The 72,089-nt window shown below is 32.9% G+C and overlaps 3 protein-coding genes across 23 annotated transcripts in view; 1 reads left to right on the top strand and 2 right to left on the bottom strand.

The window, feature by feature from the left end:
- The first annotated feature begins 219 nt into the window (after nucleotides 1-219).
- Nucleotides 220-20,642, top strand: LOC143226862 (uncharacterized). Of its 13 annotated transcripts, none has more exons than XM_076458367.1 (7): nucleotides 222-952; nucleotides 1,314-1,426; nucleotides 1,906-2,132; nucleotides 4,712-4,848; nucleotides 5,286-5,392; nucleotides 11,610-11,787; nucleotides 14,001-20,642. In XM_076458367.1, exons 4-7 carry the CDS (start codon nucleotides 4,740-4,742, stop codon nucleotides 15,764-15,766), a joined length of 2,160 nt encoding a protein of 719 aa, XP_076314482.1. In that variant the 5' UTR covers nucleotides 222-952; nucleotides 1,314-1,426; nucleotides 1,906-2,132; nucleotides 4,712-4,739; the 3' UTR covers nucleotides 15,767-20,642. The 13 variants fall into 13 exon arrangements, with proteins under 13 accessions (XP_076314493.1, XP_076314482.1, XP_076314483.1 ...); XM_076458368.1 differs by having other exon boundaries at nucleotides 222-642; nucleotides 1,251-1,426; XM_076458371.1 differs by lacking the exon at nucleotides 1,906-2,132.
- LOC143226869 (uncharacterized) lies at nucleotides 11,805-50,453 on the bottom strand. 8 transcript variants are annotated; one of them, XM_076458398.1, is made up of 4 exons: nucleotides 49,707-49,868; nucleotides 48,865-49,001; nucleotides 38,007-38,168; nucleotides 11,805-12,538 (listed from the first exon to the last, which is right to left on the bottom strand). In XM_076458398.1, exons 2-4 carry the CDS (start codon nucleotides 48,971-48,973, stop codon nucleotides 12,492-12,494), a joined length of 318 nt encoding a protein of 105 aa, XP_076314513.1. In that variant the 5' UTR covers nucleotides 48,974-49,001; nucleotides 49,707-49,868; the 3' UTR covers nucleotides 11,805-12,491. The 8 variants fall into 8 exon arrangements, with proteins under 8 accessions (XP_076314513.1, XP_076314514.1, XP_076314510.1 ...); XM_076458399.1 differs by lacking the exon at nucleotides 11,805-12,538 and adding an exon at nucleotides 24,541-25,503 and having other exon boundaries at nucleotides 49,707-49,866; XM_076458395.1 differs by lacking the exons at nucleotides 11,805-12,538; nucleotides 49,707-49,868 and adding exons at nucleotides 24,667-29,105; nucleotides 50,083-50,453.
- A 13,686-nt stretch (nucleotides 50,454-64,139) lies between these two features.
- Nucleotides 64,140-72,089, bottom strand: part of LOC143226867 (uncharacterized) — a 16,361-nt gene continuing 8,411 nt past the window's right edge. For both annotated transcript variants that reach the window (XM_076458391.1, XM_076458390.1), the window contains exon 5: nucleotides 64,140-66,445. In XM_076458391.1, coding sequence (XP_076314506.1) covers nucleotides 65,901-66,445 — 545 coding nt within the window. In that variant the 3' untranslated portion in view covers nucleotides 64,140-65,900. The remainder of the gene's footprint in view (nucleotides 66,446-72,089) is intronic.

Consider the following 72,089-nt stretch of genomic DNA (forward strand, 5'->3'; position numbering starts at 1 on the left):
GTTGAGCCAAGTAGTCTAGACCATTTAAATATAATAACCATTAATGATAATATATATATCATTGTAAGTTTGTGGAGTCAATATTTTAATTAAATTAAAATATTTTCAATTTTGTCGAATTTTATTTTCTATTCAGTCCATTCAGCTTCATCAGAGCAATCAGAAAGTATCTTAGAAAATATTTTTCTTCAAGTTGACAATACCCTAATGCAGCGTTTCCCAAGTTGTTTCTGGCAGTAAACACGTTTGAGTTCTGCAACTATTGACGGAACCCTTAAGAAACATTTTAATGTTAATAAGTTAACCATAAAATATTATTGTTTTTGTACAATGTGTAGTGTAACTACGAATACCATTGTAAACATTTACATAATTTTATTTTATTCTACTTTGACCCCTGACCACAGGAAAATACGTCGAAGTTGCTTAAGCAGCGGCATTCAAAGCTATTTATTATGTTAAACTTTTTACAAATATTCTTTTTCAGAATAGGATTAGACAAATATCAATAAGGGAACTGGAGGAGTAAAGAGAAACGTTCTGGTTATTTTAAATTTAAAACTGTAAACCTAAGAACTTACTAAGAACAAATAGCAGTTACACAATATCAAAAAATAAGTAAATATTTGTCTCTTAAGTTATGTAAGTACAAATATTAAAATGAACTCATGTTGAAATCTTACAATTTTGTATTTCTATATAGGCTTAGCCATTCTCTATCTGATAATAAATTTAAGTATTTGATAGAAACTATAACTTTTCAGAAAACAAATTATTTAATTAATACATAAGTCTTTACAGTGTTGCCATTTTCATTACATCACTATGACAAAATGCTTATACGCATAAGATAAGCAAGTTAATCATTGAAATTATAAACCAAGTTTAGTCATTTCTACAATCTACAAATACCCTTGAAAATCGTGTGGATGGGACGAAGAAAGTATTTGAGGTAATCATCTTCATGTATTGTAAATTTGCGTTTATAAAGCTGTAAATCTTTGCAACATCTAAGTTACTCTGTTACTAGTTTTAAGTTACAGCTATAACGTAAAACTGGTAATTAACATGTTAAGCAAGATGTTTTAATTTTTAGTTTATATTAGTAATTCTACTTTTTCGTTATAATACCAATTTATTGTTGTTTATTTCACTTGCTAAAAATAATTTTGGTTGTATTTTCATTGTAACTCATAAATGTTTCAGTTGTTGTAAGTTTTAACTTTTACTTAGTTTCAACTGGAAAATAGGAACCATGCGAGTTATTGATAAAATGATATTTAACTAGTACTACAGTTCTTGTACTGTTGTAGGGATAATAAGGGATTATCCGCGAAACTGCTAATTATCAATTGCATTAGTGTCAATGCCGCCTCTGCATGCTTCGTAATTCAGCACTTGATCAGTCAACAAGCCTTGTTGAATGGTAAGTGAATTTAACTTGTTTTCCTGATATTTATTTTATTAGTTCTACTAAAATTAGTTAGAAATGTGAAAATTGGAACTTTAGCATGACTAAGACGGGGTTGATATACAGCGACATAGAAAGTCGATTTGATCGATAGATAAACAATGTAATAATATTAATAGTGTCAGACTAGTGTTACTGTTAAATGAAAACTAGTACAATTTCAACATATTGGTAAGAACCTTGTCCTGAATTGCTGAATAAAACTATATAATTGTAACTATTGATTGAAAATTATTATTAACGTTTGCTCATATTTAAATATTTGTATTTAACACTGCTAACACTCAATCGCAGATTTAAGGTTGTGTAGGCCCTAAGTCCCATGTAATTTAACATATAATAAAACTACCAATGCGATGTAATTAAGACCATGGGCTGTGGGACTGATCCCCCTTTAGGCCATACCTAAATATGCCACTTCTAACGTGTTACAGGCCGAGACTAGAAAAGTATCCTTGGGTGAGTCAACTACCGGCTGTTTGAAGCATATTATCCTTTGAGTACTTTGTTCTTTTAATGAACTGTAGTGTGATTTATCTTGGACCAGCTGAGCACACTTGGTTTTACTTGTCTTTCTTGGGATGAAAATCTAAACAAATGTGTGTATATATAATATATACTGACTCACTTTTTCAACCTGCTATGCATTTTAACATATCAAGTAAGTATTGAAATATTAGCTTAATGCATATCATGCACTATATAAGCCTAACAATAGGCCTACAAAAATAATTTTGTAGACTAAGCTAAATGGAATGTAGTGCGAGAAGAGAGTATTTAGAAAATAAAAGTTTAAAACTTGACTCAACACATAAAGGTAATAAAACTGGAACAGCATGAGACAACTTTCTAAATGAAAGGGAAAATTATTGAAAATTTTATTAAATGTAGGCATGGCCATAGCTAGTTTCAGAAACATTGATGTCAAACACCAAATGGTCACAATAAACAATTCCTTTCTTCAGTTTCCATTGGTCTAATTTGAATGCATGAAATCACTTTCTAAACAATTTCAGATTAGAAAGCCATAAATGACCACATCTTTAAGAACATCCAGGCACACAAGTTGTTTGTGGCATTTTTGAACTGTTATGTTTAAGAAGCAAACCAAAAGCATGAATAATGCAAACATCTAAGTATTTTACTATAGGCAAAGACTGAATCATCAGTTGTGCCCTCTGCTGGTTTAACTTGCAGAGTCCCTCAAAAGGTTATGAAGTTAATTTTTCCAATGACAGCTTGACATGATTATCAGTAATTGTCATCATGATCACTCAAAAACTACCTACATAAAAAAAAAATTAAATTTGAAATAAATATTTATCCTAATAGAAGTGAAGAAAGGCCATTACAAATTCATGTAAATACAGAAAATGAACTTAGAACCAGAAGTACTTTGTTGGTAGCAAGTATGTATAAAATACATCATGAATTAGACTGAAACTATCAATAGGTTAATTCCTGAATGGTTGAAAGTTATTTCAGTAGTTTTCTAGTTCCTCATGCTTTTGTTTATTTTTGTATATGAAGTATATTTAATCAATAGAGTAATGTCTAATTCCCAGTCATTACATATTTAAACTGTTGGTAAAGGATTTCTTGATGTTGTAGTACTCGTATTAAAATTACTTATTTCAGATAACTTCACTGCTTTAATATACAGTGCATGCCAAATTATTATGCAAGTTTTGTTTTTTATCTGAATTTCTCAAAAAGTATGTATCTGATGTAAATGAGATTTATATAGATTAATTATTATCATACACAAGTTCTACAGTTGTCATTAAAATCCACTAACAAATAAGAAAGTTATAAGAGGTTTTCTAAAGTGTCATGACTTGCACAGTTCCAAATTATTAAGCAAATTCCTGACAAATGAGTCTACAGCCCAAAAATAGCAGCTGTTGGAGGTAATAATAAATAAAACTAATACAATTAATTTTTAATATATAAGCAAAACCCAAAAACTGCTTAATAGAAAAGAATCGGAAGATAATTTATTGATATAACCACCATTTTTGGACATTACTTGAATGAGCCCATTCTCAATGGAGTTGATCAGTTTTAAAATGTTTTTTGCTTTAACATCACTTGTAGAGGATAGTACAACATTCCAGAGATCATTCTTGCTTTTATACCAAGTTTCTAAGTTGTCCTTATGAAATGTAATATAAGCTTCAGAAGTGATTTTACATCATCAAGTACTCTGAACCTGCAAGTCCATTACTAATGATCCCTGCCCAAAACATGACTCCTCCTCCGTCTTACTGATATGTCATTCTGGATAGGGCAGTAGTAAATTTTTCAACAATCCTCTGGTCCATGCACCCAGGTCATCAAGAGGTGCAAGACACTCATCTGTAAACAAAACTTCTTAAATTAGATTTTACATGTTGGCGAATCCATGCAAGTCACTGGATTTTATGACTATCCCTCAACCACCATGGTGGTTGAATTGCAGGCTTAAAACATTTTGCAATGTCCTGGAGGATACTGCATCTTCATTTTGTAAGTCTACAGATTTACAAGGATAAATCAGGGGTTCAGTTCCCCTTGGTGGACTCAGCAGATAGTCCAATGTGGCTTTGCTATAAGAAACACACACACACACACACACACACACACACACACACACACACACACACACTACTTGAAGAAAAAGGTTTATTCACATTTGCTTAATGCAGGAAAGTTAGCATCTTGAAATCACTTGTACTTTTCATTTAGCAGATTGATTTGGTACTTTGTAATAGTTATGTGGTCTCAATCAACTTCTCAACAAATTTGATTTTTTCTTTCTTTAGCAAGACTGTTTACAGTTTTACTTCTCATGCCTTCTCTTGCCCATAGTTTCAATAAAACTCTGCAACAAACACAACTTGCTTTATAAATTTGGCACTGTACAATTCATAACAATCTAGAAAACCTTTATAACTTTCTTATTTGTTAATGGATTTGAATGACAATTGCACAGTTTGTGTATGATAATATAATAGTTAATCTCTATAAATTGTATCTAAATGAAACGTACGTTTTGAAATATTCATAAAAAAATGTGCTTAATTTGGCACACACTGTAAAGGTGTGAAAATGATAAAGCTTTTAATATGATATGTAAGTTATCAATATAATGTAACTTTTGAGAATAGTATTTATTGATTTTTTTTTAAGATTTATGAAGGGTGTGACATCTGTTTCATAATTTATTTCTCTATAGTTTAACTACAGTCTTTCTTACAGAACATAAAGGTGAAGCTTCTGTGTAACCATGGAAGTGTTAAAAATAAAGGTTGAACCACTTTCTGATGAGAAGCAGGATGATTTATTGGATATCAAACTCATGAAACACAAAGGTGAAATTTCCACAATAACTCGTAGTAAGTTTTTATATTTAGAATATTAATGTTTTGTCTTATGCAAATCATAATGGTATGAATTTCACTTGTTTTAATTTAGTACTATTATACATAATTATAACTTTCTGGCTAAATTTAACAACTTCAAACTCTCAATTATTTGTAATTTCTTTAAGCCATGCTGAATCCCTAACAGTTAAGATCCCTTACATTGCTTGGCACACTTTCTTGTAACATGAGACTGTTTAAACAGTTGGCCCATCTACGTAAGAAATGTTTTTTTTCTACAATTGTCATAGACGGTATTCTGATTTCTCTGTTGGTACTCTAATAGAGCATGATGCTCACTGTAGAAACTATAGAAGACCTGTACTTCTAAATACATTGTGTACGTTTTGTTGAAGTATAAGTTATATTGAATCTTTTTATAGATAAACCAACATTATTTATACTTCTAGAAGCAGCTGATTCCTTGGAAGAAATTTCTTTGCATACAAGTTTGAAATTTGATGAAACAAGAGAGGAGCAAGAAGAAAACTGTGATGTAACATCAGATAAAAGTGAGGTAATTAAACTTTTTATAGTTATTAAAGATAATATGTAACTGTAACTGTCTTTTGGCACCTAAATAGTGATGACATGTTTCTAGTTACAGTGGAAGAAATTCACTACAAGTTTGCTGCATTACTGTGAAAAAACTCATTACAGTTCTTCTAACAGCAGTAATATTGTTGGTCTAAAGATGTTTTATAAAGAGAAACAGTCAGTACTCAGTGAAAATCCTGCAGTAGGTAATAATACCTGCTTGGTTGTGCTGCATCAGTTCTTAACAATGATATCAAGTTTATTTTTTTATATTCTCTATCTGGTGAATACGTACAATTTTTAGACACTTCTACAACTGTATTAGATGGCAAAATGGTCAGTATAATTCACAAAAATTCCTCATAATTCTGCTATTTTTGTATTTCATCAAAGAGACTATGAAGAGAGCTAACATTTTTAGTTAGTTAAGAAGCCTTTCATATATTTGTAAAAACCAGGATGATCTAATGGAGAGAGGTCTTGGGAAGATTGAGTGTTTATCATGAAAGATTGGTTGGCAAGATTTTCATACATCATGACAAACAAGTGTTTGGGAAATTGTTTCATTTGTAATGTCTGTAACTAGTGCTAGAGTGTATAATATTGGTAAGAACACTGATTGTAGGAATATTGTATGTAATTGGAGGACTTCTGAAAGATACATGGGGAAAAAATGTAGTTTAGTTTCTGTTGTTGGTTTGTACATGCCCCGAGTAACAAACTTATAATGACATAAATAGTAGTTAAATGTGTTTCAAAGGACTGTAAAATAAATTTAATTATAGATAGATATATACTGTTACTGACTTAAACAGATGTAGTTTCATGTTACAATTTGAAGTTATTCTAGAAAGTAAAAAAGATAAATTTGTATGTGTAATTATAAGGTTGGGCAAATTAACTACTCCTGCTTTGGGTTAGGATAGAGAAAAGTCATAAAATATAGTTTTACTGACATTAAAAGAAACATTTGAAATGTATTTAGGAAAATTATTTTTAATCTTAATATTAAAATTACTTTGCACACAAACTGTTCAAAACAAATATTCTATATATTTATGGACAAATCTTGATTTTAGTTTATTAAAAATATTTATCTAAAAATATTTTTTATAAAGTTATGCACACTTTATTAAAAGTTAGAAGTATTAAATCTATAAAGGCTTTCAATGAGCACAAAGAGGTATTGGTTGGTCAAATTGACTGAACCCATGCTTAGAGAGCTAACTAACTGCCTGTAGTCCTAAACACATGCACTTATTGGTTGAATTGAAAGAAAGAAAAAACAAAATGGTATGGGATTAGTTATATATTGTGCAACCACAATGCTTAATTTTTGAAAGGACATGAAGTGCTGAATCTGTCATTAAAATCTTCACAACAAATGCCAGTTAAAGGTTAAGGATATGCAAATGATTTGATTTTCAAGAGTCCAAAACTTGAGCTCTGTTTATCACAGTCATGTACACAAATGATAACAAATAACTAGATATACAGTAAAAATCTTAGTTGCTGTGGTGAGTGGGTACCAAGAATTTGTCAAGGCTTGCATCAAAATGAAAATAATATTTCACAGTTTTGTGGACAGGAAATACAAGGAATCTTTTCTCATCAGATCTGAAATGCTTTCAATCAATGGGTAATGGGAATGCCTCATGAAAACTGACTTTTGTGACTGGGACACTGAAAGGAATGCCCTGACCATGCCTGATGAAGTTGGAAGGAGAAGAAAGGCTGGAAATGTCAACTGGTATTCTTCTTCAGAGTTTGGATGTTGTACAGCAGCATCACAGTGGGAGAACATGAACAAATATTTGTTACAGCTAAACCTTCTTACATTGATTACCATAAGATATAATAAATGTTTCAGCTTTGTTAAAGTTTAACAATGTTAAAGGTTACAGCAATCTACTTATGGTTTTATCCAGTAACATCTAAGGATATAAAATAATGCTGTTATCAGACTAGGTTTTATCAGTTGTACAATGTAAAAACTTGTATGTTTACAAATTATGAACCTAGATTAAACATTACCATAATAATTTTTCAAACCTTGGTTTTCTTTCAAACTAAATTGTGTCTAGATTTTAGAGTTGTTCTTTTTATTGCTGTCTTTCAATAAAAGTTATGCATACATATTTTCTGTTGGAAAGAATATCATGGAACTAAAGGGCCTGAATAAACTGTAGGAAAGATAAGTGAAACTGTTTATAATACTTTAAATGACTTTTATCCATTTTGTACTAACCAATACCTTATGGGAGATGCTCATCGTCACAAAGATAATCAGAAGAACCAATCAAATAGTAATAACTCTCTTGACATGGAAGTATCAAGAGCCAAAAGACATTAAAAGCCACACAGAAAAAAAATCTCACTCATGTAGCACTAAATAAAAATATCCTACATACACTGTATAAAAACTATCAAGAAAAAATAACATCTTGTACGTAGGAAAAACAGCTATCAAAGGGCTCTGAAGAAACGAAAATCTAATAAAAAAAAATTAGACACAGGAAAAGGTTTTTTGTCTTAACTGGATACGGTTACCAAGGTAAAATAAAAGAACGTCTTCAAGACACGTCTACTCATACTGTGTTTAAACAAAACTCCAGGCAAGAAGGTCAGGGAAGTAGCCAACAACCAGTTTAAACATCTCTCTTATTTTTTAAAAAAATTAATGAAAATGTATGGAAGATACACTCATTATTGAAAATCTAAACATGAACAGAGACAATGGGTGGAACTTGTAATTAAAATATCATTCTAAAACAAAAAATTATAAACTTTATATCTTTTCAACTTTAAATGTTTGTTTGTTAGCACCTTTTCTTTGTTTTTGTACCTAAATATAAAATATTTTGTAATTTTATATATTTATACAAATATTAGAAATTTATCACTAAATCATAAACCTATGTAGGGTTGGTTGCTGAACTTGGAAAAGTAAACCAAGCAATTATGTAAATTGGCATATCACTTCTGGCTAATTATCACATAGACTAAGCTGTATGTACATGGAGGAGAAAATCCCTACATAACTGGCTTCCCCACTTTGTCTGTCAACAGCTTGATGTTTGAATAGAATCTCGGCTTTCATAATTACACGTCATTCAGTTACCTTTAGAATCCTAGCTTTGTGATTATTTTACAACAGTGACATTTTATGATTGGAAATTATGATTCTATTTGTTTTGCCATTGAGGAAGGTATTAATGTATTAATGTAATGCTAACACAGCTTAGTCTGCTGTGTGATAATTAGCTGGATCAAGTGATCTGTCCATTTCCACCCCCTGTCCTATTTGATTTCTGTTTTTTTCTTCAAGTTCATTAGCCATTCTACATAATATTTTTACTAAATAAAAATCCTTTTTTTCTAATACTTGTCACTTTTTTCTTTTTTATAAGATGGCATACTTTGGCTACTAAATCATAGAATATATTCTAAAGCTTTTTAAGTTTTTCATATAATGATAATAAATTAGGTAGTTAAAAATCATGAAAACTGTTTTTTTCTGTAAAGTGATGATAAAATTATAGTTACTGCTAGGCCTGGGTGTTAACACTTTTACTAATAAAGCAGATAACAATGTTTCAACCTTTTTAGGTCATCTGAAGATGATGCAAGAAGGTCAAAACATTCTCTGTTTTATTAGTAAAAATGCTAATTCCCTTATTGGCTGTCCTGAGATGAATTTTTACTTCAAGTGGGTCTTTCATCATCACAAGGTGCTAGGCTTGTTGAATAAAAATTATATGGATAGTTGAAAAGTAGCACATGCACTGGAGATAGTGACTCTACCATATATAACTTCTGATGACTTGTAGAAAGGAATATTGAGATGACTTTTGTATTGCTTTAATACAGGTGTCCATGCCATTCCTATAAAAAACAAGTGCTTGTTAAGTCCTTTTTTGGCCACACCTTAGTTTTTTTTTTAATTAGATATTATGAATTTTTAATGCAAGCCAACAAACCACAGTAAGTAAGAAAGTGACACAAGATAGTAACCAAATTAGTTTTAGGATTGCAACTTTATTATTCAGAACAGATGTTTACAAAACCAACCGGAATCTTAAAAATATATGATTAATTTTTCCTAAGTCCTAAGCTGCTGTGGACATCAGTATAAAGAGTTTACTTTGTAAGTAGTGTCTTCCCTTCAATAAGATATCATTTTAACTCAACCTTAAGTTGAGGATGTTAACTGAAAAAGTATTACAAGGTGCTCTCTTTATAATAACTATCAAGTACTTTCCAAGGGATAGGTGCAACCAGATGAGACTTGGATTTGCCTTGGAATATAGTGAAAACATCTCCTTCTACCTGCTGTTAAAACTTCATTTTACATAAAGGCTTAATTTTGTAGGACAGTTTATACATAGAGTTCTATATAAACTTCCACATGACATCACATATTTGAACCTTTCTTTACAGTATACAGTCTTACCACAACATCCTTCCTGTCATTGTGTCATCATGCCTTACTAGGATATTTTTTTTGCAAATCTCTGTTTTTCTTGATGATGAGAAACCCACTTGAAATAATGTATCTCAGAACAGCTAGTATGGGTATTAACACTTTTACTGATAAGGAGAGAACAAAATTTTGACATTCCTAGGTCATCTTCAGGTTAAGAAAGAAAGAGTTTGAATGTGACCATTGATGGACATGTCTTAGGGATGAGAGTATAAATGGGTATACGTACCCAACATTCACTTGCAGTGCCCCCTACAATTCTGTACCCGTTTATACTCTCGTCACTAAGACATGTCCATCAATGGTCACATTCAAACTCTCTCTTTCTTAACCTGAAGATGACCTAGGAATGTCAAAACGTTGTTCTCTCTTTAGCAGTAAAAGTGTTAATACCCACACCAGCTGTTCTGAGATACATTTTCATCTCTGTTTTTATCCTTGGTCTTACTATCCAGGAACAGTTGACTGAACTGTATCAACAATAGATGATATTGTTGGATTTGATGATCAGCCAATTTCTTCATGACTTGTAACCATCTCCACTTGTACCTTTCCTTTCAATCACCTGAAGGAGTCAGATACTCCTGACTGGAGGTACAGACTTCAGTTTTCTGTACACCTTTCAAACCTTATTTCTGTTCTTGTTTTTGTGGATAGTTTGAAATCAGGCAACTTCTTTGGTTCTGTCTTGGGTGTTATGGCAAACAACTGTATAATCCCCTTTACAGATTCTGTGTTTGCTGTTCAGTTATATGCTATTTTCTTCTCTTGGTTATGCTGAGGATAAGCAGTTCACTAATTATATAATCCTTATTGTCTTGTGTAGCTCTTTAAAGACCTTTGAATTTTACTCTCTGGATTTTCAGCAATGTTGATAATTATGTTAACAAGTTTGCTAAAACTGCTAGAAAGTCATCTGTAACAGTAATGTCACAGTCCTGCCTATTCCTTGTGTTGACTTCAGGCTTATCATTAAGGCAAGACATTATGCCAACTTGGACCCTTAAGGAGCACTCCCAATATTTCAAAAATCACATTTGTCAAATTTAACCTAAATTGAAAGTTTAACTTCTTTTCTGCATAAAGAGTTTAATTTTGACTTAACAGCTATTTTCTCAAAACTCAGTTTTCACTAGGGTCACCAATTTATTAGCTTGATAACTTCACCAGTAAAGCCAATATGACATTCCTCCATAGCTTTAATTTTTTTTTTTATACTTCAAAATTCTTTAACAATTGTCTTATTATAAATCTCCTTACAACAAGTGAAGGCATTAATTAAAATTAATAGCACATAGCTTGTTATCATTGCAGAATGTTTGCAATGTTATTAATTCAACATACAAAGATGTTTGCACATGCATTAACTTCACGTTTTCATCATTCCTAAGTTATGGTGTTATAACAGTTTGTGTTTCTTCATTCATGCCACATTAATTATGTATATCATTGGAAGTGTACTTTCAGCAACATAATATTTTTGTTTTATGCACCACTTGAAGGTTATATGGCATTGCTTTGTCTGCCTCTTTATAGAAGTAGCCAAAAAATATTTTTTAAACACACAGTTTTAGGACTGTTTATGTACATAACCAAATTTAAAACATTAGATTCGTTAATTATATAATCATTTCTGAAATGAACTGTATAAACTATGTAATGATAACAGTGGTGGTTATTTCTATTAACCCTTTCAACTGTTGTTTGATTCTAGAATATATCTGTTCATGTGAAAACAGAGAAACCAGCTGATCTGCTACAAGATGATGTTATTTCTAAGTTCAGTTACAGTGACAATGAGGACCAGGATGGTTCATGTTATAATGTTATGAATGTGAAAACAGAAACTGAATATCAAAGAGATATTGAATCAGGGTTAGAAAGTACATCTGGTAAGTACAAACATCACCTCAAACTTAAGTTTGTTGACACTTGCTCAACCATTAACATAATAACTTGATCAGTATGACTGACCTTGTAACCCTAAAGTAAACTTAAGAATATAACTTTGTGTAACTTTTAATACGTTTGATTTATTAACTATGTCTTAATGCTGAATTGTTAATGTAACTATCTAAAACAGTGTGACATGCACTTTGGCCTACCCATTGTGAGAGGGTTAAGAAATTGGTTGAATTCTTGGTTGTATTTTAAGATCTATGGAACCATATGAAACAGGAGTAACTTCAGATTTATATGTCTGTGTGTGGTTTTTCTGTTTTTATTTCATGTTCTGTGAATGTACAGATATGATTATCCTGAGCACTGCCAGCCTTATTGAATCTGAGATTTGTAATTCTTGATGACGAGAAACCCACTTGAAATAAAAATGTATCTCAGAACAGCTGGTATGGGTATTAACACTTTTATTGCTTGTCATTCTGAGATACAAATCTGAGACTTGATTAATTCCATATCTACAGTCCCTTAGTTTAACATGTTGAAGTCAGTAATGAAACAGTTTAATAGTTACAGGATAAATAATATATAAGTGAACCTTTTAGTTTAGTCTCAATCTTCATGTTTATAAATATTAAATTAACACACAAAACTGAGAAGTAGTACAATGAAGAAGGTGAAGATAAAACATTTTATTTCAATGTTCAAAGATTTCTGAGTGACTTATTCCATCTTCAGTGGAATCTGAAAATCATAATGCAAAGATGATTGTTACTACAATTATAATATAATAATTGTTTTTTAAGAAAAGCAGAAGTGGATGGATGAAACAATATTTATACATATATATTACACTGTGGCTGAGTTACATGTAAAAATTTAGAACAGTTTTAGGTTTAAAGATCTGTGTGAATTATTAAGGACTGGGCAGTCGTTAGCTCTGAGAAGACTTTCTTTAATGTAGAGTACAAGGTCTGAAGATTCTGTGGGAGTGATAGATAAGTCATTAAATCAGATATTGTGATCTGTGGTTTTATAATGTGTATGAATGAATGAGTTTAAGTAGTGGAAGGTTGGTACTGTTAGATACTTCTAATGTTTACAGACTAGTTTTTAAGTGGTGTTTAGTTTTACCAATGTACGTAACCCTACAGTCACTACACCTATATTTATACACAAGCCATGAACATACAAGTTTATGTACTTTTTTAATTGGTAGGGATTGGAAACTCATAAAAGGAAGCCGATGATAATGAGGGGAAATTTAAGGATGTGTTCATTGGCTGGTGGCTGAAAATTATTTTGTTTAAGCAGTTGTGTAATCTTCATAAGAAAATCTGTTGGTTCGCCATAATTTAACGTGTGTTTATTCAGAAGAGTAACATTTTTATGTAAATAAAATAATTAGAACAAAGGTTTAAAAATCTCTTTTAATAGTGATATAATCAGATTATGTTGGGGATAAAACTCTTGAAAACCAGTGTAGAAACCAGTTAAAGTTCTTGTATGGTACACAGAGGTAAAAAAATCTTTACTTCTTCATTAATACTGACATCTAGGAACAGCATTTTCTTCAAGTTAGGATGTGAACTTGATATTTGGGTGTTGGAAATGAACTCAGATACATGGCTCAATTGTCAAAACATCAAAAAAGTGTCATAACTGTAGTGTTTGTCATGGACAGGTTTGAATTCATGTGGTCAGTTTTCTAGCCACTTATTAAATAGTATGTTGATAAACATTTTAATTTATTCTAAAGTAATAAATAATTATTTATTTAACACGTACTGAACTTATGAACAGGAATTATAAACTATTCATGTTAATTATCATATTTAAGTAGATAAATCATTAGAACATTTCATGATAGTCGACCATTTCTTGTTAGAAATATCTTAACAGTTTGAAAGTAACATTGTTTGGTGCTATACTACGTTATCATGTAGAAAATGATGTTTAAACCTTATCCACTAAAAACATCTCTTGAACGTGGTACATTACCAACAATTCATTTTCAATAATATTCTTATCTAGATGAAACGTTTTAATGAAACATGTCAAACTAATTTTTGTTTTAATATTTTTATATTGGTATTTATGTTGATTATATTAGAACATTAAAACATATTTAGACATTAAATAAAGTATTGTATTATATTTGTTTGTTATTAACTAGTGTGTGACACAATTTATATATCTGTCTTAGATATAAAGACCAGTGTGGACATCTGTTGTGGAAGTCAGGTTCTTGGTTATTATGTTATAAAACAAGAAGATCACATTACAGAAGACGTAAAGTCACCAAATGACAGAATTAATGGAGAAACAAAATTAAGTGTAAATAGCCTAATACAACAAAAGAAGATACACTCTGGAGAGAAACCATATCATTGTACAGTTTGTGGAAAACAGTTTGATAGAAATAGTCACTTAAAAATACACCAAAGAAGACACACTGGTGAAAAACCATACACTTGTACAGTGTGTGGAAAACAGTTTGGAACAAAAAGTAATTTAAAAATACATTACAAAATACATACTGGGGAGAAACCTTACAATTGTGCAATATGTGGAAAATACTTTAGTACAAAAAATAGATTAAAATCACATGAAAGAATACACACTGGTGAGAAATCTTACACTTGTGGAGTTTGTAGTAAACAGTTCAGAACAAGTGGTGAATTTAAAACCCATCAAAGAATACATACTGGTGAGAAACCTTACTGTTGTACAGTGTGCGGAAAACACTTTCGTACAAGTAGTTCCTTAAAAAGACATCAAAGAATACACACTGGGGAGAATCCATACAGTTGTACAGTGTGTGAAAAACAGTTTGGAACAAAGACTGACTTAAAAATACATGAAAGAATACATACTGGGGAGAAACCATACAGTTGTGCAGTGTGTGGAAAACACTTTGGTACAAATAATTACTTAAAAACACATCAAAGAATACACACTGGGGAGAAACCTTACAGTTGTACAGTGTGTGGGAAACAGTTTCGTACAAATATTGTCTTAAAAACACATCAAAGTATACACACTGGGGAGAAATCTTACAGTTGTGTAGTTTGTGGAAAGCAGTTTCGAACAAATGGTGAATTAAAAGTCCATCAAAGAACTCACACTGGTGAGAAACCTTACAAGTGTATATTGTGTGCTAAACAGTTTATATCAAGCTGTAACTTAAAAAAACATCATAGAATACACACTGGTGAGAAACCTTATGGTTGTACAGTTTGTGAAAAACAGTTTGTAACAAATAGTGAATTAAAAATACATCAGAGAAGACACACTGGGGAGAAACCTTACTGTTGTACAGATTGTGGAAAACAGTTTGGAACAAAGGCTGACTTAAAGAGACATGAAAGAATACACACTGGAGAGAAGCCTTACCATTGTGCAGATTGTGGAAAACAGTTTGGAACAAAGACTGATTTAAAAAGACATCAAAGAAAACACACTGGGGAGAAACCATACACTTGTACAGTGTGTGAGAAACAGTTTGGAACAAAAAGTAATTTAAAAATGCATTACAAAATACATAGTGCAGAGAAACCTTATAATTGTGCAGTATGTGGAAAATATTTTAGTACAAAAAATAGATTAAAATCACATCAAGGAATACACACTGGTGAGAAGTCTTATACTTGTGGAGTTTGTGGTAAACAGTTTAGAACAAGTGGTGAATTTAAAACCCATCGAAGAATACACACTGGTGAGAAACCTTACTGTTGTACAGTGTGTGTAAAATACTTTCGTACAAGTAGTTGCTTAAAAAGACATCAAAGAATACACACTGGGGAGAAGCCTTACAGTTGTACAGTGTGTGGAAAAAACCTTTGTAAAAATAGTACCTTAAAAATACATCAAAGAATACACATTGGAGAGAAACCTTACAGTTGTACGTTATGTGCAGAACAGTTTGTATCAATCTTTAATTTACAAAAACATCAGCTAGAACACACTTGAGTCAAATAGGTGAAAACATTTTGTAAAAACTAGTTAATTTAAACTACACACTGGGTTCCAACCATAAGTTATGGAAAATATATGTATGTAACTATAGCTTAAAAGTACCTTGAAGAATACACAGCTGGGAGGAATCTTACATTTGTGTAAGTTCATCATCCCCCCCTCCCAATACATCACCACTAAATCTAAGGTCTTATAATTCTAAAAGTCAGATACAACTAAGGTAACCTATATGTGTAAATTTGTTACATACTGCAGAACATTAAAGGCTGTCCTAAGAGTTTGGAAAATACATCAACTATGTATTCAGATTTAGATTGTGTATGGTGTTCGTCAGGCTCCATGTAGTATTTGTGGTGTATTTTGCTGGTATTAAATGCAATAATTCTATGTTAAGATGTGGATCCAAATACCTCGATATTGACACAGGGTGGTCCTGTGATATGGGTGGCAAGAGTGACCGTTTGTATATGACTTAGTGAAATCACCTTTGAACCTGTGGCAAATGTCTATTAATAAAAGTGGTAATCAAACTTCCTTTCATACTTATTAATGTTAGATAGTTAATGTACCAATGTTTACTTTCTTCAACAAACTTGTGGAGAAGCTTTAATTATCAGTCAACTCAGTATAACAGGTTTTCATGGCTAAGTACTTTACCTTGTATATGTCTGCTACCTTAATATCTTCCATTTCCACAATCGTTGATCTTTCTTTGGGAAGTATGTAAGTTTTAGCACACACAGGTTAGTGAGTTATATAGTGTTAACGTCAACAGTATCTCGTAATAACACTTTCAGTTCACATTCTCTTCACCATTGTCTGAAACGTTAAACACCTAGTTGGTTGGCTTCAAACCATTTCATGTCTTTCTGTAACTACCACTTAATCACAGTTCACAACTTCAGTCGTCATCTTGATTTCAAATAATTCTGTTCCACTCATTCACACAGGTTATCTCACAAATACTTAAGCTAACCATATTCATTTAGTAATTTTTTAATTCATTTACAGTCTGCTAATCTCGATGATTCTTATTTGTCTACATAATTTTTACACCAAGCTGCATGACCTGTCTATATTATAATTAAATTTGATGATTCACAGTCATTCAGTTCAATTACTTACTTAGCCTCAGAGTATGATATATTTCTGCTTATTGCTCTGATTTGTTTTCTTTCTATGTGGACTTTAAGAACTAGTTTAGCTTCAGCATCCTGATAGGTGCTGGTGTATCTCGAGCTCTACGTAACACACAGTATTTTATAGATTCTATTTACCTTCTTTGTGTTTCCTTGCTATAGCTCTACCTGCTGCTGGAATTCTTTTATAGTTAACCCTGAATGTTTAAAAAGCAAATGCTGAGCTTGTTCTGGAATATTTCCAAGAGTGCTTTATTATCCGAATCTGATGTTATTTCTCTAAATAATTGTGATTTTTCTTCTATTAGTTTTTTCCAGTCAGGTAACTTTAGGTTTACTTAAGTCATTGTGAAAGTGGAAGGTAGTTATAATATCCCTTGACTATGTGCTGAGCAGTTTCTGCTCTTGACAGGAGAGTTTTAGCCCAAAAATCAAAGTGGAATACATCAGAAGAGCACTACTAGTGCTTTCTCAACCCATACCAGCCATTTTTAAATATATAATTTTCTCTACAAGTGGGTTTTCTCGTCATCTTGGGATACATCAGGTTTCAGGCAAGCTATTGATAGGGTCAGTTCATTTCTCGTGTTAAACACCAAAGTCTCTGGGTTTCTTGTCTTGAAGAAGTAAAACACCCAAGTCCCTGGGTTTCTTGTTTTAAAGAAGTAAAATAATTTAGGGCTACTTTTTTTTTCTCACACAATTTTGTTATTTAAGTTTTTATACCTCCAAAAATTGCATAGTTACGAGTTTAGGCAAGTGCTAAATAAATTCCAGAATCAGGGTCACAAGCTTTGATGGGTCCATCTATACACTTTAATATATCTTCTGTTAGTTTTAGGTAAGTGTGTTTATTGTTAGAAACAGCTATGTAGGGCTTTTTGGTCTCTATGGTTAAAGCCAGTTAAATATTTAATGTTACAGGGATGGATATGAGTCATCAGTTTATATATTTTTTAATTTTAACTACAGCTATCATTGATTCAGTCCATGTAAAATACAGGTAGATCTGGGCATTCTATACAAGATAAATTGTAAGTGCTTAGATAATCTTTCCATTTCATCTAATAATTATTTACTTGGGGGTTAAAAGTAAGAACTCAGCTTAAATTAAACAAAAATTCATGAGTATAATTATTAATATTGTTTATTTAATAAGTTTACAATTGTCCCTTGTTGGCTTTCTTGTCCTTGAATAGCTGTTTTTATATAATGCTCTTTACATTCGATATGGTATTTCTTATAAAATTGTTTGTAATGTTTTTTCCATTGTAATTTATTTCATAATTAAATATGTATGAAACTTGTATTTACTTAGCAATTATTTCTCTGTGAATTTTTATCAAATCAAATTTTCCTAGATTTAAAATATCCACTATTTAGCAGACTTTCAGTGGTATTGTAGTTTGAGTGATCTGTTTGTTTTGCTTATTAGGCCCCCCAGTGGCACAGCAGTAGGTCTTCAAACTGCTTAAAACTGGGTTTTGATACCCATGGTGGGCAGCGCACAGATAGACTATTGTGTAGCTTAATTCTAAACAAACAAAGCACAAGGTTTGATATTAACATAATCTGGAGTTTTTAACTTCTATTTTGCATAACTTGTTTAGTGTTCTTTAAGATATTGTTTAATAATTTTTTTATTCACATTCTACTTTTTTCCATGTATTTTAGTTTTTATAATAATCAGTAAAACACTTTTTACATAAGTTATAACCAACAATATTTTATAAAAAATCTTGAAGTGGTTTATCTTCCTTACATATAATTTTATTTCTTTCTATGAAGAAAACTTTGTTTTGCTGAATGTTTTTTAATAATTGATTTCCACATTCACATTTGACATTTTTATTTTTAATTACATGGTAATAATAAGTAACACATTTTATGCCAAGACACAAGATGATAATTGGTTTATTTATTTTATTAACTTTCTTGAAATGGTTTTTAAACTTTACAGGTTTTGAATTTCTTCCTTTATTAGTAATAAATTTCTGATTGGTGTGTTTGATGTGTCTGAAGAACTGAATGAAAATAATGATGAGATTCGGTAACTTAAAGAATATCAACTGGCCCCAAGGCTTAGTTGTATATGTCGGTGATGGTTAGTTTTCAATTATATATGTGTGGTTGTTGCTAGAAACTTTATCTTGTAGTAGAATATAGAATGATATACTTTGATAGGAGAGATACTACCAGTAAGAGATATATTTTATCATTTAATTATCTTCTATAAAAGTAAGCATATAAATTATTTACTAGTGTTAAATAAAATTATACTGTGTAAATTTAAAAAAAAAACAAGGAAAATTAAATTGAATACTATCAGATGAAACCTTTATGTTGTGATGAAACTGAATACTATCAGATGAAACCTTTATGTTGTGATGAAACTGAATACTATCAGATGAAACCTTTATGTTGTGATGAAACTGAATACTATCAGATGAAACCTTTATGTTGTGATGATTATGAAAGCTATTTATTTGTATTCATTAATCATAAGATTTATAAGTAAGTAAATTTAAGGGTGAGTATCTGGCCACTTAATATCTCTAAGATAATGGTGCTGAAACAAAACCCTTAAGAGGAATTATGATAATTAAAAATTGAAGTAAATACATATCAAAAATAAGACCTTAATACTTAATGATAAATGTATATACTTGGTTTCAGATGAAAGTAATTCCTAGTGTGTGTGTGTTTGGTTATTTATTAATGACTCAAGGTTATTTTCATTAATTGTAAATTACCTGAAGCAAATGTTACAAAAAGATAACATCAAAAGTGTCACCATCATTTAGAAACACTGATGATATAAAAATATTAAACTTAGATTGAGTGAGAAACTTTGTAGTCAGTACATTACAATAATTATATAATATACAGCAATGAAACTAAATTAAATGAAATATTAAGTAGTTGGGATGACTAACAGGCATCACCAGTTTAAATTAAAATAATAATTCAAAGAATATTTTATTACGTTGTAGTAATTGGAAAATAATATTTCCATACAAATATCTTCTAATACATTGTAAACTGCATGGATCTATTCCATTTTAGAGGGAAAGGACCTTTCAAAATATCTTTAACACAACAAAGTTCTTTTGCTGTGACAGCGATAAGTCTTTCGATTTACAATACTGACATGAGGGGCTCAATTTCCCTCTGTGGACATAGCAGATAACCCAATGTGGCTTTGATATAAGAAAACATGCACCCAAAACAAAAACTGATAGTTTTTATGATGCTTGGATGTATTAAAGTTCATGAAGAAATATCCTTACTTAGTTATATTTTCGTGCAGGTTTGTTTTTTTTGTAGTTTGTGACACTTCTGTAAATCAGATGCAAAAATGTCATAAAGTTGTGTTAAGACTCTAATTTAGACTTAAGATTAAAAACCTCACCAGTTGTTTCATAGATTTAAACTTGCTTAATTGTATTTCTGTTTCATGCCTTGCTGGAGTGATGCCATATGCATATAAAGAAGTTGTTATTATGAGTTGAAGGTGTATAATATATACATGTAGGGAAAAATATATTTTCACCCAATAATGCTGTGATACTGTTATTATTTTGACTCTTGTATACACTTCCTACAGAGATAAGGAATATTCCCTCTGTCTGTTCCAGTAACATGAAGTTCAATATGAAATCTTGAAACTGACCAGTTTGGTTGAAGACCAAGCAGTATTAATTATATGAATAAATGTTTTTATTTAGAAACTCATGTTTGCTTGTTCATCCTTTTCTGTTGGTGTTCATATACTTAACCCAAACCAGAAATATTAAGTGTACTAGATTACCACACTTTAAAATGCTAAATAATTCTCTGATTGATGCTTAGTTGAATACTGAATGGTTATTCACACTTGTATATTAAAATTATATAAAATATTTGTAAAGTTTTTGTAATGTGATGATGATGTGTTTCTAATTTTCACAGACCGTTTTATTCTTCAAAGTACATAACTTGTATACAATCCAATATATTAGATGATTCAAAGATTTGGATGTGTTATGGGGTACAGAAACATACCAAATTCCACCTTTAATATCTGTAGCTCGGCTATGTCCATAAATACTTAACGAATTTTAACCAACTAGAGCAACTCTGTTGACAGGGACCTGGTATGGCCAGGTGGTTAAGGCACTCAACTTGTAATCAGAGGGTAGCAGGTTCGAATTCCTGTGACACCAAACATGCTAGTTCTTTCAGTCATTGGGGCATTATAAAGGTGGTGAAGCCCACTATTTGTTGGTAAAGGAGTAACTCAAGAGTTTGCAGTGGTGATAATGACTAGATGCCTTCCCTCTAGTCTTACACTGCTAAGTTAGGGACATGTAGTATTCATGTAGTTTTGCATGAAATTCAAAACAAACCAAACTCCACAGATCTAGATAAGAATATTTAATTCATGACACTATAACAACTATAGCAAGATTGTCCATAGATCTCAGTGAACAATTATACTTTTAATTAATAATACTAAACCTTCTATAGTAGTATTCAATGAAAATATAGTGAACAAGGACTGAGGACTTAGTTGATGATGGTACTAGTTTGAGAGTAGATCTGAAAGGATATGGATGCATTCTTTATTCAATAAAACTGAGCCATTAGACTGAAACCATTCATAAATGTGACTGAACGAAGATTTATCTTTTGATCAAAAGTACTCAACCTGCTAGATAAACACTCTAGAGTGCATCTTTATCTTGTGAACAAGGAATTATCATTTATAATGAACCTGATAAAGCAGCATTAAGCATATATTTAGATGTTTACACATTGATCAGAATTTGGATATGTGATGTCATTAGCACAAAATTAAAGATGGTTCCCTTGCAGATGGCAGCCAGGTTTATAATTCAAAAGTAAGAGGATATATTTCATAAAGTGTGAAACCCTTAATTTTGTTACATAATTCTTTATTTTATATTGAATTACAAACATTAACCAATTGTAGTCTTAAGGTATATAACATAAACCATCGTTTTTGGGAGAAAAAAAAATCCTAAACAATATAGTATCAAAACAAAGAACTTGAAGTTAAGAAATAAATGAGTTAAACACCACAAAGATTAGCTTATGACACTATTAAGCATGATGAGTGCTACAAGTCCAAATCACACCAAGGAAGAATGTGTATCGAAGTTTGAAGTGATGATATAGTTGAAATCTGCATAACCAGAGAATATTGGTAAAACTTTATCTATTGAGAAATGGCATTAAGGAAAAACAAGCCAGATTAGATCAGTTAGTAAAGAAATGTGACTCAAACATTCATATTGATCTTCATAAGCATAGGGCATTTATGTAAGTGATAATTATTTTGTACTTGTGTGAAATTGAAAGGACTCAGATTGAAGTACAAGCATAGAATAGTCTTTATGTCAATGAAAAGTATTCCAAAATTAGGGTTAAAAGTGATATATAATGTGAATTTATTACATATTTTTTATACTTCATTCATACATATATTAAATGTTTAGTGAATCATCAAAATGATAACTAGTTGTCAATATACAATATAATTATAATCATACTGTTGAAAATAGTTAACTTATTGATATTGTGAGTTTTGATTTCATGATAACATGAACGGTTCTTGAAAAATGAGAGTTCTTCAAGTTTTTTTTAATTCTGTATGAGCCTTGAAACATTTAACTGCCTATTTCTTGTACCAGTTTTCATATCCTACCATTTCTTGATTGCCTGTTCTGGTAGCTTAGCATAAGGCCTCAATATCCCTTCTAATTCCTTGACTTGAAATATATATCTTGGAGACCTTCTTTCTACTTTGTGTCATATCTGAAACTGCTTGTTTTCGACTACACTTTACAGTACGATACCTTGGCTTTTCAGTGACATCATACTTTTCCATTTATTTCTTGAGCATGCTTCTTTTCCACCTGTTTGCAGCACCATATTCTTACCATTTTCCTTAATTTCCACTTCACATTTGTATTTACCCTCTGATCTCGATTGTCTTGTCTATCCAGTTCATTTCCTCCAGTTTTATGTTGCTTGCATGATTGAAATTTTTCAAACACCTTAGTTCAACTTTGAGTGGGTAAGATTTTTTGCCATTTTTCTTTCCATTACAGTGGCCAATGTTAAATTCTGCTCTGTGTATAAATATTGTTTGATCCTTAAAATCTATAATACTCACCACTGAGATGATGTGTTTTACAAAATCATGAGGTATCCTCACAGCATTCTGCTTCAATAATAAACTCCATGCCAGACCATACCAATTAGTGGATTATTGTGAGTAAAGCAGTGTCTCCAGCCTTGGTTGAATGACTAAGAGCTGCCCTGCTTTTAAGAACAAAGTTTCGTGGTTATCCATTGCACTTTCTCTAGTGTGACCAGATTCCCCATAATATGTGCATGTTTTCCTTTCGAGTGAAGAATGGGAGTCCTTGAAACATATCAGGCCTTAACTGCTTGGACAGTGGACCATGGATGCATCCTTCTGAATGTGCTCTATCCCACTCAGTTGAGAACAGAGTGTTGGTGTATTGACAGTGAAGAAAGTGTGAACCATCCTCTTACCATGGACCAAAAATCAATACCTGATGCTATGGTATAGGGCTAGTGTGGTGTACCAAATACAGTTCATCAATCTGGAGATGGGTACACATTTTAGATGGTGTTCCTCCACGATTCTTTGATGCTAGAACTGATGGCAGTTCTTAACATTTTGGAAATAACTCTGATTTGCTTTTTCTTGTGCTTTCTTTTATTCTGTTGGCTTCTCAGTACATCATAGGGCAGTAGTCAGTTCACAGAAATAAAATGCTGAAATTTGGAATTCTATTCCCTATAGTGGACATAGCAAATAGCCCAACAAACCTAATTGACAAATGTGTCCGAAGGTTGCAGTTAAATGATTAAAAGTGATAAAAAGGAGCTGCCTCTGATTTGTTTTCTTCAGTTACTCCATTGAGCATGTGATGATTTGGGCCTTTTCTCCGTTGCTTTTGAGCCTGCACTTTACATGATGGCTTTATGATCTGGAAGCAGGTATTTAGTTTTTCTTTATATAACAGTATGCTACAAAAAACAGAGCACTGCTATACAACACTATGCTACAAAAACATTGCTGTACAACACTATGCTACAAAAACACCACATAGCTATACGACACTATGCTACAAAAAACATACAATGTTGCTATACGACACTATGCTACATAGGGGCTTATAAAACATGAGCCTTTTTTCTCAAAATGTCCATACACTTCGAGAAATTTCAAGAACGATTAGAAATAAGTCTATAGCTCATATGTAAGATCACAAATAATACTATTTTGTTGTTTTGGAAGTTCTTTTAAACTTTCTTAGGTGTATCTGAATATTTGTAGGTCAAGGTAGCAATTAAGACCTTTACTTAACTCAACAGTATTCAATATAACAAGGGATATTATTTTCACAAAATAGTTGTGTGTTTTTCAAAGCACTAAAACTCAGAAAAAGAAACTTCTTATTGTCCTGCAGTGTAATTGTAACTTCAAGACTGATAATTGACACTCTTTACTGTCATCTTTTGTGAAGATTCAACAAACGTGAGCTTATTCAGGATAAACTTTGAACATGTGGTAACATTAACAATATCAGGTTTATGACAGTTCTTTATTCAGGATAACAAACTTTGAACATGTGGTAACATTAACAATATCAGGTTTGTGACAGTTCTTTATTCAGGATAACAAACTTTGAACATGTGGCAACATTAACAATATCAGGTTTATGACAGTTCTTTATTCAGGATAACAAACTTTGAACATGTGGTAACATTAACAATATCAGGTTTATGACAGTTCTTTATTCAGGATAACAAACTTTGAACATGTGGTAACATTAACAATATCAGGTTTATGACAGTTCTTTATTCAGGATAAACTTTGAACATGTGGTAACATTAGCAATATCAGGTTTATGACAGTTCTTTATTCAGGATAACAAACTTTGAACATGTGGCAACATTAACAATATCAGGTTTATGACAGTTCTTTATTTGGGATAACAAACTTTGAACATGTGGCAACATTAACAATATCAGGTTTATGACAGTTCTTTATTCAGGATAACAAACTTTGAACATGTGGTAACACTAATACTATCAAATTTATGACAGTTCTTTATTCAGGTTAACAAACTTTGAACATGTGGTAACATTGACAATATCAGATTTATGACAGTTCTTTATTCAGGATAACAAACTTTGAAAATGTGGTAACATTAACAATATCAAGTTTATGACAGTTCTTTATCTGTTTTATCCCCAATATGTATTAATAACTACTAGCTGAAGTACCCATTATGTAGATTAATAATTAATGAAAGGTTAGGACTTGAAAACTTGCTTCCCTTACAGGTAAATGTAAAATATGCCTATGAAACATACATACATAAAATGTGAAACTGTAAATATACATGTATCTCTGCTTGGACCCGAGAAACCTTCATGCCAAATTTGGTGAACTAGTGGTAAAAGAATGCTTGTACAAACTGAAAATATGAAAAGTTGTATCTTTCCATAGGCCCAATTAGTCTCCATACCAAATACTGTGAAAATCTATAGAAGGTAGAAACTTGAACATACAACAGACAGTACTATTATATTTAAGTCATTCTACTTTATTCCATTTTTAGATCAGTACTGGAACCAGTAACCTCCACATATTTCTAATCTGTAAGGTCTTCTCCATTGTCTTTAACAAATTTTTTAAGTTAAAAGTTATCTTGTAACTGATTTCCAGGAACTATGCAATAATGTTTCACCAATATGTATTATATTACACACTTACATTAGTGCAAAACTGGTATTTCACCAATATGTATTATATTACACACTTACATCAGTGCAAAACTGGTATTTCACCAATATGTATTATATTACACACTTACATCAGTGCAAAACCGTATTTCACATCAGTGCAAAACTGGTATTTCACCAATATGTATTATATTACACACTTACATCAGTGCAAAACCAGTATTTCACCAATATGTATTATATTACACACTTACATTAGTACAAAACTGGTATTTCATCAGTATGTAATGATATCTCACTTTAAGGATTTTATGACTTTTGTAATATAATTCACACAACAGATGTTCATATTGATCTTTATGTATATATCACAAAGTGTTAATATTTTATAATGAATTTCTTTATTGCATGAAGTTATAAATACATTTTACTGTCCTTATATATATTGACAAAAATATCAAAAATGAAAAATTATGTTACAGTTTCATAATTTCACACTTTATAAAAAATTCTTCTACCAAGACTAGAATAACACTGAAAATAAACTATACACACATACCAGTTGAAATCAGCCAGATTTAACCATATTCAGTAGTTGAATCAAGATCAAAATAGAATAGTGACCTTACAGTAACCACATTAAATAGTTCAGCCAAGACAGACAGAACTAAGCAGTAAGGTTAATAATAAATTCTACCTTCCTCTCTACTTCACATATATCCTTGTTATAACTATATTCAGTAGTTAAATCAATCAAGGTAGACACTTCACAAACTGAACAGTAATGTTAATAATAAATTCTACCTTCCTCTCTACTTCACATATATCCTTGTTATAACTATATTCAGTAGTTTAATCAAGGTAGACAGAACTGAACAGTAATGTTAATAATAAATTCTAACTTCCTCTCTACTTCACATATATCCTTGTTATAACTATATTCAGTATTTAATCAAGGTAGACAGAACTGAACAGTAATGTTAATAATAAATTCCTCTAACTTCATATATCCTCTCAGTATTTAATCAAGGTAGACAGAACTGAACAGTAATGTTAATAATAAATTCTAACTTCCTCTATCACATATATCCTTGTTATAACTATATTCAGTAGTTTAATCAAGGTTGACAGAACTGAACAGTAATGTTAATAATAAATTCTAACTTCCTCTCTACTTCACATATATCCTTATCATAACCATATTATTAAACATTTAATTCTTTGTAGATGGTGAGAATTAGAAATCTATGTTGGATATGAAATCCTACATTTCTTATCATAATTCCATTGAAACATTTGACAATCACTATGACCAAGAAAGTTAGATCATCTTCCGATCTTAAACAGATATAAATATACAACTTGTTCTGTTTTTCTTTTTACTATTTGAGCAAAAGTGAGCACTTTCTTTTGATTCAACATTTATAATATTGAAAGGCTTATACCTTATACTGTGTACCAAATTATACCACAAAATGTTTTACCAACCCTTTACTTGAGCCAGATTTCAGATATGAGGCCAGGTGATACCTTCTTGTCTACTTTAACTTACAACTGTATTCACAATATAAACACACAAGATTTCTCCAGTGTATTATCTTTGATGTTTTTAAAGTTCCAAATACTTGCTACATAGTAGACAGCTGAAAGGTGTTTTGTTCTTTTCAGAGTTATATGGTTTGCTGTTTCTTTAACAATCTCTGCCCTACAGTAAACACAATTTTTCAAACTGTTTTCCACAAACTAAATTACTGTAAGGTGTCCCAGCAGTACTTTTTATAGTATCTTAACTTTACACAGATTATAAAATATACAAGATTGGAAAAAGAACTGATAAGACTGATGCTTCATCTTTTTCAATATTTAGACTAGGATACATGAATATAAATTTCAACAGAGTCATCTTCAACTAAATGTATGGTTGGACTTTTGAAACATTTATCTTCAGATGTGGTGGATGCTGTTAATTTAAGGATATTTAAGTCAAACCTTGATAAATATTTTAATCTTAAAGACTAGATTCAATTCTTTTTTCATGTAATGAATAAAACACCTATTACTGTTGTATGCCACCTTGCAAAACCATTTGCATTGTGCTAAACACCTGTACCAAAGAATGATTTTATCATAGTCTGACCTCAGAAGTATTATTGATGTAAGGTAACTTTTACAGCTGTAAGGTTCTTCTTCTCCCAACTGTATGTTCTCCGAGGTATTTTTATGCTACAGTTACAAATTGTATTCCACAACTGTAAGGTTTTTACCTGGTATGTAACCTTTTATATTCTTTTGAGTAACTACTTTTAACAAATTCTCTTTCACAATCTTAACAACTGTAAGATTTCTCTCCAGTGTTTCTTTCATTGGTTTTAAGATACTATTTGAATGAAAATTGTGTCAACTCACTATACACCTGTAAGGTTTCACACCAGGGTGTATTCTTTCATGTATTTTTAATGTACCATTTGTTCCAAACTGTTTTTCTCACACTGTACAAGGTTTCTCTCCAGTGTGTGTATTCTTTGATGTATTTTTTATTCATTGTTTGTTCCAAACTATACAACTGTAACATTTCTACCCACTGTGTATTCTTTGGTGTGTTTTTAAGTTACCATTTGTTCCAAAGTGTTTTCCACAAAGTGTACAACTGTAAGATTTTTCACCAGTATGTATTCTTTTATGAGCTTTTAAGTTACAGCTTGATATAAACTGCTTTTTACACACTGTACACCTGTAAGGTTTCTCCCCAGTGTGTATTCTTCGATGTATTTTTAATGCACCCTTTGTTCCAAACTGTTTTCCACAATCTGTACAACTATAAGGTTTCTCACCAGTGTGTCTTCTCTCATGTCTTTTTAATTCACCATTTGTTCCAAACTGTTTTTTACAATCTGTACAACTGTAAGGTTTCTCCCCAATGTGTATTCTGTGATGTGATTTTAATTCACTATTTGTTTTGAAGTGTTTTCCACAAACTGTACAACTGTAAGGTTTCTCCCCAGTGTTTCTCCTTTGATGTTTCTTTAAGTCACCATTTGTTACAAACTGTTTTCCACACACTGTACAACTGTAAGGTTTGTCACATGTGTGTTGTCATCTTTGATGTAGTTTTAAGTAACTAGTTCTATTAAAGTGTTTTTTACAAACTGTACAATATACTTTATCTCCAGATTGTATCCTCCTTTGTTGATTTAGTTTATCAAATGTTTTTCCACAGCTGTATGCTTTATCATCATTTTGATGTATATTACATGTTGTTAGGTTATTCTCACTTAATTTTGTTTCTACACTAATATTGTTATTTAGTGATTTTACATCTCCTGTAACATCACCTTCTTGTTTTATAACATGATAACCAGGAATCTGACTTCCATAACAGGTGTCCACACTGGTCTTTATATCTAAAATAGATATAAATGATGTCACAAATTAATTAATAATAAACATATAATATATTACTTTATGTGTTAAACAGATATTTATAAATATAAATATTTAGACTAAACTAACATGTTTATCTATATATTATATATGAAGTTCAGGTATCATTCCTGTAACTATAAACTGTTTCACTACTGACTCCAACATGTTAAACTGTATATTTGTATCAAGTGTCAGATTCTATAGACTGGTAGTGTTCATGATAATCTGTGGTAACACATGACAACAGTACATTCACTGAACATGAAGAACCACAAAGACAACAAACACTGGTCACTTACATAGTTTTTTCCCATTTTTTATTGGTTGCCAGAACCAATACTTGACAACCTCTAATCATGTGATATAAGACTTAGAAATTCAACTATTCTTCCCAGTGTGTTCTTGTTTATGTTACATTTAATAGTTTTCTATAGGATGGACAAAATTATCCAGCAGAAGAGACAACCCAAGAACAAATATCCAAATACTCATACCAAGGGAATTTGAAGTTGTTCTTAAGTATTTCCTTGAACAATTAAGAATGTATACAATATTAAAATTTGATTTATTATTTATAGTTTGATGTCAAATTTGTTCATATACTCTGATAATTAAGTAGTTTAATTAAATTTTGAATATAACCTACTTTACCATGTGCAGTTTGACTTGTCTGTATGCTAAGAGGTAATCACACATGAACCTACCTAACATGCAGTCAGTCACATAGACACATTCATGTTTTCTTCCAGAGCATGGGAGTCACCAGTTTACTGTATTTCATGCTATTACCAATTTTCATGGTAAGATTTCCTTATTGACTGAAGTATAAACTCAAAAACTACCATATCAAACATTTATAATTCTGTGAAAAGTGAAGCTGAAATACAAAGGAGGCATTCTGTCAAAACTCCAAAATTGGGACATGTGATAAGAGCTATTTTCTCAACATATGATGCACTATAAACTAGTATCTGTATCACCATTGCTGACAGCCTGGTAGCTGTACTGGATGCCGAGTATTACCAGTAATGGAACTGATGCAAATCCTGTCTATGCCACATCTTAGTGAAATCCTCCTGAAGTTGAAGTACACTGGAGATATACTACACTGAATTCCTCACATGGAGTTATAAGGTATTGCCAATACCATTAGGGAATGTTTTTTCCACCTTTCCTGTGCCTTTTTTGGCATTAAGTCATGGGCTGAGAAATCACTACTTTCCTTTTGAGTTGATCATCCCTATGAATATAATTACACATTTACACTAGTTGCTCTTCCCTGGTTTGGCAGTACATTAATTGGACCTGATGATGTTCACTTTGAGATGTTGCACCATCTCTCTCCTGCCTCTCTGCACATTCACACTAGTTGCTCTTCCCTGGTTTGGCAGTACATTAATTGGACCTGATGATGTTCACTTTGAGATATTGCACCATCTCTCTCCTGCCTCTCTGCACATTTACACTAGTTGCTCTTCCCTGGTTTGGCAGTACATTAATTGGACCTGATGATGTTCACTTTGAGATGTTGCACTCTCTCTCCTGCCTCTCTGCACATTTACACTAGTTGCTCTTCCCTGGTTTGGCAGAACATTAATTGGACCTGATGATGTTCACTTTGAGATGTTGCACCGTCTCTCTCCTGCCTCTGCACATTTACACTAGTTGCTCTTCCCTGGTTTGGCAGTACATTAATTGGACCTGATGATGTTCACTTTGAGATGTTGCACCATCTCTCTCCTGCTCTCTGCACATTCACACTAGTTGCTCTTCCCTGGTTTGGCAGTACATTAATTGGACCTGATGATGTTCACTTTGAGATGTTGCACCATCTCTCTCCTGCCTCTCTGCACATTTACACTAGTTGCTCTTCCCTGGTTTGGCAGTACATTAATTGGACCTGATGATGTTCACTTTGAGATGTTGCACTCTCTCTCCTGCCTCTCTGCACATTTACACTAGTTGCTCTTCCCTGGTTTGGCAGAACATTAATTGGACCTGATGATGTTCACTTTGAGATGTTGCACCGTCTCTCTCCTGCCTCTGCACATTTACACTAGTTGCTCTTCCCTGGTTTGGCAGAACATTAATTGGACCTGATGATGTTCACTTTGAGATGTTGCACTCTCTCTCCTGCCTCTCTGCACATTTACACTAGTTGCTCTTCCCTGGTTTGGCAGTACATTAATTGGACCTAATGATGTTCACTTTGAGATGTTGCACCGTCTCTCTCCTGCCTCTCTTGCTCTTCTTCTAGTTGTTTTTAACCGTATTTATTTTTCCAGATGCATGGTGCAAAGTTAATGTTTCTCTTTTTCAAAACCTGGAAAGGATCTCAAAATTCCTTGTAATTATCATCCAATGGCTATGAGGTTTTGAAGAAGATGGTTAATATTTATCTTGCTTGGTTTTTTTGAGTAAAACAACTTCTTCTCAGTCACTCACTGCAGTTTTCATTGATAAAGTTCCATTGTGGACCACCTGATTTGTCTCAAAACCTTGATCACATAAGTCTTCCTTAAGAGATACATCTTGTTTCTGTATTCTTTGATCTTAAGAAGGCTTATATTAGACTACATGATAGGTTAGAAAATTAAATATAACTTAAGCTTTTCCTGTTCTAAAAAGGACTACAGATTATAACATGAAAACATAAACATTTAGTCTAAATAGCTTAAAACTCATAAAATTATGCATTACATATATTTATTATTGTTATTGTATTGACCTTCCAGTTGTTCCTGGTTAACATTAAAGAAGTTACAGTGGCATAGCACACATGCACTGGTGTTACAATATCCAAGAATAAAGTACTGGTCTTTATAAAGTGACCTGTATTGATTGTATTTTAGTGAACTGGTCCTTTGTAAAATAGAGTCACATTTCAGGTGTGATACCTTGCATTATATATATATATATATATATATATATATATATATATATACACACACACACACACATTATTACTTTTTACAAACAAGTTCTTAAATTTATTTTTCTTAAATCATAGGGCATTAAATAAACTAATAAAACAATCATCTCTTGTAGTTATGACCTATGTCCTTAGTAGCAGCACGTCATAGCTGGCTAAGCCTTAAGAAATTTCACATTGAAGGATATGGAAAGAAATAATTTTTTAAAGGTTTTATGAATATATTTATTTTGAAAAACAAAAAAATCATAAGTTACTATATCAATACCATAGAATTCCACTATAATTTATCAGGCCTAGTAACTGTGCTGATTTAGGGTCTAAAAAATTTCAAGCTCACAAACATCTTACCTTACCATTTGTAATCTAGCATGAAAACAGCAAGTTTTAAAGTGGTTGAAAAAGCCACTATGGGAACATTCTGAAGTTTTGAGTGGTTATACATACACCATTGAGCAAAGTAGATGTATGTATTTTTAAAAACTGAAGAGGGTGGTGGTGCCCTCTTGGTTGATTTTATAAATATATATCTCAGAAAATAGGAAATATAGGAGGTTCTTATTTTATATCGTAGCCAATCAGTAATTTGAATATCTAATATATACTTTAGGGATCACAAATATCTGAACCAATGCTACATTCAATATACCACATGACCAGGGGCATAGATCCTGGGGGGGATGGATGGGATACATACCCCTACATTTTAGGTGGGGGTATATTGCATATAATCATTATCCCCTACAGTTTGGTCTGTTCAATTGTTTTATTGCATCACAGGTCTAGAAATTCTGTGTTTGTTCTTGTGATTCTCGTGTTCTTACCAATTGAATTACATAATTAGGCCTAGATGTAAGCTTTTTCAGTAGCCGAAATGTACATCTTTAATATAGGCATGCTTCTAAGCTTTTCGATCTAAGCGATAGTTCGTAAGTATTAGTCAGTAGGCCTAAGTATACATGCAAGGCTTGCAAGCACTATCACAGATAAAGTAAAATTTTCATCACAACAGATTGAACAGAGTATGAAATTCAAATATATTACTCCCAAGCGTAAACTCCTGTGATCTAGATCTGGCAGGCCATTTGTAGCTTGTAGCTGCATCAATCTTATGTGTATATTGTGCAGTTTTCCTATGCCATTTGTTCTTATGCATGTCTAACCGGTTTTATTGTTGAACACCTTACTCTCTTTAGCTTCTGAAAGAGCTAACCATAGTGTACATTTAATGTATAGTTTACGACAGGTTCGGGCCGCTCGAATCCAGATGCGCCCTACATCACCCCACTCTGCTCCCTTTAGTCTGAGCCTCAATTTTACAAGAGGGCTCATTAGACCTGTGTTTGTGGCCCTCATTACTCTATGAAATTTCAGATTATCACTGTTCTCAAATAAAGTGGTGGTGCTTTATGGTAAAAGAACAATATATTCTCTTATCATAGATAGTAAATATATTGTATTTTCTTATATAATTAGAACACAAAAGGAGCGATTTCAACAGCCTGAAGCCTATACTCCAACTGTATTGCTAGTTTTTGTTTAAGTGTTTTTATTTAACAGACGTGCTTATAGTCATTATATCACAACGTGTTTGTCTTTTGATGGGCTTTAACAGGAATATAATACATTTGTGATTGTTTAAGTATTTTTCGACAAACATGCAATTACTTGTGTTGTAACTAGCACACATTATTGTCTCAGCGATGCCCAGGCGGTCAGTCGACTTGGTAGTAACTGTGAGGTTCACACGTTCGACTTAAATACATTGAACAGTTCAGTCCTACTTACATTCTGTTCTATCTTCGTTCATTGTACATTACAGTTTTTCAATAAAGACTGTATTTTAGCCTATTGAGTCATCTGGGAAACAGATTCCAATTATGACAAGCAAGTGTCTGAAACTTTCCGATATTAGACAGTTTTACAAGCCAGTTACTAGTACTACAAGTGACAATGCAGATAATCCAACAACCTCAAGCAAAGGAATAAAAACTTGCCATACAGAGGAAATACCATGTTCATCAGAGCAACTATTGCACACCATGAACCACCAGATAATTGTGAAACAAGTTTGTGCAGTAATGACAAATCTGACACTCCACAGAAACACTGTGGAAAGCTATATCATCCAAATGCACAACTAATACCACGACAGAAAGCAAAATCTCAAAATATCATCTTCCAGGGCAAGTGGTTTGATGAGTTCACATGGCTGCACTTCAACAATCAGACTCAAAAAATCATATGCTTTCATTGTGCCAAGGCAGAAAATAGAGCCCTTTTTACAGGAAAATTAGACAAACCAGTGGAGTATACCTTCATATCCACCAGTTTTTGCAACTGGAAAAAGGCAAAACAGAAATTCAACGAACACCAATCCTCCTCTCAGCACAGATTCACTATATCTCCAGAAGGTTCACGTGATGTAACTCCAGTGACTGTCCAGTAACATGATGGAAAAAAGAAGTAGCAGGAAGAATACAAAAGAAGTCAAAATATTCAGAAGTTTACGTTTCTTACTACATCAAGGTTTAGCATTACGTGGACATACTGATACGGAGGCGAACTTCCTGTAGTTAATGAAGCTACTGGAAGAGGAAGATCCTGAGTTGACGGCCTACTTGACAAAGAAAACAACATTCACATCACCCCAGGCTCAGAATGAAATAATGGAGATGTTCAGCCATCAAATACTGAAGAACATAGCACACGAAGTGCAGCAAAGTAAAATATTTGTATTAATAGTTGATGGCACTCAAGACGTTACAGGTGCCGAACAGGAAGCAATATGTGTACGATACGTAGATGAGAACCTTGACATCCATGAGACATTTCTTGGTTTGTACAGTGTTTCCAATACAACTGGTGAAACAATATCCTTGACTATACTTGATGTAGTGACTAGACTCACTTTACCACTGTCAAGATTAAGAGCACAAACTTATGATGGAACTGCTAACATGAATGGTGTGTACAGTGGATGTCAGGCAAGAATAAAAGAGAAGCAACCGTCAGCTTTGTTTTTCCACTGTGGAGCACACAAGGCAAATTTAATAATGAAACATGCAGTTGAAGCTTGTGAATGTGTTTGAGATTCTATCCAGTGGGTACATGAACTTGGTGTCTTGCTTCAGAGGTCAAGCAAATACAAGACAATCTTTGAAAATATTTTATCCTCAGACAGCTACAATGGTCTAAAATTATAATAATAATTTATAATTTGATATCAATATTTTTAATGTCCATTCATACAATAGTAGTTCAAAAAAATGTTTAATGTGAGTCAACAAATGATATGACGTGTCCTTTGATCTATGTAAATAGGATTAATTAGACATAGGTGAAAGAGTAGTAAAATAATAAAATAGGTATAACTAGATATATAATGTTATGAGCTTTAAACTATTAAGATGAACAAACTGTAGCATTATGTTACAAGTTGCAGTCATTCTAGAGAAGGAACAAAAAAGAGGTAATTTAGATTTGGTTTTTTTTTTTTATGAATGTTTTCAAGGTCAGTTAGATAGATTGTGTAGAGTTAGGGTAGAGAAAGTAATATGTAAGATATAACTTTAGTGAAAAAAAAAATTGTTTGATATTTACTTTGGATATCTGAATAAATGAAGAATACAAGAAATAAAGTACTTACCTGGATCTTCTTGTTTTATTTTTTGCTGTTGACTGTCAATGACACTTAACCCTACTTTTTTTATAAGAATGGTACCATTGAGTTTAATAATGTTTCATTTAATTAGATAATATACCAAAGAACAAATAATACACAAAAAGCAGAACATGTCCTGTAACTATTAGAATTTTTTGGGCTATCTAAGTATGCAATAAGAGCCATTAGAAATTCAGCTAAGTTTGCTGATGGATTTTTCTGTAGGAATAAAGTACAAGCTGGAAGCAAGATAGACAAATCTCTGTGCAGAAAACAATGTCCTATAATAGGTTATTTGATAGATTGAAACTAGCTTTTCTTTGGTTATAAATCAAATTAAACACCAGAGTGATTTCTTTGCAATTTCTGAAAAAGAGAATATGACAGGAAGATATGGCAATGAGCTCTGATTTTCTGTTTTATTACTCTGTAATTATATAAGACTGAAGGCTATGAAAATTATGCTTTGCCTGAGCAATGACAACATTATCATGAGTGATTTACATTAACATATTTACTTCTCAGCTGGATAGGAAATAAATTAGAGAAGAAGGGCTGAATAGAGAAAAAAAAGTCAATTCTCATACTAGGAGGAATTCAAGATATTTTACAATTATTGACTTATAAAATCAAGAACTTAAATACTTACATATTATTAAATTGTGGGTTATTAGCTATGTTTTTGTTATATTTATTCATATATCATAATAAAGTATTTTAATCAATCATGATTGGTTCATGTAATTTGCAGTAAAACACATTGTAAACTTTAGTTGTACAACAATGTATATGGTAACTTAAGTTTCTTTATACACCGTCTCATAATTATAATTAAAGATCACAAGTATCTTATACACAAAGAATAACACTGAGTAAGCAATTTTACTAAAAATGTTATTTTTCTATTGGGGTTACATACTCATGTATATATGTAATCATTAGAAAGAACTCATTTTACGCTATAATATACCTACAGTTATTTTCAAATTGGTACATGCTGGTCATCATGGAACTCATGTAACAGACTATAGTACTGTTGGCTGCTTGATTGACTATAGCACTTAAAGTTGTTTCTTACCTAAATATATTAAACACGGTGTAAACTGTGTTTTAGGTCCTACTTTTATATTTTAGTTAATTATGTATATTTTAAAATGCACAACTGAAAAATTTAAACATTTTTTAAATATGCATCATATTTTGAATCAGTTCACAAGGCTTTTGATAGTAAATGGTGCATAAACATTTTGCCCAAGGATTGTGCATATCTGCCAGTGACATGATAATATGCCACAAAGCACCACTGTCTTGTGCCCAGATAAAGAATAATATACCACAAAGCACCACTGTCTTGTGCCCAGATAAAGAACAATATGCCACAAAGCACCACTGTCTTGTGCCCAGATAAAGAACAATATGCCACAAAGCACCACTGTCTTGTGCCCAGATAAAGAATAATATGCCACAAAGCACCACTGTCTTGTGCCCAGATAAAGAACAAGAAAGGAAAATAGAATATAAAAAATTACACACAAGTAAAAAAATAAAACAAAAACCTGATAATATGAATATAGCCAAAAAATATCTCTAATGATATTATACAAAAAAATTAAAAGGTATTCTCTTTCCTAATTTTAATTGTATCATTTCATTGTACATTGATGATAACAGTTATCAGAAGTGATTGGTAGAGTAACTGAAAAAAAATGTAACCATTTACCTTAATAAACTTTAGATATCCTTTTGGAGGTTCTAGAAGTTATGCAAATGAAATAAGAAAACTACAGATGAAGAAAATTATTTTTATAGTTAAAACAAAAATCACTTTTCAATCAAATTATTAACAGTATGAGTGTTAGTTAATATAAAAGATAAATAAAATTTTCATTAGAAAGACATAATTAAAATAATGTACAAGGTAAATAAAAACTTTAACAAAATGTTACCAGGTTTTGTGAGAACTTAACATATTTCTGTTGCATCAATCACCTTCACTGTCAAGCAAGTTGTAATCACATCTGTCCAAGGGGTACTTGAGGTGGAAAAAGTTATTAAATTTTGAATGTAACTCACTAAAACCTCATGGCCTGAATAATAAAGGTATTATCTTAAAACGTGATATTTTGTGTAATGTCTATTGAAATCTTACATTTTTTCACAAAGATACAAAGCAGATTAGAATTAAAATGTGCAAATACATACTTTAGGGTTAGTCACACCAATCCAGTCTACATGGGAAATGTTAAACTAGAAACTTAACTTTTAGGTGGTGGCTGTACTTACCAGGTGTTCTTTCTAACTCAAATTCAATATCCCTTCGATATTCAGGTTCTGTTTTCACATTCATAACATTACAATGTGAACCATCCTGGTCCTCATCATCACTGTAACTGAACTTAGAAACAACATCATCTTGTAGCAGATCACCAGGTTGTTCTGTATTAACTGGAACACAAGTGTTCAAAAATCAAACAACATAGTGAAAAGGTTACTGAAACAACTATTGTTACCATTACGTATTGTCTTCACAATTCACTAACTTAAAACATGATAATTAATAAACCTAATGTTTGAAACTTTATGTATGCAAACAGTGCTAAAACTAGTTGAAAATAACATTTGTTATGTCTGATTCTACATATAAAGAAAACAAAAAGAAAATACTTAGTTTGCACTTCCATATACTGGATTCACACATAGAACATTAAGACAAGAAACACCCAATAACTACATTCTTATATAAATGCACAAAAAGGTATCATACATGAAATGCCCTATAACCACTTTCCTATTTAAACACACAAGACATTATTTTACTGAAAATGTACAAGCAAGAAATTTAATATTTTCATACACAAAAATGTCTTTCTGATAGATACTTGCCAATCTTACATAATAGCTTTTCTTGATGAGTAATAATTTCTACATACAAAAATTTTGCTTACTACTAGTTTTCCACTTCCATCTGCCTCCTCATGTTTGCACATGGCACAGATGTGTTGTAGCATGAAACAACCTCCACCAACAGGAATGCAACACACCCTCTTATTGCTCCCTCTATAATGTAAAACCCAATCTTCACTTTAAAATTAGACAAAAGAAGAACACAAAGTGTGGAGAATGGATATGAAGGGTGATCAGGAGCAATCATCTATCAAACTAAATTGTTCATTGTATAAAAATGTTAACTTTCAATATAATACCTCATGTACACTAACATAGCAAATTTACCAAGATAAGCATCTTCAGAAAACATCTGAGAAGAGCCCATAAAGTGTGAAACCTCATTGGAGAGGGCCACACAACATTCATATCAAGTATACTCTTTTCCCATAGTGATGAACTGTCACAAATAAAAAGGTGGAAAGAAGCACATCCAAGAAGCTGGATGTACAAATGATGCAGAATGATTAGGACATATCGGACTATAATCGGTGGATCAACTACAATCCAAAACCTATCAGCATTAGGAATGGAACATCCAGATTATTGATGGAATAGCTCTCCCCAACCATATTCACCCATGAATCTGACCTAGTTCACAATCAATACTAGCCACCCAAGAACCCAACATCCAGACAAAGGTAAGAAGGTGAAATGCAACATGGAGAGTCAGCTGCAGTTCAAGTGTTGGGAATATATCATCCAATCTGTGGTAGAAAGAGAGACCATGCCCAACAACATATGTGCAGACTTGTGTTGGCTAATCCAGCTTCAAACAGTATCAATACACTTAGGAATTGACATCCTGGTAGCAGTAGGATGGAGAGTACCCAGCCAAAGGACTAAACTGCATGTGGTGGTTTCATCCAATCCATAATCACACAGCATCTGGAAAACTTCACCAGATCAAAGGTTAAAGACTATACACCACCTACACTAGCAAAACACCCTCAACTAAATTGAGTGGAATTCAGTATACTCGAGAGAAAGCCTCTGAGAACCAATTGGCAGGAGCTGTTAAGTAATGAGGAATCCCACACTTCACTAGAAGAGGTAAAGAAGAGTGCAGTTGATAGTCCAGAGAAATCAGTGATGACGAGAAACCCACTTGTTGAGAAATTTATATGCAAAAACGGCTCGTTTGGGCTGAGAAAACACTTTACATAGAAGAGCGAACAACGTTTCGACCTTCTTCGGTCATCGTCAGGTTCACAAAGAAAGAGGTAACTGACTGGAAGCTGACCACATGTTTGAAAGGGGTTGTGTAACTGTGTGTCGAAATGTAGAGGGCGGTATTAGATGTTTGAATATATAATTTATTATATTAATATAGGTATAAAGGCGTTCCTTTATATTGGTTTATTTTGGGTTTAAGTTGTTGTATAAGTAAGGCTTCTTTAATTTTACGTTTGTTTATGTTTGTTTCTTTATTTAATATTTGAGTGTTTTCTATGGTTATGTTGTGTTTATTTGACTTGCAGTGTTCGAAAACGTGTGAAGGTGACTTTTTATGTTCTTTGAATCTGGTTTCCATTTTTCTACTTGTTTCTCCAATATAGAAGTCGTGGCAGTTATCACATTGTATTTTATAAATAATGTTGGTGTGGTGTTTGTCAGTGTAGTTTTTACATAGTATAGACCTCAGTTTTGTGCCGGGTTTTTGAATAAATTTGGTATTAATTGGAACTATACATTCCTTGGGACTCAGCACATGAAACAACACAAAAACTCAACATACTAAGAAACCAAATAAACACAGCCATAAAACTATGCTCACCAGATAAAATTAACGATGAATTAGACAAAATAAATCAATACTTCACCAACATCAACAAGTTTCCTCCACAAACCGTAGAAAACATTATACGCACACACCTAGACAGAAAGCAAAATCAACCAACTAAAGTAAATACAGCTCACGAATCAAAAAACCACGAAACCATATACTGCTGTATACCATATATTCCCGACATCAGCAAACAAATAACCAACATTTGGCAAAATTAGTAACAAAATATGACATTCCAATTAATACCAAATTTATTCAAAACCAGGCACAAAACTGAGGTCTATACTATGTAAAACTACACTGACAAACACCACACCAACATTATTTATAAAATACAATGTGATAACTGCCACGACTTCTATATTGAGAAACAAGTAGAAAATGGAAACCAGATTCAAAGAACATAAAAGTCACCTTCACACGTTTTCGAACACTGCAAGTCAAATAAACACAATATAACCATAGAAAACACTCAAATATTAAATAAAGAAACAAACATAAACATACGTAAAATTAAAGAAGCCTTACTTATACAACAACTTAAACCCAAAATAAACCAATATAAAGGAACGCCTTTATACCTATATTAATATAATAAATTATATATTCAAACATCTAATACCGCCCTCTACATTTCGACACACAGTTACACAACCCCTTTCAAACATGTGGTCAGCTTCCGGTCAGTTACCTCTTTCTTTGTGAACCTGACGATGACCGAAGAAGGTCGAAACGTTGTTCGCTCTTCTATGTAAAGTGTTTTCTCAGCCCAAACGAGCCGTTTTTGCATATAAAAGTCCAGAGAAATGTTTCATCAGAGGAAGGGCAACAGGTAACAATGTAACTCCACTTTTAAGAGCAAGCCAAACCTAAAGTATTCAACCAGGAACAGAAGGATGGGCAACAACCCTTTCTTCCCTTTACTCATGATAATCCACAAGCTTGTACAGTCTGGGAGAGGCATATTTATGATGTAATATACCATGAGGATAAACATACTAGTGGTCTTGCAAAACACCCTATCTTAATGGAGGATGTTATCGGTCTTGAAGGTCACACAGTGTAGATGTAGGGATGATGAGCACCACTTCCCACACAGTGGGAACCAACATGAAGGTCACTTGAAGTAAAAAAATGAAGAGGTTAATCTTACTCACTCATATTAATGGGGTTTTAATTCAATCATCAGTAAAGTAACCTCAAATAATTTAGATATTTCCATAATGTTAGAGCTCATGCCAAAATCATTATTATGCATTATATAAGAGACCATATATTTAATGATTACATATATATATGTTGCTGATTTTTTCCATTTTCACCAAAGGTAAAATTGAAAGAAGAATCCATGTTTTCTTTAGTTTTCTTTATTTCACCATACCCACAACTGTGAACTGCAGTTTCACCTATTGAAGGTTCACCACCATGAGTTGGGCTAGCTAATCAAAGAAATACAGTTAGGACTCTCATAATAGTGATTTGTAAAGAACACTAGGGTGGATTTTAAGTCCTTCTCAGTCAACCACATATGGAATTCATCTGTCTTTCTCACTCTCTTTTATTTAGTTTTGCCTGGTGGCTTGACAGGAACATCATCACAACTTGAGCTCCTCTCCCAACCAGATCTACAATGTTTCTCTGACCATTTGAGAGCATATTTACACTTTCAGGAGGTCTCTGGTCAAATAAGGATCTCACATCAAACTTCTGGAACTCTGACCAGTTTGTCTGGCTTTAGATAACTTGTTTTCATTTTTGCATGGCAAGTCAGTTGTGACCCAGTCTGATAATTCAACTGTTCTCTCTTGCATCATTTGATGATAGACTAACCTATTGATGGTACCCTTTGTTTTTAAATGTTAGATCTTCTGTTGCTGGCCTGTAAATAAAAGGTGCTCTCAAGCTTATTGAAAGTTGGTTATCTTATGCTAACAAGATTCTTACCATGAAGTTGTCAATTGATCCTCACGTCTTCTGATGACTATCTTCACAGTGTGCTATTCCTCTCCTGGATGTTTTTCACCCACCTCAATACCAAACTACCTCTGTTTTGGTCCCAAGTTTCACATCCTTTGGGGGTTTGGTGGTTCATGCCTCCAGTCAGGATTGGACCAAGTGTTACCTTTATACCTACTGTCGTATCTACCTCTTTCCTAAAATCTGTTCATAATCCAAACCACTCCATGTTTGGTAATTCTCATTACCATATTTGGGTCTGTTCAGCCTTTACTTAAACTGCTTCTGTCACCACTTCCACCATCTCTTCCTCCACCAACCTCATTTGTCTGTATTTCATCCAACTGTTCCCACATTTTAGCTTCACACATGGCCGTTTCTTCCAGTCTGTCTTTCTAATTTCATTCATGTTGGTTTATTAGAGGAAATATCAGATCTTCTGTTAGTGGTCTTTATATTAGCCTCTCTATATCAGCCTTTACAAGGTATAGGTCTTTCATTTTTTCCACTCCTGCTGTGTGTTTCCACTTCCTTCTTTCTCTCTCTCATTTCAATCCTTGTGTCTCCTCTGCCTACCTTTACTAGATTGGAATCTTAATATTGTTTTGTATACCCTTATTCTACCTCTGTTGGAACCTCTGTCTTCCACTTTGCTATACCATCATTCCTTGAAGACCTATTTTTCTATTCCTTTTAGCTTGTGGTTGTCATTGGTTGGACATGCTCTTCCCTCTATTTTACCTTATTCCAACTGTTTCTTCCCTCTCAAGACTTCATCAGCTTGCGAAGATAGCTTGCTTTCACACAAGAGTTCCATACATTCAATTTTCCATTTGTACTCCCATCCCAATTCAAATTTCCTTCTCTTTCCTATTTAAGCTTTCAGGTGTTATGTGGCATGCATGACTTCCTTCCATGCTTCCTGTTCCTGACTTAATCCCTTAAAATTGTTCTTTTTCTCAATGCACTTACAGATTGGATATGATAATTTATTTGTTTAGATAATTATTCCTGAACTTTCAATTCCCATTGTCTTTACAGGTCTCTTCTCACCATGTTTCTGCCTGCTCCTACTCTGGAAGAGGCTGGAATGTGAAAGGTTTAATTTGTCATTATCTTCATCACATGGCCATCTTATCCTCAACTGGGTACTGCTTGCCACTTGTTGCTGTCTTGAACTTCTCAGTTCAACTATCAGTGGGTATAGATTACATATATCTTTGTTACAGATATTTCTTTAAATTTAATTGAATGCAAAACTGAAAGGAGAATCTGTGATGTTGAGGCCTAATTTTTTCTTTGATTGGCTGTATACCCAATGCTGCTATGGAAACAGCCACTTACTAGATTTTTATTTTAAAATTCAATAAATTATCCTACAGTGAAAACAAAGAATTTCTTATTTAAACAGACACGAAACCATTCTACAAGAAACACCCAATAACTATTTTCTTCTTTAAAAAGAAAAGACATTATTCTACAGAAAACACCTATAACAACTTACTTAACAAAACTTAAAGTAAAAATATTGAAATATTTGCCTGCTTCAGTAAAGTATCTAGATTATCTGCATAAAACAAAATTGTACAAAAATAGATACACACCATGAAGGATCTTTTTGTTTTTATCAAGACACATTAAAAAAACTAAACTGAAAAGTAATATGTGGAAATCCTAAAACCCATGGTCAATCTGGATAGTGTCACTGGCCAATTACCAGGGGAAATTCCGAGATAAAAATATTTCTAAAATGGTGCCTTTTCTGGTATTCTTATAGATGAAACTAAAGCATAATGTGGTCAACTGTCATCTGAACATCATTAAAGCTGCATATTGGCAAATCAGTTTCTTGTAAAAGAATTTGTGACTAACAAAACTTGTCAATATGTAGTCTCAACAAGAGAATATTTTCCCTCCAATTCTTATGGAAATTAAATGGCTAAACAAGAGAAGGCTTTACCTGGAAAGGCTTGTTGTGATGTTTCACCCCAAGGCATGAAGCCTTGCCTTAATTACAGACCTGAAAAAAAACATTAGATAGAATTGTGGCATCACCAGAGTAGATGACTGTTGTAAGATCATGCTGATAATAACCAGAAAAACTAAACAACGATGTATTGTAATGGAAAATGGGTCAGCATTTGTGAAGTATACAAGAAAACTGGATAAAATCTCACACTCTACATGATAGTCTTGGTGCCATTTTTAATTTCTTTTCTGTGTATGGGATTACACTGCATTCAAAATTTAATTAAACCATTTTACTATTAATACATGTATAAGACATAGAAATTAGAGTATATAATTTCAATTTTTATTCTAGCTAGGTTAGAATTCCTTTTTTTTTCAAAGGAAACCAATCAAAAAGTATTTAAACTGCAGTTTTCTCATCAATGTGACCCAAGTGAAAAATATCCACTTTGGAAGTGGTTAATTTTTAGCCATAGAAGCTGGCAATATAAATCCTAAGTAGATGTGTTTGACCCACTTGGCACATCATATCAAAAGTAGGTTTATCTGGGAAACAGAAATAAATTTTACAATCTTTCAACCTTCCTAGGTCGAAACATTGTTCTCTGATTTATTAGTAAAAGTGTTAATACCCATACCAGCTGTTCTGAGATACATTTTTATTTCAAGTGGGTTTCTCGTTATCAATAAACTTTACAACCCTTGACAGGTGCCACACCCACCTACTGCCTTGAGATCTATAATGTACATATAATTAGTAGACAAGTATATATGTATAAGTATACAAGTTGTTAGATTCAATTTACACTATACCCTACCGATGGTTATTTCACAATTAGGATGCAGTTTTTCCTATTAAAGTAGATGTAACTCCACTTAGTATTATAATGAGCTTGATATGGTTTCTTACCTAAATATGCTATAGTTAGAGGGACAGTTAAATTATGTTTAGGTCTTCCTATTATATTTTACTTAATTATGTATTATTTGTGTTTTAAAAATCAAATTTAATAGGTTCAATGATTTTTTTTATAAGTTTAACTTGTTATTGCCTGGATTATGCAAGTGTATAAACAAGATGGCCGATGCTTTGAATGTGTCGATTTATTATAATTATATTCAACTCCTGTACAGATTTGTTTCACAAAATAATAAAAAGGCAAAGAATTGGAAAGGAAAATTAAATATAAAATACAAGCAAAAAGATAAAGATGTGAAATCGAACATATTAAAAAATCAAGTTTCAAAAGGCTTCACTGAAAAGCTGAAAGGTGTGTACATATTTCCATTTGTTAATTTTAAACATTTAACTGCAGTGTACACTAATGATAATAAGTAGAGTTAGTGATATGGTAGAGGAAATAAAATACAAGATAAAAACTTTTACTTTATAAAACATACCTTATTCATTTAGGAGGTTCCATAGATTATGTAAATAAAATGTGAAAATGTTAAGATAATAAATTGTGTTTTTATACTTCATATAGAAATAACCTTCCAAGTAAACTATTCAGAATCCAAGTGCAAATAACTACATTAACACTCCTACGAAAAGACGTTTCTAGTCCTGATTTCTCCAAGCCCATTCCCCTGGCTGTGGTTTCGCTAGATAGTAGATAGGGACAGTGGGAATCTCGTTAATCCATTCATTAATGGATTTAAATGGCAATTTCATTTAAATACAAAATTATTAGCCTAATATTAATAACCTTTCAAGTTGCTCTGGGGCCTATTAGGACCCTCTTTTCGTAGGAGTGTTAAACAACATCTTTTATTAGAAATGGTTGAACAAATAAAAATTAAATATTTTATTTTCCTGAAACTACAAACATTTATGAACATTTTTGTCAAACTTTAAACACTTTTATCAACTAGTTTTATTTTTCAAACAAAATATGATGAGAGCTAGGGTCAGCTGCTAAGATTTTTGACAGCTGTGACTAAAAAGGTGAAGTAACCTGTATAATACATTAAAGATTGCAATATCAGATTATTGCTTAACTTCAATATAATCAATAAAAAAAATGGCATATAATTCCACAGTGAAAATATATCTGAAATTGCTTGCTACAGTAAACTATGGCAGAGCGTAAACAGGCATCTCATTTCAAACCATCCATAAACATGGCAACAGAAGTATGCTTTGAAAGTCTTTCAGAAAAATGAACTCTCCACTTCTTCAGATGATTTAAAGAAAGGTCACAAGTGGGGATAACAACAAGCCATAGTAAAATGGGTTGATCAGATTTAGAAATATCACCCTATTGCTGATCCAATTCACTCAACTGTGCCTGGTATATTAACCCTTTTTTCAAATGGGTCATGAGCCATGTCATCATGTTTGTAGACTTACATTCAACATTTTACTGAAATACTATTTTATGTCATGAAGTTTGGTAACAAACTTTAAATTATAATTCAAATTTTTATATTATACATTATTTAATTTCTTAATTGAAAAGTATATATTACAAAAATACACCTAAACATTGATTTTTCTGTGCCATGTGGTATGTTGAATACAGAACTGGTTCAGATTTGTGATGTCAAAATAAAAAAAGAGCATAGTTTTGTATGAATTAGGAACTCAAATTACTGATATTTAAAAGCTAGAATATAAAATAAAAACCTCCTACATTTTCTATTTGCTGAGCGTTCACTATATTTAGTGATTCAAACTCAATCTCACCCACCTCTTTCTACTGTTAGGAATATTTCCTTATATGCACTTACTTCTATATATGACATGTGAATAACCAATTAAAAGCTCATAATGGCCTTCTTACCTCTTTTTAAGTATTAGTACATCAACTTGTTCTTTCCAAACACAACTTTGAGGAGGTAGGTTGAGTCTTTGGTCTGCTCAAAATTTCATTTTCTTAAACACAAATACAAGTTACTGAACTTGACAAGTTACAGTGGAATTCTATGCTACTTATATAGTTATTTATGATTTCTTGGTTATTTAACTGTACATATGAAAACCTAAAAAAAGTTATTTTGTTTCACATTCTCCATGCAAAAAATTTCTTAAAGGTTAGCAACCGAATACGAAGGTTAAAACAAGAAGAGATGTTTATTAGTGTACTTTTTTACTTACTGTTCTATGTTTTAAGTAAAATATGTTTAAGAAGTTGTTTCTAAATAGTAATAATCTATAAGCATATATCATGTATAATAATTTAAATGTGACTGTATTTTATAAGATACTAGTCCACAAAAAAAGCCAAGACATATCACCCAGCCCATAACTGAAAGGCTAAGAAAATGCTTGATAACTATAACAGTTTAGTTTAGAGGGTGAGACAGCTGAGCTAGATCAATAGGTCCCTTGATGTCCCTAAATATTATGCTATGTTAACTGGAAAAGTCTCTGATAATAACAACACTGTTTTATTTTCTTAGAAATAATCAGTTAGTGTCTGAGACCACAACAAGATTGCTGTAGCATTTAGTTATGCTAAACTTTAAAAAACCCAAAAAAATCTTTAGGGGTAAATAATATACAAATCAAATAAAAACAGACATTTTTTTTAATATTATATCATAATTAATGTAAAAATGACTGTCTGTTTTCTTATTAATATCTGAAAAAAGGAGGGTTCTTTATTTCTAAAACAGAATAGGTAGAAGAATAGGATGTATTCTGAAGGTTCACGTCTGTTAATGGAATATTAAATGATGCACTTGTGAATGGAGCTCAAAAGGGTCCAGGATATGCACTTGCTTATACAACATTAAAAAATATATTTATTCCTGAAAACACAGTCAAGATCCACAACCCTTCCATATCCATGCCTTATTGTACATCACAAATAAACAGGTATTAATTTCCAAAAAACTGAGAGGTCTACAGCCCATACTAGATCTGTGTCTACTAAAACAGGGTGTTCGGAAAGTCATTGTGCAGTTTTGTAATCATATTTCATTTAGTCTATTTCAAGCCAGCAACTGATAGCGGTGTTTAGAAACAAAATAAGAAGGATCCAGGTCTGTATTGATGCCAACGGGGGTCACTTTCAACATTGTTTATAATTGTCATTCATATTTACCTCCTGTAACATGTCTGTTAATAAATATAAGTGCACAGTGACTTTCCGAACACCCTGTACAACATTAAAAAACAAACACTAAATTTGTAAAACATTGTTGAGGTCCACAATCCCCATCCTATAATTGTGCCTGATTATGCAACATTAAAAACCATAAATTCTGTATAAAAAATGAATGAGGTACAGTTTAAGTTTATAAGTGTCAATGGATTCCTGTTTTTGACAAGGACCAAAATAACCAAGAAAATGCAGTCTAGTTCTACTTACTGATATAAATCCCTGGAACAGGAATAAAGTCATGTAAGAAAGAAAGAAAATTCCAATTAATGATAGAAAATTCAAGCACACTGTTAAATTAAAACAGATGAAATCCAAACTATTATGCTGTGAAGTACACAAAACATTAAAATTCTAAATATATATAACTTACTATTAGTTATTGTGAATGTTTCATCTTCATTTTTCATCAGTTTAATATCCAATAAATCATCCTGCTTCTCATTATAAAAGGGTTCAATCTTTATCTTTAACACTTCCATGGTTACATAGAAACATCACCTTTATGTTCTGTGAAAAAAAACGTTTTCATTTAGACTACTGAGAAATAAGTTAAGAAATAGAAGTTACATCCTTCATAAATATTCCAAATATATTACACTTTATTTAGTGAAGTATATATTAATTTAATATGGATATTTATGTGGTATAGTTCATTAAAATTTGTATCAAGCACAGGCTAGGAACATGTCTAACATTTTTTTATTTTGCATATAACAAAATTGGAATTTCAGTTCTTTGGCAGTTTAGTTTTTCTGTAGTTATTTAAAAAAATAAAATAATTTCTTTGTTCCACCTTGATTATAGCAGCATTTTGTTTTACTTTTAGTTTTACTCTATTACATTTTTTATTTTTTTCAAATTTAATACCTGCCGTGAGGGTTGTTTGAGTTACAGTGGTGACAAATTGCTGATATGGAAAACCATGGTGACAAAGATTAACATCACAGTTTTACACTGTAACGGTGTTAAGAATATTAAAACTTAGAAGATACTACTACTACTACTTGAAGTAGTACAAGTAGTTAACTAATAATAATATTGTAATAATACTATTAATTTATGATAATATTTTAGTAACTCGCAAAAGAAAGTGAAAAGTGGAAACTGTTATTTAAAGATTAAAACACGGACATGGATAAAATCGCGTTTACGAAATAAAATATGCAAAAGTAAAATGATATAACAACAATAACTAACACTAATATTACTTACAATATCTTACAAAACATATGTAATTGATAAATACTAATAAGATTAACTTGCATGAGTAACAGTAATTACGATTACATGTTAAGTTGCAAGGATAATCTGGATTGGATTCGACTTGGGTAGAATAGAATGTAGAAAACCAGAATAAATGTCATAATATTATTCACACACAAAAATTAATTTAGTCACTATATGGTGAAGTAAAAAGAGACTTACAACCCCATAGACATGTGAATATTTCTTTTTACTAATTACGTAGTTCATATTGCAAAAAACTTTAGTCTATATTAAATGTTTAAATTTATTAAAAAGACCGCGATAAAAAGACTAAGCCTAAAATACGTTATAAAATACCTATGATTTTAAAATTTGTACTTACACGAATAACTACGGTGCATTTTCCTTTCACTAATTAATAGATACAGTATTGTTGTTTTAATTAATATGTTTCATGTCCGCTTATTCATTTTTGATCGATTTTAGATTTATAATTTTAAATTCATGAACGTTCAGAAACAGTCATTTCTCTTAATCCCTTTATTTTATAGACATTTGGAAAATTCTACTTTGCTGACGAAGATGAAGAAAAAACATTATATTCACAATTAATGATATGGAAAGCTTGAACCCATTCCACTTATTTGAGCAAAACACTAAAGTAATGAATGAATCAAAAGATTTGCTCTTTATTTATAGGGAAACATAAGACTATAGATCAAAAACACACATAACTTAATTTTCGAGCTTGATATGTTTAAATTTCTGTCATCTAACGTCATTGCCCTTTCAGTCTTGGGAGCATTATGACATAACGGTTAACACAACTATTCGTTGGTAAAAAGAGTATCCCAAGAATTGGCGGTGGATGTTGTTGACGAGTTGTCTTTCCTCTAATCAATCACTGCTAAATTAGACGAGGAAGTGCGTTTTTTGATAGATCAAGTAGCAGGTCATATCTCCCAGTGGGTCTCATTTCTACCCCACAACTAAAGGAAAAATTAGGCCTGGCATGGCTATGTGGATTAAGGCGTTCGATTCTTAATCTGGGATTAGCGGCTTCGAATCCTCGTTGCACCAAACATGCTCGCCCTTTCAGCCGTGGGTGCGTTATAATGTGACGGTCAATCCCACTATTCGTTGGTAAAAGAGATCCCCTCAGTCTTACATTGCTAAATTAGGGATGGCTAGTGCAGATAGCCCTCGAGTAGCTTTGCGCGAAATTCTAAAAAACAAAGAAAATATTTGAGACTGTGGTAATACATTTTGATGTAACATTTGTAGAATAAACTTGTAAAACGTTTATTCAATGAGCTCTTAACCATAATTCCTATACAGACTGTAAGATTTGTTTGTTTCTAGTTAAGCACAAAGTTACACAAAGGGCTATCTGTGTGCTGCTTACCACGGGTATTGAAATCCGGTTTCTACCTTTGTAAGTACGCAGACATACCCTATACCACTGGGGACAACTGTAAGCAAGCTCCTCATATATTGACATTTTGCTTACAAATAATATTTATTATAATTTGCAGATTTAAATAATTGACTCCAGAAAAGTTTCAAAGCCTTTTTGAAAGTTTGCCCCACTACTAAAAAATCCTTGAAATCCTCTCTTACAAAAAATTGTCATTGTAACCTATATTAATTTTTAGGAAATTGGTGGATATTTACATAATATATTATTTTGATTTTTCATTTCTTAACTTAAAAATCAAAAAGAAACACAGCCTGTGTTCCCCTCAATGCTGCGAAGTGCTGGAATAAAACAGGGGGGGGGGATCTTTAGGTTTTCCAAAAAGAGTATTTGTCAGGTTTTGTACGGGCAAATTCTTTACAGTAGGTGTCTGTAATTTGCTGGTGATAACTTTTAACTGTAAACAAACAGGAGCACAGTCAGATTATTTTAAAATGGTATATAGTAAAAATAAATTAAACGTGTATATAATTGTTTGCTCCACTGTTGGTTACCACAGTTGTATCCAGAACTATATAATTGACTCTTATTCATCAAAGTCTACGAAGTCTAGTTTAGTAATTTATGATGACGAGAAACTCACTACAGTTGCAAACTTTCTTTGTTGACCTGAATATGGCCTAAGAAAGTTGAAAAATTGTTCTATACTTTATTTTAATCAAAGTTTTAATACCCATACCAGCAATTTTGAGAATACAAAGTGTGGCTTAGTTACTTTAGAACACAATTGACAAGATGAGTTTTTCTCTGGTCTATTATTACAATACGACCTGTAATAATTTCACTTCAAAAATCGCCATTATACACTCTTTATCGCTAAACTACGGATCGATTTTGCACCTCTGGATGTATGAAAGAAATAGATGGTCCATCTGGATGATGAACTATTTTGTTTGTGATATTTCTATAACTTCCAAGGACGAATAGGATCGCCAGAAACTCTTCATCAATCATAGAATAGTCCTCACTACTCAACAGCTTTTTATTGTTGTACATTATAGGAAACAATTGATTTTATGTATTTGCAAAAGTACTGCTCCAATTCCAATGTGGGATGCATCAGTCTCAATAATGAACAGTTTTTTAAACACTGTCACTTTAAGGTTTGCCTAATTAACTAACTTGTTTTTCAAGTTTTGGAGTTATATCTGCTGGGGTTGTTTCCATTTCATCTTGTTCATTTCTCTTTCTCGGTTAGGTTGGTCAGTGGTACAACGTTAGCGTAGTTTGGAATGAACTTCCTAAAATACCTCGCTAACCCCAATAAGGAACTGACTTGTTGCTTAGACGCTGGAACTGGTTCATCTTGTATTAGTATTAGTCTTGACTTTTCCCGTCAATTTCTGAGGTCTAACACGTATTGGTGTTACTCACTCGTGACACTTTTCCTATAAATATCTATTTCAATCTGCATCACGCCTTGTATTGTTCTTCTGTCAAAAAAGATGAAAATCCTTTACTCATTTATAGAACTTCTTGGTAAGCAAACATTTCTTACAGGTATCTGTACCAGTCACGTGGTGTCTTTAGGTACCTCTTTAGCACACACGTACTATGTGCAGGTATCTGTACTAGTCACGTGGTTTCTTTTGATACATCTTCAGCACACTTATTACTTACAGATACCTATCCCGGTCACATGATGTCTTTTGGTACATCTTCAGCACACTCATTACTTACAGGTACCTATCCCAGTCACATGGTGACTTTTGGTACGTCTTCTTCAGACTGTTGACCCACAAAGTTCATTCCATCCAGGGCTGTATATGGTGACAACGAAGTTCATTACACCCAGGGCTGTATATTTTTAGCACACACGTAGTACGTACAGGTATATGTACCAGTCACGTGGTGTCTTCTGGTATATTTTTTCAGCACACACATTAGAGGGTGACAACAAAGTTAATTACATCTAAGGCTGTGCAAAGTGGCTGCAGGTCCTTTTGCCTTTTGTCTTTTGCTCAACTTTTTCTAGGCATAATTTTAAACTTTCTGTAGTGAAGGGTCTTTCTCTAGTGCTTACTTCAATTCTCGGTTTGTTTTTGGATTTCGCATAAAGCTACACGAGGGATATATCTGCATTAGCTATTTCTAGTTTAGCAGTGAAAGACTAGAGGAAAAGCAGCAAGTTCTTACCACCCATTGCCAACTCTTGGGCTACTCTTTTTTTCAATGAATAGTGGGGTTGACCATTAAATAATTCCACCACAGATGAAATTGCAAACATATTTGGTGGTGTGGGGATTTGAACCCACAACCTTCAGATTGTGTGTTGAAGGCCCCAACCTCCTGGCCATACTGAGCCCTCAATACTCATTTGGGTTGTCACCTTTCAAGACTTAATGTCCTTCTTGTGTTTTTCCCTATAGCTCTACTGATGACTGCGTGTGCCTCATCATTCTTCTTTTTACCTTGTTCCTCCATACCTCTACTGCCTGGTGTATTGCCAATGACTGAATCAAAGATGGGTGCCTTTGTACATATTGCTTCAAGCTTTCCCATGTAGTATGGAATGTCAACTTTTATTCTTGCCACTTGGAACTTTTCATGTTCCATTAATTCACACACACACAGATGCATCTGGTCCATCATCTGCTTGACTAATTTTCACTCCTGCACTCGGTATCTTGTCTTTCACCTACTGGCATGTTGTGGTTCTTTGGCATTTCTCACTGTTTGTCAGGTGTTCCAGTCATTACTGGCAATGTTGATCCATGTGGTAACTTGAACTAAACATCAGTTGTGTACTGTTTACTAGAAGAAATATAACTTCCTTCTTTTGGTAAATCTGATGGGTTTTCTTTATTATTTTTCTTCTGGCAGCAACATACAAGGTAATTGTTATTTTTTCTTGTTTCCTGCTAGAATCATTTTTGTAAGTAGCTCCAACTACTTTATGTTAAAGTTTCTGATGACAGACTTGCACTCATTTGTAACTTGCTCCACTTCATAACAAATATAGCATCTCTTCTCTCCGCTGTGAACTCTTACAAAAAATAGTAATACAAAAAATAAAACAATGATTTTTATTCAAAGGTCCATGATAGACAGACTGCATGCATGTACCTCATCTCTTATTTTCACTAACCATACTGTTGATGGGTTAGTTCTTCTGGGAGGTGGTTAAATAAATTCACTCATTACTACAAGCTTAATCATCCTTTGGAAGTAGTTTTCACAGAAACTCTGGGCTTCTAAATCAAGTTAAGTTCCCAGATGGTTCTTTTCTTAACATACTTCCAAAGATGATACAAATGGAAAGCATTTGGGTTAGAAGACATATCCTTTTGAGTTCTATAAACCACATCGCCAATTCTTTCAGTACACCATGAGGATCATCCTCTCACGTGTTAACCTTTCTTATGGCATGAACTGTACAGCCATCTTTTCGGAATCCAGTCTTATTACCATTAACATTGAGCTATCTTTAATTCTACAACAACCAAATGTAAGATTTCATGGGTAAAGTCAAGTATAACATATTTATTCTTCATTCCCAAGAGTGCTTTTGAAATAATCAATTCTAAGAACATGGCAGGGTATTTAGTTCTACTAAAATACAGTCACTAGATGAGGGAATATTGAAAATAGTTCCTGATATGAGTATTAAACTTCTTGATAATGCAATGACCACTATCCTCATTTGTTTTGGAAGTTCAACCTCCTTTGCAGAAATTAGCATGTAGTTTTAAGAGGTTTTCTTGGAATAAACTTTCGTTCTATTTGAAGCTTGCCTAACCTAGCATGAGTGAAATCAGTTTCCAAATGTTATTCTGCCTTTATTTTAACAACACAAATAATTTAAGCAAAGTAAAGTTTACTACTGCAATGGTAACTTCCTTCTTTTTGCAGGAATTGTGTCCACCATTTTTTGATTCAATAATTTGAGGCAATTTGAAATCGTTCTTTAACAAATCAGGAAAAACTTAAAGCTATAGGAACAGCATCGTTTCTTTTGTTATGTTTACTACCTTGTCTCACTAATATTTTCAGTTCTTCAGTACTATCAATAGGAAGAGCTAATGTTAAAAGACCATTGGTTTTATTACTTCTTTAATTTTCAGATGATGTCATTAGTTGATTACTTGCAAATTTGATGAATTGAAGTTTCATTGCTAATTACAGAGCTTCATTTAAAGATATAAACCTATTCTGATTCTCATACCCCTTCCTTTATGACATCTATAACACTGCACAACAAAGTTTTTGCTTCTTGAACACTATTGGGTATTTCTTGTAGATTTGTGGCTGCTGATAACGAAAATCACATCCACATTTGCCCATCACGTACCGTTTCATCGAAATCTTCAGTTTTATTATGCTTTTTTCTTATATTTGTGTCCAAAATTTTCGTTTCTGTAAGAGATCTATGAACAATGTTTTGTGCAGTCTGGGCATGAAATCGGGCCAGGTTGGAAGCTGTTCTGTGGAAGTATGATGCCCGGGCATGCCGGAGCCAGCTTGACACTGTCTTAACATTGATACAAAAGTGGCTTACATACACAGATGTTGCTCAATGGATTAACGTTTTACAGGACGACTGGTGTTGGTCAATATGTCTCGTCAATGTCGTAACAGCCGCGATACATTCTGCTATATTTGTAGCGAGTATACGCTTGTTCATCAGAGATGCTCAATGACTGCTCTTGTGAAGAAAGCATATCATCTGTATTTCGGCTGTAAAATTGGTGATCAAGACCAGAAATGGACGCTTCACATTTGTTGTGTGACATGTGCTGTCTGAGAGCTTGGCTCAGAGGCACTCGAAAGACAATGCCGTTTGCTGTCCCGATGATATGGGGAGAACAGAAAGATCATGTGACGGACTGTTACTTCTGTTTGATTAATGTGCCTGGTTTCTCTGCCAAAAACAAGAAGTCAATTGAATACCCTTAATCTACCTTCAGCAATGAGACCCGTGCCACATGACGACAGTCTTCCAATTCCGAAACCACCAGAGGAATGGACCTCAGATGAACTAGATGAAGAAACTGCAATACAGGGAACTGGCAGTGATATTGATCCGGATTTTGAACCGTGCTCCTCAGGCGATCCACATTTCATAACATAATCAGAATTGAACGATCTAATCAGATATTTGAATCTGTCAAAAGCAAAAGCCGAATTTCTGGGTTCTAGACTGCAGGAATGGTATTTCCTGTCACCAGGTACGAAAATTTTTGTTTTTCGAAACCGCCAAGATGATATAACCAAATTCTTTGCACAAGTTGACAGTCTCTGTTTCTATGTTGACATCGAAGGATTGTTCTCTGCTTTGGGTTGTGACCATGACCCGAAAGAGTGGCGTCTCTTTATTGATTCATCAATGTTAAGCCTCAAAGCTGTTCTGTTACACAATGACAATGTTCACCCTTCAATACGTGTTGGCTATGCAGCACACATGAAAGAAACCTACGAGAACACGAAAATGTTGCTGAAGCACATCCAGTGCAACTGGAATATCTGTGGAGATCTGAAAGTCGTTGCTCTTTTACTGGGACTGCAGCTCGGCTATACAAAGCAAATCTCGGTGTTGTCAGTGACTAACATGGTGAAAGGTTTCACCAGGACATTGCTACAATGGATAAACGATATAAGGACAACTGAAATCCGTCAATGCTTGCTGACTACTGTTGGACACTGCAACGTGATGCACCGGACATTGAATACATACGAAAATCAGGAGCAAACACTTTTAATTATGTTGTGCGTAATAGCGTATTAAAAACATAAACGCAATTAAATATATTATTGCCGGTAAACAGTTAACTGTCTATTTCTCAGAGATGTCGAGAAAACCCACTTGTAGAGAAATATATACGCAAAAAACGGCTCGTTTTTATATGTCTATTTCTCAGAGTTCCTACGTGATGAAGCAAAACCAAAACTATATTTGTGCATACCCACCAAGTATCTGTCACAATCAGCAAAAACTTTTCAATAAAATTGTTGTGCAGTGTAATTTGGTCACATGCCAACAAATTTATCATTTAATATTAATATCTGAATTAATCTTTTTAAATATTTCCCAAGTTCTTTCTAAAGTGTCTTCTTTCTTCTGTACCATTTCTGGCAATTTGTTCCACATACGTCTTTCTGCTGCAACTGTCCAGACCTATTGGATAAGGCAGCTACTAATGCTTTACATTTATAACGTCTCTTAGTATTGTCATAGTGACCCTTTCAGATGGGTAGCATGCTGAATGGCTTGTTGTTCACTATTCCACCCATTTACTCTGGAAATGATTATGAAACAGGTTTGATACCAAGCCCATGATTCTTCCCACCACAGTAGGTTAGATTGTGGATTTGTTAGTTGAATTATGGAACTGAATTTGTAGTTGGTTGGCTGGATTATTTCAGAATGATCCTTCAATACCATGTGATACAGAAGTAGTAATAATAACTTATGTTCTTGTATTCCATAGTTTCTAGAAAAAGACATTCCTGGCTGTAAATCTTGAAGAAGGGCATGAAAGATTTCCTATTTGTATTGGAGAATTGATGTTACAGGTGTTTTATTTTCAGACTGATGTTTTATTCTACCTCAATTATACTCTTCTTTGCCTTGCTTTTTGCTCAATTAATATTATCATTAAATATCTTCTATACTTTTAACTATCTTATTGTTGTAACCTCATTGTATCTTTTCATTTCTTGTCTTTAATTAAATTTATCTTTGGTTTCAATTCTTCTGTAAACAATATGTCTTCATGTTACTGGTATGCATTTTTTAAATGGTGTACAATATTAAGGTATCTCACCAGTATGTATTATCTAATGAATTCTTAATTCAGTGTACAATAGTAAGGTATCTCACAAATACCTAGGATACATTTTATAATCCCACATTGTAACTGGGATCCTTTCAGTTGATGCAGCATTTTTTGTTTAATTTGTTATTGTTTTAGCTTGTTTTTGAGTTGTAACAAACTAATATGTATATAATGATATATATTTTAATACTACCCCACAGTGGGGAGCAGCAGAATTGGGACATAATCTATTCAATCAATCACATGAGAGATAACACATAATTATAGATCATGCTGATCTATATTTATAGAGGAGGAATGAAAGCAATTACAACAAACATAAAAGTTTGCACAGATTTATCACTTTTGGTCACTTCCAATGTGTTTCTCTTAATCATACATTATTCAGTGTATAGTCTAACTACATGTCCAAACTTTGATAACTTGATATGATGGTATAAGCTTGTCTTTTTTTTTTTATTCTATGGGACAGAGAAGTTTTACGAGTTCTCTGGATGGATACAATTTTGTTGATACCTCAACTTTGGATGAAATGGAACAATGTGTCCCAATACTCCTCACGGCCTTATTTCAGAAAATGAATGACTAAGTCAAATACATTACTGAGTCTAGGCCAAGATGCTATTAATTTTTGGTTTTGTTTGATTACAAGAAACTAACATTATGCCCAGAGATATATGAAAAAGACAAATCAAGGCATAGCATCACACAAGGGAATGCTTGGAGTAGTAAAAGCTGTATCTGAGGGCAAGTCTATCCTAAAGTTGCAACCAAAAAAGGAATATTGAAGTAAATGGATTCAAAATGTAACTTCAAATCCAACTACAAACATTTGCTAGTGTTTTCAACTGAACCAGAATTTGTGCTTGCACAATATACACTTTCCATGTCTAAGATGTTCCATGGTTGAACACGAATAAAAGCAAGTTTGTGGATGAAATAATTGTGTATAACAACATGAAATTCCTAACGACTGAGAAACTAACAAGACGGTAGGAAAGAACTGGTTTAGGGATTCATGAAACAAAATCCCCAACTATCAGTAAGAATTTCAGAGGCAACTTCATTTGCACAAGTAAATGCCTACAATGGTATCAGAGTTTTCTGTGTTGAGAGTATTGTTAAAGAGAAAAAGTAACAAAAGTAATTAGGGTCAAAAATATAAAATGAGATGATCAAATAATGTCACATAAGTGAGGTAAACTGTGTGCTAGCAGCAGTGTACTATTAATACTCTGCATTTGTATTTTTACAATAAATTATTGTGACACTTTGTAAGTTGTTCACCTGAAGGATCACTAGTGCTTTAGATTGGATGAACAGTACTTTTTCTCAAAGTTATGCATCATTTGATGCAACATTCACAATCATCAAAAGACACACAAATTGTCTACCAACGGACAATCAGAGAAGCCATATTTCTATCCCTGCATTAGAATATGCTAAAGAAAATAGGGTTCCATGATGATGAGAAACCCATGTGAAAGAAAAATGTATTCTCAAGACAGCTGCTACGAGTATTAAAACTTCAACTAAACAAAGATTAACCTCAAAGTTAACCTGAAGGTGACCTTATAAAGTTGAAATGCTGTTCTGTACTTTATTTTAATTAAAGTTTTAATACCCATACCAGGCATCTTGAGAAAGCAAAATAGGGTTCTGCTCTCACACAAGCCATAAAACTCAATCATTAGATCACACAGTATTTGGTCCTATGAAAGGGTAGTAAATGTTGATAAGTGAATGATGAAAAATCAAGTAAAGCCTCTCACTATCTATGAGAGTGGGCAACTACTTGGAGAGACATGGATAAAGGCAGGCACTCCAAGCAACATTTAGGCTGGTTTTAAAGCAACAGGAATATTTCCATTTGGCCAAAATGTGTTTGGTAAAGATGCATTTATGCCATCATCTGTGTCTAAAATGTCCCATTCTAAAACCACGTATGGAACCCTCATCTTCCTAAGAGCCTAATACCAACACACCCAGCTCTTTTACAGATGTACCAAAAATGGTAATCTGCATCACTGGAGGCATCTACAGATATATCAAACAACAGCACACAGCTGAATGATCCTGCCTCCCCTCAGGCTGGTTTTATAACTCCTAAATGCCTTTTGATTATTCAAAGGTAAGAAAATATTTACTCACATAATAAATTTCTTTTATTTTTGCTAATTTTAAAAACAATTGAAAAACCATTATGACTGGACTTAAGAGTCAAAAGAAATATTCAATATATTTTTACGTGCTACAAAAAACCAATCAAGGAAAAAATAAGAGGCAATTATTGCTTGTGTTAAAACAGAAGAATGTAGTAGACTTAAAAAGAAAACTAAGACTAAAAAAGCAACCTAAAACTAGAAACAGACTAATCAAAGAAGACTATACTATTCTGCCTCAAGAGTTTGACATATAAAGTGATGAGGAGGTACCAAACATTGATGACGAAGATAACACACCAGATGTTAGTGACAAAATGACAGAAGTTACACAAGAGCATTGTGTTGTTAACTGTGATAATGTGAGCAGTTATCTTCTAGTAGCATTTGTGCAGCAAAATAAGAAGTGACCCATTTATTATGTATGGAAGAGAGAGGTTGAAACCTACAGCAATGAGGATACTGAAATAGATTTGTTTATAAAAAGTTCATTAGTGAAAAATAAACTTACTAAGCTACACATAGGGTTTTTTATTCATTAGAAAGGATCAAAGTTATACTGCTTGAACTTCTGTGCATGGACACAACTAAATGCACAGCAAGTGATGCTATATTCGCAATCAATTTTTGATGTTTAGAAGTTCACTGATGAAAAGCAACATATATATTCTGTTGCTAAGTTTACTCTAAAAGTGCTACTAATATTTACCCAATTATCTATACACAATGTAAATCAAAGTATAGTATTAATTTATTTCTTTATGTTATGTAAAGTAACAAACTGAGTGAATAGTAAAGTTCTTTTTTAACATGAATATCACACTAGGTTCAGAAATAAAAATCTATTATGATCAAAGTGAAAATTTTAGTTAAGCTTGTTTGTGAATGGCAAATGGTTTCTGAAATGTGTCCTTCATTAAAGTACTCACCAAGCATAAAATGAACAAGAAACTAAATATCTATTTACCATTTAGGTCCTATGTGTGTCCAGATCATCCATGATAGTGTCCCAGTTAACCTCCATTTTGACTGATTTAAAAAAAAGGATCAAACCCCAATCCATTGCATTAATCAGATAGAAGTCCACTCCTATTTCAAAATATGTCTTTAGAGAATTGTCTCTCTAGACATTTTCACAGTCTTCATACTCCAACAGTTATGAATATATAATTATGTATACAAGAACAATCAATAGATGGAGGAACCTGTAATACTAATTTTATGAGATTTAACTATTTTAACTTCATGAAACACACAAGTTGTATGTTTATATTAACAACTTACCATTATATCAGTTATGAGAGCCAAGAAATGTCTGCTTGTGTTGAAAGTTATCTCAACAACTTCTTGATAGTTCAACTTTAAAATATGAATAGCAAGCATGAGAAGATATTTTTGTTTAATCTGTCAGCACACATTTCTGTTGGTGTCTGAAGAAAAACTGCATCATGTATATCATTCTGTTGTTTGCATTTTTACAAAAACTCATCACTTAAGATATAATTGAGACCATCATCTGTTAGAATAACAGAAAATAGTTACTTAAGATATGGTTTTAACCTCAACATCTTAGAACAACAAACAAGAATCACTTGAAATCTTACATTGATCTATAAAAATACAGTTCTTGTTTAACTAGTACTGTCAATCTTGATAGTGCCATACACTCCTGATCTATTAAAATTTATGAGTTTCATGGTATGTTGCTCATGCTTATAATCCAAGTACAAACTGAGATGAAACCATTTTTAATTATATGACAGAAATACTTTAGTTAAAAGGAAACCAAACACAAAACAGAACTTTGTTGAAAACACCAAACACTATAAAGTAAACAAGAAAGTTTTGAATTAATTAATCCATTCTCTGTATGCTTTCCAGTGCTCTCGTATTGTATACTTTCCAGTGTGCTCTCGTAGTGTATACTTTCCAGTGTGCTCTCGTAGTGTATACTTTCCAGTGCTCTCGTAGTGTATACTTTCCAGTGTGCTCTCGTAGTGTATACTTTCCAGTGTGCTCTCGTAGTGTATACTCCAGTGTGCTCTCAGAGTACTTTCCAGTGCTCCTCAGAGTGTATACCCTCCAGTGCTCCTCAGTGTATACTTTCCAGTGTGCTCTCTGAGTGTATACCCTTCCAGTGCTCCTGACTGTATACTCCTCCAGTGCTCCTGTATACTTCCAGTGTCCAGTGTATACCTCCAGTGCTCTCAGAGTGTATACCTCCAGTGTTCTCAGACTGTATACCCTCCAGTGCTCTCAGATTCCTTCCAGTGCTCTCAGACTGTATACTTTCCAGTGCTCTCGTACTGTATACTTTCCAGTGCTCTCGTACTGTATACTTTCCAGTGTGCTCTCGTACTGTATACTTTCCAGTGTGCTCTCGTACTGTATACTTTCCAGTGCTCTCGTATTGTATACTTTCCAGTGCTCTCGTATTGTATACTTTCCAGTGCTCTCGTATTGTATACTTTCCAGTGCTCCTCAGATTGTATACTTTCCAGTGCTCTCAGATTGTATACCCTCCAGTGCTCAGACTGTATACTTTCCAGTGCTCCTCAGACAGCATATACCCTTTCCAGTGTGCTCCTCAGATTGTATACTTTCCAGTGCTCTCAGATTGTATACTCTCCAGTGCTCTCAGATTGTATACTTTCCAGTGCTCTCAGACTGTATACTTTCCAGTGCTTTCCAGTATACTCTCAGTGTGCAGACAGTATATACTTTCCAGTGCTCTCGTATTGTATACTTTCCAGTGTGCTCTCGTATTGTATACTTTCCTGTGCTCTCGTATTGTATACTTTCCAGTGCTCTCGTATTGTATACTTTCCTGTGCTCTCGTATTGTATACTTTCCAGTGCTCTCGTACTGTATACTTTCCAGTGCTCCTCAGATTGTATACTCCTTGTGCTCTCAGACAGTATACTTTCCAGTGCTCTCGTACAGTATACTTTCCAGTGCTCTCGTACAGTATACTTTCCAGTGTGCTCTCGTATTGTATACTTTCCAGTGCTCTCTCAGATTGTATACTTTCCAGTGCTCCTCACAGTATACCTCCAGTGTGCTCCTGATTGTATACTTTCCTGTGCTCTCAGACAGCATATACCTTTCCTCTCGTGACAGTATACTTTCCAGTGTGCTCTCGTATTGTATACTTTCCAGTGCTCTCGTATTGTATACTTTCCAGTGCTCTCGTATTGTATACTTTCCAGTGCTCTCGTATTGTATACTTTCCAGTGCTCTCGTACAGTATACTTTCCAGTGCTCTCGTATTGTATACTTTTCAGTGTGCTCTCGTATTGTATACTTTTCAGTGTGCTCTCGTATTGTATACTTTCCAGTGTGCTCTCGTATTGTATACTTTCCAGTGTGCTCTCGTATTGTATACTTTCCAGTGTGCTCTCGTATTGTATACTTTCCAGTGTGCTCTCGTATTGTATACTTTCCAGTGCTCTCATATCTCCACACTATAAACATTTCCTGTTGTTGACACTGTTTTCACCTTCCTCTAGTATGTCCATATTCATCATTTTGACTATCACCACTAGATGAAGAGCTAGCATCCTCTTATTTCACTGCCTCTTCATCATCATACATTTGAACATGACTCATTTTCACTGTCTTCTAAACTATCTGAGTCAACTATATCAAGCATATTTACATAGTAATTAAGGTTACTACTTGCTGTTCTAATGATGCAAGGGTAATTGGCATGCATTTTCTGTACATCCCACAGAAGAGCTGAGTAAAAAACATTGAAGAAAACCATACATCAACATTAGGTGAGATGCCAATAAAAATTCTCACTTCTTTTACTCACATAAATCAAGCATGGCAATTTTGAATGACATTGGAAAACATCTGTCCCAGTTGCAGTGTCAGGGAGTGAGGGCACTAAAAATAAACATACCAGTTATAGTGAAGTGTTATTAACATACAGAAAACTTTTAATTTCATAAAAATGACCAGACTCTTATAATATTAAGCCTCAGTGTGATTGACATTAAGACAGACTGTATTAAATGTATAATATTTAAAATAATTAAACTTTAATCAGGGAACCTGCTAACAATCCCTATGTACAAACTTGGTAATAACAGTACTATTCACTGTATCCAATCATGTGTATTAATTGAAAGTAATAATACACAGTATACTCCTTACTACTCAGTTCAATATAATGGTCACGAGATATCTTGTTTCAAAAAATAGTCTACAGATTACATTAAGAACTGAATGAAATGATGTTTTTCACCTAAGAAGATGTGCCCCCCATGGAAGCCAAGACTTGATTCACAAATAGTGCAGAAATGTGTAACTAAACATTTTATTCTAAAATTGATGGGATGGAAAACATATCAGAAACTAGCTGGCACAAAGGATTTGAGGAATATCTACATTACCCATTCCTCTATTCTACCATCTATTATCTGACAGTGATGAGTATTCCCGTTCAGAACAGTCTCTGATGTGTTTTCCATCCCTACATCCCATCAATATTAGAGTAACATTTTTTTGTTAATAGTATTTTCAAGGTATTTTGAGATTTATTTCAATTTTTGAAAGTTTAGTTTAATTTAGTGAATAAGACAGCCCAGATACACTAAATGGTCCCTCTTTGTTTTTAATGTTACAAGATGCATTACAAAACTACGTATTAGACTGTGTCGTATAATCCACCGAGATCAAAATCCAATTTTTAGTGTTATAAGCCTCCAGACTTAACGTTGATGAAGTGAGGGGAGCTTACACAAACATAACTTTTCTCCCCAGTGTATTCTTTAATGTGCTTATAAGGTACTATCTGTACAAGTTTTCCCACACACTGTACAACTATAAGATTTCTCACTATTGTATGTTCATTAATCTATTCTTAATTTGTTAAAACCTAATTTCCACAATCTGTAAAACTATATAGTTTCACTTATGTGCCTTCTTTCATGACTTTTTAATATACTGTTTGTCACAAACTGTTTTCCACATACTGTACAAATATAAGGTTTTTCTCCGGTGTGTATTCGCTGATGTATTTCTAATTCTCCACTTCTTCCAAAATGTTTTCCACAATCTGTACAAATATAAGGTTTCTCTCCAGTGTGTATTCTTTGATGTGCTTTTAAGGTACTGTTTGTACCAAAGTTTCTTCCACACACTGTACAACTGTATGGTTTCTCCCCAGTGTGTATTCTGTGATGTTTTTTTAAATCACCATTTGTTCCAAACCATTTTTCACACACTGTACAACAATAAGGTTTTATTCCAGTGTGTATTCTTTGATGTCTTTTTAATTCACTGATTGTTCCAAATTTTTTTCCACACACTTTACAACTGTAAGGTTTCTCACCAGTATGTTTTCTCTCATGTACTTTCAAGCAACTACTTGTACCAAACTTTTTTCCACACACTGTACAACCGAATGGTTTCTCACCAGTGTGTATTCTTTGATGTTGTTTTAAGTTGCACTTTAATATAAATTGTTTATCACATAGTACACAACTGTAAGACTTCTCTCCTGTGTGTATTCTTTGATGTATTTTTAAGCTGCTATTTGTACCAAACTGTTTTTTACAGACTTTACAAATGTAAGGTTTTTCACCAGTGTGTATCCTTTGATGTCTTTTTAATGCACTATTTGATACAAATTGTTTTTTACAAACTGTACAACTATATGGCTTCTCTCTAGTGTGTCTTCTTTTATGTGTTTTTAAGTCAGTCTTTGTTCCAAACTGTTTACCACAATCTGTACAACTGTAAGGTTTCTCACCAGTGTGTATTCTTTGATGTGCTTTTAAAATACTATTTGCACCAAACTGTTTTCCACAGACTGTACAACTGTAAGGTTTCTCTCCAGTGTGTAATCTTTCATGTATTTTTGATTCACTCTTTGTTCCAAACTGTTTTCCACACATCCTACAGGTATAAAGTTTCTCTCTGATGTGTCTCCTTTATCTGTTTGTGAATGAGCGTTTGTTTGAAACTGTTTTCCACACACTCTACAACTGTAAGTTTTCTTCCCTGTAGGTGGTCTTTGATGTTCTATTATGTAACTATTTTTGTCAAACTGTTTTCCACAAAATGTACAATGATATAGTTTCTCTCCAGAATGTATCCTCTTTTGTTGTTTTAGTTTATCAAATATTTTTCCACAACTGTATGGTACATCATCATTTTGATATATATTAAATGCTGTTAGGTTATTTATACCTAACTTTGTTTCTCCACTAATATTGTTGTTTGGTGATTTTACATCTCCTGTAACATTACCTTCTTGTTTTATAACATGATAACCAGGAACCTGACTTCCGTAACAGGTGTTCACGCTGGTCTTTATATCTAAAATAGATATATAAATGATGTCACTAATTAATTAATAATAAATATATAATACAATACTCTATTTAACATCTACATATATTTTAATGTTCTAATATAATCAACTCCAATATCAATATCTAAATATTAATATATTCTCTGTATACTTTCAAGTACTTCCAAGATCTCACACTACATCTTAGATAAACATTTCCTGTTGTGTAGACTGTTTTCACCTTTCTCTAGTTGGTCCAGTTTCATCTTCACTAGATGAAGAGCTAGCATTGTCTTGTTTCACTGCCTCTTCATTGTCACACATTTGAACAGTACTCACTTTCACTATTTTATAAACTGAGTTAAGTACATCATGAATATTTGTATTGTAATTAAGGTTACTACTTGAGCATGACTCACTTTCAGTATCTTTTAAAATGAATCAACTATATCAAGTATATTTACATAATAATTAAAGTTACTACTCGCTGCTATAGTGATGCAGGTGTGATTGGTATACATTTGACATACATTCCATTTGGGTATCTTGTTGGCTACAGAAGGGTTGAGTGGAAAACATTAAAGGAAACCACATATCAACATTAGGTGAGATGACAATAAAAACTTTCCAGCTTATTTTACTCACACACATCATGAACAGCAGTTATGAATGACCACGATATATATACATCCTAGTCATGGTGAAAGTCTTAAAGCTAAAACTAAGTTTAATGCTTAATAAAAACATTTCTACCTAGATCACTGAAAACAAATTGGTTATATACCATGTTCAAGAGACATTTTTATCAGATAAAGTCTAAAATCTCTCCTGTAGAGATATGATAGTACAGTTTAACAACAACCAATATCACTTTCAGCCAGTATATTTCTGAATTACATATTTGAGATGTTTTTAATTTGAAATGGTTAATTACCAAGAAGTCTTCTAATAATGATCTTTCTATTTTTAACATGTTAATTAACATCAATACTGTATAGTTACTGTTCAAAAGTTCTGTATGTATTACATATGTAGTTATAAAAATCACTATTTAGACTAAACTAACATTTATCCATATATTATTTATCAAGTTCAGGTATCATTCCTGTAACTATAAACTGTTTCATTACTGACTACAACATGTTAAACTGTATATTTGTAATCAATCAAGTGTCAGATTCTACAGACTGGTAGTGTTCAGGGTAACCATATATGTGGTAATACATGACAACAGTACATTCACTGAACATGAAGAACCACAAAAATAACAAACACTGGTCACTTACAGTTATATTTTATAGAAATATGTACTGTTCTCCACATTCATTCTGAGGCTAACTTAATGTTAACATTTTTTTTAATGTTGTTTATTTTATCACATTAAACAGGTATAGTCTGGGATGTACTTTATTTAAGAAGCAAAACATTTATAAGATAAATATTAAAAATTTATAAACAGTATAAAATTTTCTGTTTTTATAATTAATATTATAATTATAATATTATAATAAAATTAATAGTTATCTTGTGGGGTTTTTTTTTTAGAAAAGAAATTTTTTTAATTTTTGTATTTTAATTAAATAAAAAATTTTTCTTAACTGTACTTATTTATTGTTTATTTTGATCTAAAATGTACTGATATTTTAGGAATAAATACTAAAATTTAAAACATTAATTTTTGGGCATTTGTTTTGTCTATTTTAGTCTGACCAGGGCATGCAGGGGTTGGTTGAATAATGAATATATAGAATATCAAGGTACTGTAAATTTATGTTTATATCTTTTGATTCTTAATAAGAAAGATATAATGTTACTTTTACAGAGGGGTCAGGGAAAAAAGAAGTGAACTGGGAACCCAGGGAAGGTAGGTGAACTCAAGGACAGGGAGAAAAATAAAGGTTGGTCAAACAGTAAATTTCTACTGCCACAGATAAAGGAAATGGAATAATAAGTCAAAAGAGAGGGAGCTAAGTAGTGTGGTGAGTGGTAAATGCAGCCAGAATAGTATATCCCACTGGGAGTAAAACCACTGAAACAAGTGAGCATCAACTCCAAACTCCATGCAGAGATTAGTGTTAGGATGGGATAACCAATCAGCAACAAGATGTACAGCACCTGGAGTGAGAGAACCCAACAGGTATATGTGTTGAAAACATGGCCCTGAAAAGTAGATCCAACATTTGACAATAAAGCAAGCAAGAACACATGACCCACTGCTGGTTGAGACAAGTATCAATTTGTTTTATTGGTTAAAAATGGGTCTGTACTAATGAGTAAAAAATATTCTATGTCAAAAATATGACAAGTTTCTAAAGAAGGAAGTACAGAATCAAGTTGAATCCATGACACCCAATAACCTGTGACCTCATGATAACTCATATATGACCTTCACCCTCTGAGAAAATTATCTGTGAAAAAGAACAACATGAGATAGAGAAAAGGTAGAAGAATGCCAGCTTAGGTGTTGTCTCTGGTGAGTCCAAATAGGATGAAAGGAGGCCAACAGTTTCTGGGTAAGAATTCATAAATCACAGAAGACTTCCATGGTGTTCACAATCCATGTCAATGTACCCAAAAGAGAAAGAACCTTGCTTGTAAAGAGAGAGAGAGAGAGAAAATAATTATTTGGTAACCCTGAGCTTCAGTGATATTTAGGGATGAGCAAAAAAGCAAGCAGCTATTTATGTTAGGGTGAAACTCCAGACCACTGCAATGAAGATGCTAGGGAAGAACCTTGACCAACTGGCAGAAGATATAAGGTGTAACAACACATCAAACAAAAGAGCGTGCAAATGAGAAACTTGATATGAGTGGATAAAAATTAAAATAACATCTGGATGAACAGGAATGAGGGAAGTGGAGGCAAGTATCTAAGATACTCACTGTAATCAACAATACACCAAAAGTAAATTCCCACCTAAATGTGAAGAAAAAACACAATGTTGAAATGAGAAAAGATAATGGAATAGTATAGGCTGGAGAGAACTATGAAAGGATGCCTCACCAAGATGAAACAAAGAATTTTAAAAATTGGAGTGAGGTGTCTCAATAATTTCCTTGCCTCCTCAAAAAAAAATCACACCACTTCCCAAAGATGCTTGGAAAAAAAGGAATCAGATGGAGGGTGAAGAGAATGTGCAGTGAATATAATGGTGGGGGCAGAAGCGAGAGTTGTACTGAAAATACAAGATTAAGGAACAGGGATAAATGCTATCACCCATGAAGGAGGAGGAGATAAAACAAGAACAGGTTATGAAAGGCCTGTGCAAGATGAGAGGCCAATGGCAGCAAAAGGGAGAAAATTTGATGAGCAGCCTCCATCCAAGATACAAAAGACTCAGAAAGACCCCCATATAAATACTGGTGTAACAAGGGCATTAACTGATGGTCATGTACTGTTTTGTTTGGAACAGGAAGGCACAAGTGTGATAAAACTGCACACTACCCAGGAAATTCCAACAACTGAGGAGCAATGTAAGGAATGAAAAGGGAGAGGAAGGAAGAAGTCACCACCAAAATCCACTCAGGTGAATGGTAGACAACTACAGGTAGGAGAAATTGGAAGAAAGGGTAATGAAGAATGATGGTGAGATGAACACAAGAAAAGTGGGCCTGAAATCACATTGAAGTTACAGGGTTTGAACAACATGCTGAATTAAAGACTCAAGGCCTTAGATTTCATAAATTAACTTGGGTGCAAACTGAACAGCCTGGACCTGAAAATCCAGAAATGTGGGGAAATATACTAATCAGACAAAAAGTAACATCTGGGAAAGTATATAATAAATTGTGAATAAGAGCATGGGAACATTCGTACATTTAGCCCAGAAATGCATAGCAAAGGATGAAGGAGGAAAAAGGCTGTCTAAAAAAATCATTCTCATCCAATCCATGTTCACAAGGGATTGGTATAACTGGATTTGGTAAAAAGACACACAATAGACCACATGACAGATTCCAGTTCACATCTATCCAAGGCTGAAAAACTTACTCTGTAAAAAGAATGTAGCCCAAATCCATAGAAGCAGTAGATTGATGTACAGAGGTGGAAATTAGAAGAGAAACTGTGTTCATAATAATTAAGCAATAAACACAAATGAATAAATAAAAATATTCTACAAAACATTCATAAACATGAAATAAAAGAATTATAATGGGCAACACCAGTCGTTAAATTATAGTTTCTTGAATAAAAGTAATCATAAGTAAAAGTAAACGTGTCTACACTAGGAAATGCCAAATAATTGAGAAATGATTATTTAATTGGTTTGGTTTTTTTTGGTACAAAGTAATTAGGCTATCTGCACATGACAACTTGTGAAAATGTCATAAGTAAAAGACTGTAAAACGTAAAATAATACTAAGTTAACAACTATGCAAAGACTGAAAATTAGGTAAAAATGACACTTAAATAAAATTAAAAAGGTCTATCACCCACATAAAGCTAAAAACGTGATCAAATTGGACAGTGTCATCAATGCCTGTGACATCACCCACTGTCAGGAATAAACTCTTAGAAAACACATCTAAAATGATGCTGCTGCTCACAGTCATGACGAAATAGCAGTAAAATGTGTGCAACTGTAACTTGAGTGTTACGAGAGCAATACATTGGTGAGTTAGTAACAGATAAAAAGAGAGCAATGAGTTAAAACTGTAACATATACAGAACACAGACAAAAATTCCTCTTTCTGATCCTTATGAAAACAAGACAGCCAGCCAAAGAACAACAGTAGGTTTAATCTGGACAAAGTTGTTATAACGTTGTTCACCTAAAGCCAACTGTCAACTAGTACACAGCTGAACCACTAATAGAGACCCATATGAAACAGGTATGGCTGTCATGGCCCCAGAGCAGATAGAATTAGCTATGATATCAGCAAACCCATAACAATGAAAAACAGGATGGAGAGGTGATCAGCGATGTCGAGAAAACCCACTTGTAGAGAGAAATATATATGCAAAAACGGCTCGTTTGGGTTGAGAAAATATTTTACGTAGAAGAGTGAACAACGTTTCAACCTTCTTCGGTGAACCTGATGATGACGTTGTTCGCTCTTCTATGTAAAATATTTTCTCAACCCAAACAAGCCGTTTTTGCATGTATATAGGATGGAGAGGTATCCAGAAAAACTGAATTGAAGCAGAAAATTAATAAAAAATGGGCCAGTTATCATTAAATATTGATAAGTATAGGATAAAAAACTAACATTAAGCCATTTCAGGGCCACTAAACAGCTAAGATAATTGGTGTACTGTATAGTTTCTATGTGATCCAGGGCAAGAGAAATGGCATAATCCCATCACTGAATACAGGTACTGTAAAGATAATCCTATAAGCAACCACTGAGCCACAACAAACCACAACAGAGCCCACAGAGTCACCTGATTTTGAACTAGCTGTATAACAGGAAATAGAGAAATGGTTTAAAAAATGTTTGACAAAGAGAAGACAGTACTTCCAATTGGGAGCATCCACCTTCTTTAATGACTCAAAGAAAGGTCACAAGTAGAATGGTAATTAGCCATAGTGTGATGGCTGATTATTGGAGACAGTAATGTCATACAATGACAGACCCAATTCAGCCAGATGCATTTGGATACAAAAACAAAAAGAAGGAACTGCAGACCATCTATTATGAAATAGCATAGCCCACTGAGGAAGTAAG

This window comes from Tachypleus tridentatus, chromosome 9 (assembly GCF_004210375.1).
Source record: "Tachypleus tridentatus isolate NWPU-2018 chromosome 9, ASM421037v1, whole genome shotgun sequence".
In the NCBI taxonomy this organism is placed as follows: Eukaryota; Metazoa; Arthropoda; class Merostomata; order Xiphosura; family Limulidae; genus Tachypleus; species Tachypleus tridentatus.

What these genes read in the sequence shown, in the direction of transcription:
- LOC143226862 (XM_076458367.1), top strand. Translation starts at nt 4,740, where the DNA reads ATGGAAGTGTTAAAAATAAAGGTTGAACCACTTTCTGATGAGAAGCAG. An exon ending in TAACATCAGATAAAAGTGAG is followed by an intron (nt 5,393 to 11,609) that starts GTAATTAAACTT and finishes GTTTGATTCTAG; the next exon opens with AATATATCTGTTCATGTGAA. An exon ending in AGGGTTAGAAAGTACATCTG is followed by an intron (nt 11,788 to 14,000) that starts GTAAGTACAAAC and finishes TATCTGTCTTAG; the next exon opens with ATATAAAGACCAGTGTGGAC.
- LOC143226869 (XM_076458395.1), bottom strand. Translation starts at nt 48,973, where the DNA reads ATGGAAGTGTTAAAGATAAAGATTGAACCCTTTTATAATGAGAAGCAG. An exon ending in AACATTCACAATAACTAATA is followed by an intron (nt 38,169 to 48,864) that starts GTAAGTTATATA and finishes CTTGTGTTCCAG; the next exon opens with TTAATACAGAACAACCTGGT. An exon ending in TGAGTTAGAAAGAACACCTG is followed by an intron (nt 29,106 to 38,006) that starts GTAAGTACAGCC and finishes TATCTATTTTAG; the next exon opens with ATATAAAGACCAGTGTGGAC.